Source organism: Carya illinoinensis, chromosome 1, assembly GCF_018687715.1.
Source record: "Carya illinoinensis cultivar Pawnee chromosome 1, C.illinoinensisPawnee_v1, whole genome shotgun sequence".
NCBI lineage: Eukaryota > Viridiplantae > Streptophyta > Magnoliopsida > Fagales > Juglandaceae > Carya > Carya illinoinensis.
The window spans coordinates 34,865,533-34,937,621 of NC_056752.1; the positions used below are offsets into that span (position 1 = coordinate 34,865,533).

General features: G+C 36.9%; 3 protein-coding genes across 4 annotated transcripts in view; 2 read left to right on the forward strand and 1 right to left on the reverse strand.

The window, feature by feature from the left end:
- The first annotated feature begins 6,207 nt into the window (after positions 1-6,207).
- On the forward strand, positions 6,208-11,773 carry LOC122316049 (protein unc-45 homolog A-like). The gene is made up of 3 exons (XM_043132534.1): positions 6,208-6,616; positions 9,551-9,739; positions 10,691-11,773. Exons 1-3 carry the CDS (start codon positions 6,437-6,439, stop codon positions 11,168-11,170), a joined length of 849 nt encoding a protein of 282 aa, XP_042988468.1. The 5' UTR covers positions 6,208-6,436; the 3' UTR covers positions 11,171-11,773.
- A 3,551-nt stretch (positions 11,774-15,324) lies between these two features.
- LOC122316055 (GRB10-interacting GYF protein 2) lies at positions 15,325-24,542 on the reverse strand. The gene is made up of 12 exons (XM_043132546.1): positions 24,235-24,542; positions 23,517-23,661; positions 22,605-22,700; positions 21,407-21,483; positions 21,158-21,237; positions 20,146-20,206; positions 19,181-19,248; positions 18,991-19,072; positions 17,533-17,613; positions 17,354-17,431; positions 16,090-16,209; positions 15,325-15,631 (listed from the first exon to the last, which is right to left on the reverse strand). The coding sequence occupies exons 1-12, from the start codon at positions 24,400-24,402 to the stop codon at positions 15,455-15,457; spliced, it is 1,233 nt and encodes a 410-aa protein (XP_042988480.1). The 5' UTR covers positions 24,403-24,542; the 3' UTR covers positions 15,325-15,454.
- A 21,955-nt stretch (positions 24,543-46,497) lies between these two features.
- Positions 46,498-72,089, forward strand: part of LOC122316063 (UV radiation resistance-associated protein) — a 27,069-nt gene continuing 1,477 nt past the window's right edge. The window contains exons 1-5 of one of the 2 annotated variants that reach the window (XM_043132559.1): positions 46,498-46,909; positions 59,629-59,835; positions 60,802-60,982; positions 69,670-69,818; positions 70,100-70,327. In XM_043132559.1, coding sequence (XP_042988493.1) covers positions 46,730-46,909; positions 59,629-59,835; positions 60,802-60,982; positions 69,670-69,818; positions 70,100-70,327 — 945 coding nt within the window. In that variant the 5' untranslated portion in view covers positions 46,498-46,729. Of the gene's footprint in view, positions 46,910-59,606; positions 59,836-60,801; positions 60,983-69,669; positions 69,819-70,099; positions 70,328-72,089 lie in introns of both variants that reach the window. The other variant, XM_043132570.1, reaches the window with a different exon arrangement.

Below are 72,089 nucleotides of genomic sequence, written 5' to 3' on the forward strand. Positions count from 1 at the left end.
CGTATCTTGTTGGTTTTTGGGTTCGTAAAATTTTCTTTTTGTTTTTTACAAACTTTAACAAATCTAGATGTTTTAGTCTAGATTCGAAAAGTTTTATTCTAACTCTGTCGATCCGATTTGACTGTGATTACTTCATTTGGTCTTTTTTATTTTGAAACTTGTTAGTTTGTTTTTTGTAGGGCTAGGGTTTCTCATCCAAAAAATGAAAAATTTCGAAATCAGTCATAGATATGTATCGAAGGGTCGAAAAACACAAGCTCGAGTCTCAAATTTGTTTTGCTTCTTCTTATTATTGTTTGGTTCTTGGAATTATATAAATATTTATTTAATTTCTAGAGTTGTGGGTTTATGGGTGACTCCTCCTATAAATTGATCATGTTGTGTGATTTGGTTTGATTGTGATTACTTCATCTGATTTTGACTGTGATTAGCTCATCTGGTTTGACTGTGATTAGTTCATGTGGTTGAAAATATATTATGATCTTCTTTATGTTTCCAGTATATCGAAATCATAATGGTACAAAATTATCAATGAAAGATGTTCTGCACCTATAGGGAAATTTTCTTATAAAGCATAGTTCTTAAGAGTAGACAAAGATATTCGGTATTGTCATTTGCATTCCATTTGTTTCATTTTAGCATATACATGCTACTCACTCCATCTCAAATTTAACTGTTGTTATATAACAATTCAGTTAATGATTGCCTGAAAATAAGCATGGCATGATAGTTTTTTTATATATTTTGATAAGTTTTTTTTTTCAAATTTAATTGTTGCTCCATTGTTTTCTAGTTTTTTTTTTTTTAATTTCCACGACATTTTTTCATTTTCACATTAGAATAGATTTTTTCTACTCTTTATGTATAGCATTTCTCTTAATTATAAATAGGAAAATTATAATAGTCATTGATATTTGATAATGTAAATTTCCTTATTTATAAGAGTATAAGAGTAATGAGAAATACAATTCATATATATTATTCTCACTATAGGATGTACTTCTAATTCTCTTTTTGCTCGTAGACTTAGATATATCACTGACACAACATCACACTACTTTTCTTTGTGAGATCTGGTTTAACTGTGATTAGTTCATATGGTTTGATTGTGATTAGTTTATGTCGTTGAAAATATATTATGGTATTCTTTATGTTTTCAATGTATCGAAACCATGAAGGTATAAAATTATCAATGAAAGATGTTTTGCACCTATAGAAAAACTTTCTTATAAAGCATAGTTCTTAAAAGTAGACAGAGAAATATTCGGTATGGTCATTTGCATTCCATTTGTATCATTTAAGTAGACACGTGTTACTCTCTCCATCTCAAATTTAACTGCTGTTATATAACAACATAGTTAATGATTGCCTAAAAATAAGCTTGGCAGAATAGTTTTTATGTTTTCTGATAAGTTTTTTTCAAATTTAATTGTTGTTCCAATTTTTTTGTAGTTTTTTTATAAGTTTTTTAATTTTCACATGACATTTTTTCATTTTCACATTAGAATAGATGTTTTCTACTCTTTATGTATAGGGTTTCTCTTAATCATAAATAGGAAAATTATAATAGTCATTAATATTTGATAATGTAAACTTCCTTATTTATAAGAGTATTAAACAAGAGTATAAAAGTAATGAGAAATACAGTTCATATATATTATTCTTATCCTAAAATATACTTTTAATTCTCTTTTTGCTTGTAGCATTAGATATATCAACACAACACTACACTACTTTTCATTTCTTTTAAGAAAAGAAGTAGCAACTCACCTATTCACTGTCAAAATAACTGACAAATAATAATAATAATAATAATAATACATGATTATTGGAACACATTTTTATTTTTAAATCTTTGAATATACAATGTACATTCTTATATTGCATACTCTGTTTGAACACAATAGTATCATTAAATATAACATCAACCAAGCCAAAAAACAGTATAAACTCACTTATTCATTATCAAGATAGCTAACAAAAAAAGAATACATTATTATTGAAACAAATTTTTATTTTTAGATCTTTGAATATATAATGTACATTCTTATATTGTATAGTTTGTTTGAACATAGTAGTATCCTTAAATACAACACCATCCAAGCCAGAAAACAGTATAAATCTGAACAACAGCAAATGAAAGGAATCGAAAAGAGGAAGATAACAAAATAAATTACACCAAAAAAATGGAAAGAATTAAGAAAACAAATACAACACAAAAAATTATCTTTTTAAGTCTTTCCATATTTTGCACATTCTTATATACAACATGAACCAAACCAGAAAATAACATAAATTTGAACAACAGCAAATGAAAGATAACAAAATAAACCACAAAATACACTTACAAAGATAAAAACAAAAAATGTAGAACTCTGAAAGTCTCCAACTAAGAAGAGCTAAAAAGAAATCACCAATAAAAATCAACAGAAAACAATAAGCACTGTAGTAAACAATGAAAAAAAAAATAAAGAAAAGCTAGTATGGTAAGAAAAATAATTCAATAAAGAAATGTGCAACTCTAAAATAAATCACCAAACAAAAGAAACAGGTAAATAAAAATAACTTTCAAAGACCCTTTTAAGGTGCAATGTCCTCCTGAACTATCCTCCCAAGGTATCCTATCACCCATCAAACCACTGCAAAACCAATCAAACTAGATATGGGAAAATAAAAGACTTCCAAACCAGATATGGAAACAAATTGGTGAAATCATACATGGATATTTATGTATTTTGTTCATTAATGAGTACGATTTTTTATTAACATGTATGATTTCCTTTATTTCCTTTTCATTTTTAAATTTTTTTCTGTAGTAATGAGTATAGTTTTTTTTACCCACTGACATGTATTATTCTTAAAAACTTTCTAACGTGTATTTTATTTTACTTTATACGAAATTGTAATTTGGATTATCAAATAATTAAAGTGCTGGCAGATTGATATACTGACACAATAACAGGACCATGAATGGGTAGAATGAGGGATTTTTTATTTGTTTTTAAGATTTTGATTATTTTTTTGTTCACTGATTAAGAATATTTTTTTAATGATTTTTGTGATTATTTATTTACTTTTTAGATTTTGATTTTTAAATCTTTATGATTTTTCAAATGACATGCTTTTTTCCTTCTTCTCCTGTAGTGAGCATAGTTTTTTTCACCCTAATTAAGGATAATTTTTTAATATTTTTTATTTCTTTTTATAGTTCTTTATTAAATATTTAAAAATGTTAAAGATGTAAACTGCCACAATCACCTATATGCATGTCTGATGAACTGGCATTATCTATACGCATGCACTGACCTTGAACAACTGACAGAGGGACACAACAGCCAGACTTTTGTACTGATATAATCGGTGGAAATCACAAAAAATAAACCACTGACACAACCCACCACTCACATAGAATCGGAAAATACAAATAAAATATTGACTTCTGCACTGTCACAACCCACCACTCAGAATCAAAAAACACAAATAAAATCTAAAAAATAAACTGACACAACCCACCACTCTCAAAAACACAAATAAAATCTAAAAAATAAACACATGGACAAAGAAGTACAATAAATTTACTATTCATGACTGTCGCAACTGGATAACTGCTTATTATTGTAGAAGAGGTGCGCGTGTGTGTGGTTTTAAAATTTTGCAACACGATCAACACCAAACAGGACAAAAGTTAAAAATTTAATGGTTTATAGAAATTCTAGATGCAAGTCAACTCAGTGAGTTTACTATGATTTTAAAAATAAAATAAATATATCAATAAATATGTGTTTTACATATATGTGTATTTTTAAGATTTGTATTAAAAAATATTATTAAGTTTCTTAATATGTATATTTTTAATATTTGTATTGATCTTATTTTAAAATATAATTTCTATATATATAATTTATTCATTTAATCTCTATTTCGAAAAGGTACATCGAAATATATCGGTATCAAAATATTCTATTCTAGTATCTCAACTGGAATGGTGAATGGAACAAATTTTAAAACTTTGGCATAAATTGTTCAAAGTAATGTATTTTCTTGACTCAAGTTTCTATGATGCAAAGCTAGGTGCAACACTATCTTATATATGGAGAGACATATGGAAGGCAAAGAAGGGTATGTTAAAAAGATGCAGATGGAGGGTAGGGCATGAGAAGACTATAAATATCTAGGTAAATTACTAAATACCATAAAACAAAACTATTTTAACACACATCAATGAGATCAGCAGCCAGTTAAAGGAGGAGAAAGTAGAATGTTTAATTGATCGAAAATACAAAATGGTGGAATGTAGAGAAAGTTAGAAGCCAGTTAAAATTACTTTGATATAAGTCAATCTACTTTATAATAAAAAGTGTTTTCTAACTCCTTGGCTTTAACTTAGTGCATGTTTGGGATTACGGTGAGAAATATAATTTATAACTTTAGGATTTATAGTTTATAACTTAAGTAATAAGTTAATAAAGTTATACTACTAAAAAGTTACTTACTGTTAAGTAACCATATGTTTAAAATATTTTGAAACATGTTACGTTTGTTTTTAAACAAATTAAAAAAATGTTTTTTGAGATAGAAATGAAAGTTATTTGAATTTTTAAAAATTATGATAATATTTTTGAAAGTTTGAAAATTATAATTATCTTAAAATTGTATGAGTATTTTCATTCATTGACAATATTTTTAAAATTCGAATTATGTTATGTATTATCCAAAAAAACACGTTTGAGAAAAGTATCAAAATCATGTTTTTTCTCAAATGTACTTTTTAACTTATTTGAAATTAAAAGTATTTTCATATGTAACACTCAAATGATCTAATTTTTTTTATTAAAGAGCTTTTAAAGTTATTTAAATACTTTTAAAATTCCTATTATAACCCCAAACAGGCTCTCACTAAGAGCATTCACATTGGTTTAGACATATGCATATGCAAAATCACATCTTTTAGAGATCCAATTTGTCATACAAGCAAAATTTTCACATTGGCTTATGCAAATTTGAGACAAAATAATAATAAAATATTATCATTTTATTTTATTTTTTTGCTTTTTTTTTAATAGGGTTTGATATTCAAATATGTAAAATATTTAAGTAAAATATTTTTTGGGGAGTGAATGAGTAAAATATGTAGTAAAATATTTAAAGGTAAAATATGTAGAAAGAGAGTGAGAGGAGAGAAAAAAGAATGAATAAAATATGTTTTGGAGAGTGAATAGTAGATCTTTAAACATGTAAAGGTACTGTTTATAGCTATGTAAATATTTGAAGATGCATAATCCAATATAGATGAATTTAGGCTCATATTATGCAAATATGACTTTGCATATACATATGCATAGACCAATGTAAATGCTCTTAAAGCTATCTTATAGCATGCTCCTTCTAGGTTTAAATTTGAAGTCTTCTTGAGTTCAAATAATTATCCGAGCCCATCGAATTATAGTACTCGGACAATTGATCTCATTAATTAGTTTCACTTAAGACAAAATTGATTGAAAACTGAAAATTACAAAAATGTACTATATATTTTAGAGTATTTGCAAAATCAGTACAGTTTTCATTTTTTTTTTAATAATTTGAGGCATAAATTTTTTATTTTTACAAAATTAATTTTTTAAATTTGAAAAACTCATAATTTAAGACTTTAGTTAACTTTATCGTTAAAAAATTAAAATACACCGGGCAGTCTTTAGTATATTTGTTAGAGTTTTTCTATTTTAACACTCGAGCTTTAAGTCTGATTATTATTAAATACCAATTATTTCATCTTATATAATTATTATAATTTTTTTAAATTTTTATATAAAATATAATAAATAATTTAATAATTCAAATTTTTTAAATTTAAAAAAATTAAATAATAACAATATTTTATTTAACTTTCAACAAAACATCTTATTTCATCTCATTTAAATTGTATAATCAAATGAGATCTTATTTGATTACACAAATTATATTTTATCATCCAATCTCATTTAATCATTATAATTATTTTAAACTTTTACAAAAAAATATAATAAATAATTTAAAATTTTAAAATTAAAAAAATAATATTTTATTTAATTTCTTTTTTCTTTTTTTTTTTCATTTCAACTTAACAATCAATTTATAACGCCGACGTAATAAATATTGCGGGAAATTTAATTAGGGAGAAAAGCGTGCAGAAGTTAGGATGCCGTACACTTATTGTAATTTCAAGTTAGTTGGCGGGCTCAAACCACACGTTGCCACCTCTGCGCCACCTACTGCCTCCTCGATACTTGTCTTCTTCTTCTTCTTCTTCTGCCCTCCCCTTTGCCTAGTCTCTACGTTTCATTCTGTTAACACAGGCAGAAGCTCAGATTCCAGAAGCTCTAAAAAATGGAATTATTGACGGATCCCTTATTTTAATATATTGACATCGGTTCTCGTGCGTCTATCGGATCGGTTTGTCATGGCATCGGCAGCGGTGAACAAGATCGAGCGGGCACACCAGATGTACCGGGAGGGACGGTACTCGGAGGCGTTAGGTTTTTACACCGAGGCCCTGGCCCTGGCCAAAACCAAGCCCCAAATGATCGCTCTTCATAGCAACCGGGCCGCTTGTTTTCTCAAACTCCACGATTTCAACAAGGTTCTTCTTTCTTTTTTCCATTCGTTTTATTGGATATGAAGTTTCTTTATTCCGAGGTTTTTTCCTGGAATGAATCGCGTGATTGTACCAAAGATTTTGAATCTTGTATGCACGTATAGAGTTATTGAAAATATATATGGATTTGCTTCGGATTCAATGAGTTGCGCAGTGAAAAAAAAAAATTGGATGAATTAAGATTTAAGTTCGAATCACCTAGGCTTTTGACTGAAAAAAAGGGGCCGTTTGTCTGTAGTTGAAGTTTAAATTGCTTCAGTAGGCAAAAGTATGTATATCTACGAAGGAATTCAAAAAAGTTGCGATTAAAAAAATTGAATTGCAACAAAGGATCCTATGCCAATCTGTCGTGGAGGGAATACCTGTCTTTGAAATTGGCTCTACTGGAGACGATTAAATTTGTTGCCTAAAGTCTTCATAAAATGTCAAACCTTTTTTTTTCTAAGTAATAAGGAAGTTTTATTGAAACAAGTAAATAGGCATAGTCCTACACAGGAAGTATACAAGAGAATACACATAAATACAAGCTAGAAAGCATACCATTCAAAATTTTAATTGGCAACTTTACTTATAAAAAAAATAATAATAATTGTCAACCAAACAAGCGTAAGAATATTTTATAACTTGAATGCTTGTATTTTTCTGTGGGTATCCTACAATCCCAAGCTGTCACCACCCCTGCCTGCATGCTTTCTATTTGCCATTTATTTCCGTCGGTATCATGAACCACATATAGGTGAAATCACACAATTAAATCGATAAAGGAATAAGATTTTGCATTTTAATTTTCCACGTATGTCATTTGTTTTTTGGCCTACCAATTTGACTGTGCATGTGGTCCTCTTAAATAGGTGTTTCCTCTTGTATACTTCCTGTTATTTGGACTATGTCTATTTCAATGAATAAAATCTTTTACTTATATATAGACATTAAAAAAAAAAAAAAAAGATTATGCATGTGGGATATCCATGACTAGGAAGCACACAAAGATTTCTTAGATAAACAATGGTGCATGTTATTTTTTGCATCTACTATTAATTAATAAAGATATTCCGTGAGATTGCAAAAGGGCTAACTGTATATGGTAAAAGTTACAAACTTTGGAAACAAATGCATGAAGGTTATGTGCATGCATGAAAATGGAGAAAATATTTACATGAAGAGCAAAACTTCCAAAAAGGGTAGTCTTTTAGATAGTTTGTTCACGAACTCAGATATAACTACTACAAACAATGTTCTACATCACTAAGTCTAGACTGCCAGGGATGGATGACAGAATAAGATGGCTAGACTATACATTGTTGATGGTGATGGCCTGATGGGTAGAATATGAACACATTGACCAGGTGAAGACATTACTGTAATTTGGGTGGAAGGTCCAAACTAGCTTCCTCAATTAAGGCAGTCTTTACAAATGGTTGAAACAGATCTTGGCTAATTAGCAATATAGCGAAACTGTTATACTGGTTTGGTTCAGGACATACTCCTTTTGAACGAGGCAAACTGGTTTTGTCATTGACAGCCCTCGCAAACCCCTTTCACCACTAACATAAATAATTTTGTTTCTTATCTCCTCAAAATGAGTCATGAGAGGGAAACTGCAGGGATGGATGACAGAATAAGATGGCTAGACTAGACATTGTTGATGGTGATGGCCTGATGGGTAGAATATGAACACATTGACCAGGTGAAGACATTACTGTAATTTGGGTGGAAGGTCCAAACTAGCTTCCTCAATTAAGGCAGTCTTTACAAATGGTTGAAACAGATCTTGGCTAATTAGCAATATAGCGAAACTGTTATACTGGATTGGTTCAGGACATGCTCCTTTTGAACGAGGCAAACTGGTTTTGTCATTGACAGCCCTCGCAAACCCCTTTCACCACTAAAATAAATAATTTTGCTTTTTATCTCATCAAAATGAGTCATGAGAGGAAAACAATTTCACTCAATAGCAAATTCTCCAGGGGAAGCTAAGCTGAATGCACAGCACTAACATCTGATTTCTTTGAACTTTCCAGCCGTGCCTTTTTATTCTTTGACAAAATGAGCCGAAGACTTGATAACTTTCTAGCCTTGCCCGACATCATTTCCCTTACCCATTCTGTTTTCCTAAGAACTTTATAAGCAAATAGAGGTGCATAGAGAGGCATCCTACTATGCACTCATGACTTCTTTTTTAAAATTTTGGACAATATTTTCATGGGTCTTCTTATTCGTGGGAAGCTGCACGAGTCTCTCTTTTGCAGCCACAATGATTTCATTTGACAAGGTCTTTCTCGATTTACACTTCCAAATAGTCATCTTTTGTTGTTTATATATTATTTATTTTATAAGTTACATGTTTTAAGAGGCATCTGTGAGTGACAAAAAGGAAAGCATGGTTCAATTTCATTCATCTTCTCTGTGAAAAGCACACTTTTAATTGAAAGGAGTCTTACACGTATCGCTAAATAAGGCATATGTCCGTTTTCCCATTAGAAGACTCCCTATATTTCACACTTACCAGAGAAGGAATGTGTCTCACATAGTGTTGCTTTTTATGATCTTTTAATAGTGCCGTTGTTCTGTATGGATAGTTGTAAAGTAGCTATGACCAAGCACAAGAAGTCAAACTTCCTCCTTATAATCGCTTAACAAATTGTAAGAGGAAGAAAAGCCATCTTTGCTTCAGATTCCAGGATTTTCCATAGATAAGCTAGTCCTTTGTCTGCTGACATGGATCTTATATTTAGTTCTGAATGGGTGATCAATGAAAACCCTGTTAACAATGCAGGCTAGTGCTTGAGCTTGATGATAAATGGGGTTAGATTTCTCCTTCTGTTATTATGTCTTCAAAACTCTCTGTTAATAGTCATGTAACACAAATCATATAGCAAACTGTTTTTGGTGGTTTTTAATTGTTGTTATACCATCTAGGCTGCAGAAGAATGCACCTCAGTTCTTGAACTTGATCACAATCACAGTGGAGCACTAATGCTGCGGGCCCAAACACTTGTCACCCTTAAGGAGTATCACTCGGCACTCTTTGATGTCAACAGACTCTTGGATTTGAATCCATCATCAGAAGTTTATCAAAACCTTCAAGCTCGTTTGAGGGGACAATTGGTAGACTTTCATCTTTTATTTTAATTAAGATTTCCATCAGTTTTGTATGATTCGTTGTTTGTTAAAGGGGCAATTATGATTTAATCATGAAAGAAAGGATTAAAATTAGGCCCATGCACGACCTACTAGTTTGGTGGATTTTTATCAAGATTTCATCATTTACTGTTCTTGTATTAGGATGATACTCATTTTCTTTTCTGTTATTTTGTTTAATTGCACATGGTTACTTGACTTTTGCCCATATAAATTTGATCACCTTTCACCTGCTGTTCTTATGCTAAGATGCTTCCATTATTGTACTGGTAAAAATTTAAATGTATGTTGTTATATTTCTATTCATCTCTTTTGATCTAGGATGCTTATCTCCTTGGGTCAACATGTCAAATGGTTGTCTACTTTGCTGCACAATGGCAGCTACATAAGACTGCTATCACTTATGCCGCATCTTTTTTAAACTAAGGGCCTGTAAATGATTTTTAACATTAGTTTAGTGGCCAACCCGTGTTGTGATAGATATTAACTCATCAGATGAAAAAACGTTATTTTGGAAGTAAAATATAAACTCAGCTCAACAATTTATCCTAATTGAATTGGGGTTGGCTTTATGGATCCTTGTCAACTTCTCAGGCTCAACCACAAGTATTCTTCTGTTATTCTATTTTATGATTTATGATCACATTATATGTTGCCTCCCTAATCAGCATATCCTTTTTAACTACAACTGATCATGTTGTATAATAATGCAAAATATGACAAGTTCAATATAGACTTGTTTTTCCTAATTCCTGCCTTCTAGGTTTCTATAAGTTTTCTTCTGGTCATTTGTAACAGTGTAGCCTGCTTAACTAGTGTGGTTATTATTGATCTGCAGTCTAGATTGTAATGGGAAGTTTCTTACCTCTCAGCTATTAGTAAGAATTTTTTTATTTTTATTTTACCGCTCAAGGAAAGTCACTTGCTCCAATAGCTGAATCTGAAGCAGAGCTAGAAGATGAGGAAGAGTATAAAGATGAATCAGAACCAAGTGGAAATGCAGAAAGCGAACAATACAAGGAAGAAGAAAATGCGGTAGTTACAGCAGGAATAGATCAGAAAGAGTTTGATGGGACTCTTATAAATGCCGACGTTAATGTGCCAGAGATGCAGAGGCCCAAGGAATCATATGAACAGGAAAGAGAGAAATCCAAGCCTGCAAAGAACTCTTTTACTGCTGTAGAGATTGCCCCTAAAGTGCAGAGCAACGAGGAATTGTTTGAACAAGATTCTAAAGGATGGCAAACAATTCCAAAACCAAAGGGACACTCAACTCTAGACTATGCAAGGTGGGACAGAGTTGAAGACAATTCTAGCGAAGAAGATGATGATGAAGAAGAGTCTTGCCCGCAGTATAAGTTTCGTGTGAAAACCATTGGTATGCGACCGGTAAAGTGAGAGAACCAATATTTTTGTACTGTACATGTAGATGCCCGTTCTGATCCCCAACATCAGCACGGGAAAAAAGTTAATCCCCAGAGAGAGAGAGAGAGAGAGAGAATTATTTGGGAACCTCCCATTTGGGGCTATCATGTCCAAACTTAAGCCAGGAACGACCAACTTTGACTGGTAAGTGAGCTTGGCAATAGAACAGATGGATGCATGTGCAATGTGTACGAGAGGATTTTCATGCCAACCTCCGGCTCGAGAAAATCAACCATTTCAGTCTGGTTTCTCCTATTGTGCAGCAATTCAAATGCTTTATTCTATCTAACAGTGTTGCGTGGAGGGACGGTGCCAACCATTCTACTGACAACTACCAGAAGCACAGGTTTATATGAATTCTAGATCCGCAATAACGTGCCTATGTATATAATTTATATGGGACATTCATATGTATGTTTTATAATTGAGAATGCTTAGGAAAGGAAATGCTTTGTGATGGTTTGTGTCAGCATCTACTCTGTAGGGTTCAATAGATATCATTTAATTTCCTGCAACTTGTTCAAAACTGAGTTTATGATTTTACTTGGTTGAAATAAAGCATGAATTATAATCCAATTACAAGTGCCAGGAACTATTTTTCTTTATTTTTTCTTTTTTAACCCCTAGGGATTGGCTCAAGTGGTAAAAGTCTTGGGCTTGGGGGTATGCTTCCCGAAGTTTAAGGATCAAATCCCTTTGAGTACAAACAATCTCTAGGGGTTATTAGATTGAGGGATTTTTCCCTTAAATTACTTGAGGTGCATTTGTAAAAAACTCATTGCCGATAGCCTGTACACTCTCGAGATTAGTTGGGACATTATTTCTAGACACCCGGTGCCAATAAAAAAAATAATTTTTTTATAAGTAATAAAAGATTTTATTTCAAAGAAATAGGCATAAGCCCATATGCAAAGGAAATACCTACTACTTTCCAAGAACAAAAGGAAAACTAAAACAAAATCTGGAAAATATCTTTCATTATGAAAACTTTAGCTCACAAATTCAAAGTACTAAAGAAGAAATTCCTAAGTTCTCCCAAAGATCATTCTATCTTCGAAGCATCTCTCGTTCCTTTCAAGCCTTAGACACCACATAAGACACAAATGAATCATCTTCCAAACATGAGTAGCATTCTTACTACCATTCAAACCCTTCCACTTTACCAATAAATTCACCAACCTCATTGCACAAAAACCTGGCCACTTCATAATGAAGAAAGAGGTGATTTACAGACTCTCCATCCTTTTTACACATGACACACCAATCAGCAATGAACATACTTCTCCTAAAATTTTCAGTAGTCAACATTTTGCCAAGGAAACCACCTAACAGAAAAAAGCAACCTTGGAAGGAACTTTCACTTTTCGTATTTTTTTTAGGGAATTCACAACTCTTGTGACAGGTTAATATTCTATAAAAAGAGGAGACTTAGAACTTAGAATTTCCTGCAAGAATCCACAGCATGCTGTCCTCCCTACTAGGCATCAACTTTGAACTTTAAATTCTTTCCAGAAAAGCCTTTACATCATCCACTTTCCAGTCATTAACATTCCTGATAAAGATGACATTTCACTAAATATTATTGTCAATACCACAGAAAGACTTTCCTACATCTGCATTTTGATCCCTAGCAATTTTTAAAAGAGAGGGAAAATCCTGCTTTAGTGAAGAATCCCCACACTACAAGTCATGCCAAAAAAGTGTCATCTTGTCATCTTCCACCTTCAATCTAATATGATTTGAAAAACACCCACCATCCTTTTGTAATGAACTTCCACAAACTCACTTTGTATGCACCACTAGTATCTTTAGAACACCAACCTCCTCACAAACTATCATATTTTACATCAGTAACATTTTTCCAAAAGGCATTACTTTCCAAGTGGTATCTCTAAAGCCAATTCCCAAATAATGCTCTATTAAACAATCTTAAATTTTTAATCCCCAAACCTCCACAATCAATCAGTTGAAAAACTTTCTTCCAACTAACTAAATGGAGTTTTTTTTTTTCATCTCCTATACCACCCCATAAAAAATTCCGAAATACTCTCAATTCTTTTTTCAACCCTTGTCGGTAATGGATAAAAAGATAAGAAATAAGTGGGAAGATTAAACAAAGTACTTTTTATTAGAGTTAATCTTCTCCCTTAGACAAGTTAATCATTTTCCAACCAGATAGCATCCTTTCTATTTTTACAATAACACCATCCCAAATATTAGCAGATTTAAAAGAAGCCTCCAAAGGAAGCCCTAGGTACCTCATAAGGAGTGAAGAAATTCTGCACCCCAAAATATTTGCCGAGTCTGAAATATTCTTAACAGGACCCACAAGAACGATTTTAGATTTCGATAAATTAACTCTTAACCCCAATACAGCTTCAAAACACAGTAGAGGTGCTCTCAAAACACTTATATAGTGTTAGAATTAGGCTCACTAAGGATCAAAGTATCATTAACAAATAATAAATGTGAGACCTTAAAACTACTCCAAACCTGATTACCCCCCACAAAACTCGACTGAAAATCATCATCCACTGCCTTCTCAATCATTCTACTCAAGGCATCTATAATCATAACAAAAAGAAAGGGAGAGATGGGATCACTTTGCCTTAACCACGTGAGCTACCAAAGAAGCCAACCGGTTCTCCATTCACCAAAATAGAAAATTTTGAAGTCAGCACACAATGCTTCATCCACGAACGCCATTTATCGCTAGATCCATATCTCCTCAACAAATAATCAAAGAAATTCCAGCACACATGGTCATAAGCCTTTTCTATGTCCAATTTGATTAAAATGCCAACTTTCTCCATTTTAATATTACTATTCAAGCATTCATTAGCAATTAAAACAAAGTCTAAAATTTGTCTTTCCGTCACAAAAGCGTTTTGTGATTTTAAAATTAACCTCTCTCTACTCAAACGGTTGGTCAGCACCTTATAAATGATTTTACACACTCCATTCACCAAACTAAAAGGCCGAAAATCTCGCATCTCTACAACCCCTACCTTTTTCAAAATAAGTTCAATAAAAGTTGAATTAAAACTCTTCTCAAACCTCATATATGAATGAAACTCAGCAAACACCTTTAGAATATCTTCTCTAACTATATCCTAGCTAGCTTGATAAAACGCCAAAGAGAACCCATTCGGACCTGGAGCCTTATTCCTATCCATACCTTTAACCACATTAACCACTTTACTTTTCCGAGATATGAAGTTGATATTTTGATACATAGCTTTTTTTTCGGAGGACTTGGCCCTTTTGTGTTCTATTAAGAGAAGGTTTGGAGCATGAGATCAAACACAAAATACTTATCTAATCTCATTTTATCTCATCCTATCTTATTTTCAAACATAATTTAAATACAAAATTTTTAAACTAATCATTACAATTTTTTCAAACTTTTAAATAAAAAGTAAAAAATAATCCCAACCCAAATAAAAACAATATTATAAAACTATATCTTACAATATTTTAATTTTATAATATTTTTTTCAAATTTTTCTCACTCCTTTCCTAAAACTCCATAAAAACAACAATCTCACTACTATTTACAAACTATCTTATTACTATTTCACAAAATTTTCATCTCATCTCACTTCTTAAACCTACCAAGTATTGTCATTTGATGATCATGATGGACCTCAGTTATTCCCATTTCTTTGAAGATTGATCGCAACGAGTATGATATCATGCCTTGAGAGATAACGGTACAGATTCCAAACACTTACCCTGTCATAAAAGAAGTTAAACGCCGTGGGTTGGAGTCATACAAACACACTATGCCTTGAATGAGAAGAGAAACATTCAAATTCAAGCCCCAAAGACACTTCGCCTGGGGTTATAAATTATATGCAAAGGTCGTTGATCCAAGATTGCTGTCAGAGTGCTAGAGAGAGAGAGATAGAGCTTTTCCGAATGGATGCACGTTCAGCCTCAATCACCAGTCTAATCTGTGGTATTGATTCGCTCACTTAATCATAAGATGGGAGATTTTTAAAAAATAAAAAGAAGTCGGTCCACTGACTCCTGGTGTTGACCGCAATGCAATAGTTTGATATATGCAAAATTGGAGTGTGTTTTGCATGGCATAATGCATGTATAATCAAGTACAGATGCTCCCAGATTTTAATCATACATGTCAATATTATCTCATAATAAAAAAAAAATCAAGCACTTCAATCTATAATAAGTAGCACAAATATATATTCCATTTGATAACAATTTCACAAATTGACAAACATATATATTAACTCAAAGAACACCGAAAAAGGGGTTTTTAATTGCAGAATCCAGCTCGGCTCCAGCTGAATTTAGCACGGCCATGTCAACCTTGTCCCTGGGTAGAAACAAGAACTCACCACCTTCAATTTTCTCAAACCCGCACAGCTCAAGAAACTCAATGCCCCCACTGAATGCACCGACTCTCTCCTGTTAAATGCAATTATCCATTATGAAACAATAACATGGGGGCAAAAACAGATAACCATATACAAGAGGGAAGGTTTTGTTTTGTCGGGTATGGCATGTAAACCAGTTTAAGGTTCAAAGAACATGTCCATATACCATAGTAAGGTGTAAAACCAGGTGATTGGGGCAGTCCAACCATTCAATGTTTCAAAATGATTTAATGATCAAAGGGAGAGAGCATCACCATTTAGCTTCTGACCATTTCCAGGTTATTTAGGGGAATTTGGGCAGAAAATATATCGATGTCCACTCTGGAGAGTATTGGAACTTTTGCACCTTGAATATTTTGAAATTTCCTACTAACAACCTCAAACGTGCAAACTCAATCATAAATTGGGGTAGACCTGGTCTCAGATTGAACTCCATGTACCCTAAAATAAGAGGCTTTAACACGATCTGTCCCGCGAAGTCTTACTTACCTGAAAAGATTGGTTACTGAGTCTAATTTTTCTGAATTTTTCCTCATCGGGATTCCTGGCAACATTTCCTACAAAAGTTAGGAGAGTCTGGAATGCTCTCTTGACTTTGGCATCATCATCCTACACACATAGAAAGCAAAGAAAAAAAAGGTTAGACCACTGTATAAAATGAAATCTACCTAAAAGGTGTGACAATTATTAAAAAAATTGTGGAGCAGAATAAGTTCGCAAAAATGGAAAAAAGACACCAGTTTCCTTCAGTTAATGGTGAAAAATAATAAGCACACAATTGTTTATATCATCTAAGTACCAACCTCTCACATTATCTTATTACTTCTCAAAATAAGCAACCAAGATACTCATTTTCAACATTACACAGAATGATAGGTTCCTAACCATTAAAAAGGAAGCATCATTATAGAGACACTTGACAATACAATTTTGTTTCAGCACAAAATATTAGAACAAGTGAATTACATGTTACATGGATACTAATAGACAAGTAAATGCCCAGGTAGACCAGGTTGAGTTCAAGATTCTGACACGGCACCTGTGCCATTCTCTAATCATTGAAATTGAAAGTAGACTATCTCTTCTGAAATGCAATATTAATAGAAAGGTATTAATTGATATTGCATGATCAGATATTCTACCAAAGAATATCTCATGAACAGGAATAAAATCTCAAGTTGTCATGTGGAAGTGCATAGGGTCAGTTTGGTAAAGAAGCCACTTGTATAACAGAAAGTTTACAAAACCCATTTATATTTACGCATATTATAAAGCCTCTCACGCCTTTATATTTTTTACTTAGCTTTTAAATCAACCCATGTATATCTCTACCTTCAGGACTCTACTTTCTTAATTATCAGTCCAAGCCTCTGGTTGATTCTGGCCGGTGAGATTGTAGAAGAAGAGATGCAAATAAGGTTATAAACTAATTCTCATGAATAGTTGGGTCTCTTTTATCTTGTTTCTGCCCAAAGATTAAGTTAGCTCATGAAAATTCGTCTCCTTTTCAATGCAATACATGTCCACCTTAAAAAGGAAGATATGAGGAGCAGCAATTATGACACTGGGTTTATTTTCAAAAACTCAAAAATTGAAATTCATACTCGAAGAAACCTTGAATTCCATAACACAACTGAAATAATCCTCACTTCAGGAAAGAACTCAATTTGCTTGTAGTTCACTTGTAGACTAGTACATGGTTCGTAAAATAGAACAAGTGATACTAATGCTATGAAACAACATACGAATTTACCTTGTGGTTTTGCTTAAGAGATCGCAAGCTCTCTCTCATTTGCTCTGCTTTTGTAGCAGGTCTAACTGGCAACGAACTCTGCAAGTTGAATATGACATAATAGATATTAAAAATCCGTACAAGATCTTGAACAAATTCGAATGAGCAAAGGCCAAGTTTCATTCAAAAAATGCTGTTACCTTTTTTTCCTCCACAACAGGTGAAGGTTTTACAGCTGAAGGATCTTCTGGTGGTAATCCAAGCTTCCGCCTTCTTTCTGCCTGCAAACACATAGACAATGGGAATCAGATAACAATCAGTGTGAGCAATTTATTGAAGAGTAAAATTATTCTGGGCTTTTACCAAATGAAATCTCATTAACCTTCTGCCATGGTAAAAGAAAATACATTTTGACGAATGTTGGATTCAAAAATAATAGAAACCCACCTAGTGGGAACCATTGAAATGGTAGATTTCAAAGACAATGAAAATCCATTTAGCGGGCACCCAATTGAACTTCACAGTTCGCACATTCCACAAACTCATTTTAGTCATAAACTGACTGACCGCATTAACCAAAGGGACTTTACTTCTATTTTGATTCAAAACACCATTATCATAGAATATGGATGACCTCTAGTGTCTGAGTTCTATGAAGCCACTGTTTCAACAGCCTGTAATGCTCGAAATCAAATGTTCACAACTACCTACTTGGAGATGCCTGATTCACAGTCAATACTCCCTTCATTTTGCATTCATATGATAAATGACATGGATATCCTCCATCCAACATCATTTATCACTTGAAAAATAGATGACATTAAGGGGATGTTTTGACAAACATGAGAATTCTCAAAACTTCTTATAATTTCATTCCCAAACATTACTCAAACAAAAAACACATTTCAATTTCAAATTTTCAATTTTTTCATTTAATCATTACCGAATCATTATTCAAACACAAAAATCAATGCAACTTTTACAAACTTCAAAATAAAACACAAAAATCAATACAACTTTTACAAACTTCAAAATAAAATTTATATTAAAAAATTATATCCAAACAATTTTTTCACTTTATCTATTCGCTTTCATAAACTCCAATACAATACTTAAAAAAAAAATTTATTCAACTTTTTCTCTCTCCTGTCCCAAACTCAATAAAACATCTTCACTCAAACCATTTCATTACTATTTACAAAACTTTGAGATACTCAAAGTATCCAAACATGCCTTAAATCTCCTCCATTACATTACAACAATCTTACTATCTTTGACTAACTTCAACCATCCTACTAATCCATCCTCAGGGGTGTCATGGAGGTGTATTAATTATGAAATGAAATGGGATGAGATGAGAGGATCTTGTAATCTAAATGGGGTCTTAGGCGTATACATCAGAAAAAGAAAAACTAATACATAAGAATCCCTTGCCAAAACAGTGTAGGAAGTTAATTTTTTATTTTTATTTTATAAGTAAACAAACTTTATTGATGAATGATAAATAGGCCTAGCCCAAGTACACGGGACATATACAAGAGAAAGCACCCAGCTAAGGATTAGAAACAGAAAGAGATACAAGGAAATCATGTAGACATAGCCCAAAGTATGAAGTTAAGAAATTATCTACCCAACAAAGTGACTGGAAATATGAGTACCTTATCTTCTTCCAATTTCTGTCGAATTTTTTCTCTAGCTCTTTTCTCTTCCTCTTTCTCTGCTTTTCGCAAGGCCAATATCCTATAGGACCATAACAGATTTTTTATTCTAGTGGAAAATGAATCCAATGAGGAAGAAGAGCATTTACTGCCATAATATCATAGAAAGATTATACTAGATAAGACAAACCGTTTTCGTTCATTCTCTTCTTCAATTCTCTTTGCTTCCAATAGTTCCTTGCCCACTCGAATTCTCTCCTGAAAAATAATGATGAGCAAGATAAAACTGTTTCCAAAATACTGCAGAGGAATCACCGATGCCACAATTTAAGACTACTACGATGTAGCATTGTCAATCTACAAGGCAGGCTTGTAGACATTATCACAATATAAATAACCCACCAAAAGAGTTTCAACATATAACCATCCAGATTACTGTCATCAAACATTTATCTATTTTCCATGATGTACTCTAATGGCGAAAATACGTACCTCTATGGAGAAAAAATATATAAGCTTAAATCATAAGTTGCAATTTTCTTTCTTGTTTAGAGGTCATATTGCAAGTAGTTTGAGGAAGAGTGGAGTATATTTTCCAATTTAAAATAAAACTTGAACCATCAACATTATGCTTGCAGATACAGTGGCAATTACCTTCAGAGTAAGATCACCAAAATGACACACAGCAGTAGATTCTTTCACATATTTAATTATTAATGTAAATTCACCTTTCCAGTATTGCAGGGAGTATTTTTGGGTATTTTGTCAACATAATCAAAACCTAACCAGACTGAATCATTATGGATATGCATACAAACATGCACACAGGTGAAAGATGTTGACAATTGTAAGTTGTACAAAACAATGCATACTTGACGAAGGAAATGTATAAACTGGCGTATACTAGACAGTGGAAATACTATACACAGCAAACGTCAAGCAGGGTATGGTTGGTAGGCAGAGTCATTATAACGATGCATGCAACCATGCACACACAGGTGAAAGATGATGACAATTGTAACCTGCACAAAACAATGTACACTAGACAGTGGAAATACTATCGGCATGCATAGACACACACAGGTGAAAGTTGCACTTCTAAAGTACAACTAAACATAAGATAAGAGAGAAGTGATAGAGAATATTTCAATATACCTTTTCTTTCTCTTTTTCCACTCTCTTTTCTTCTTCTTCTTTCTTCTTGCGAGCCTTCTCCCTTGAGTTTTATCAAAATAAAAAATAAGAACATGTTTTTCATAAGTAGTTCATTGGAAAAGAAAAAATAGGATGCATGTATGATTAAAGATCATAAGAATAATTACAATGCAGTTTTTTTTTTCAACACAAGATGAGAAAAACTAGAACACTCTTCAAAAAATATCTATCTGCCGTCAAGGGAAACCATTCATCTTCCATTGTTTGATGAAGATCTGAAAAATGTTCTGGAAAATCTTTTCAACATTTGGCCGGTCTGAAAAGCATTTGTACACCATCACCACTAATCTATAAAAAACTTGCCCTCTATGAACACAATATCCCACAACCACTAATTATGTCACATGAAATTAATATCATTTAACACAAAATTGCCATTGATTTAATTTTGTCCTCTCCTGCCCATCATTGTGTTAAGAACCCAATTTATTTCCATCAACTTCTTTCTATATATATATTTTTTATAAGCAGGTGAAGAAAGGAAATCTATGTATAGAATATATATGATTTCTATATATTCTTCCATATTTGACTCTGCATTTATTTAGATTTCCTTCTCATTGTAAGATTTCCATGTTGGGTCTGGAAAATGGCTTATTCCTCTAAAAGCTTCATTTTCCATTGACCATGTGGTCTATTTTCCAGTGATTAGCATTTCCCGCCCATACCAAACACCGGAACATATGCAACCATGTGGTCTATTTTTTCCATCAAAAGAAAAATAGCCTTAGTATTTCTTGATCATGCACATAGCTCCCAGAGAAAAACATGAGCAAAGATGTTATGATAATTAGAAACATGGGAAACAAACGTATGTAAACCTGTTTGCACCAGTTTGGCTTTTAGTTCTTTTTGATAAGTAAGTTTGGCTTTTAGTTCTTCTGACAACATTAAAAGAATATTTGAAACATGGCACGAGATATTATGGAATATAAGATACTCTACCCTTTACCTTAATTCTTGTTGTTTGACTTTTAGTTCTTCTGGCGTAAGAGAAGGTTTTGGAGCCTCAAATTTTGTATTGACAGGTACCTAAACCCATGTAAGCCAGTAAGAGAGTTAAATCATCATGAAGTAATCTTTCTATTTGCCATCAACAGTTTCAGAAATGATTCAGCCTCTAAAAGCAATAGAGGGTGGTGTTCCATAAAGAGGTTATAATTTGACTAAAAAAGAACGAAATAGAAATAAGAAGGCATACCAAGGGCATCTGATCTATGTCTGAATCATCTTCATGTTCTACCACCCAATTTACAGCAGCCTCAATGCCAGCATTACCTTAAGAGAAAACCAAAAGATTCAAACAACCCGAGAAATGCAAATAATTATTATGTAAAAAGAACAAATTCAAAAGCAGATAAACCCAACAACGACCTAAATGCCAGCTAGTGGCATAAGATTAAAAACTGCAGAAGAGAAAACTACCTAGAAAGGAAAAGTACTGTTACATCATGGCTCAGCCGCATGTGTCACATTCACTTAGGCCTCGTATGGGAACACAAACCATCTATCTCAAAATTTCTCATTATTTCCTTCCCAAACATCATTCAAACACAAACAATTTTCTATTTCAAATTTTCAACTTTTTCATATGATCATTATATAATCATTACAACTTTTCCAAAATTCCAAACAAAACACAAAAAACAATTCAACCTTTTCAAATTCCAAAACAAAAATAATATTAAAAAATTATAATCTAACAATATTTTAACTTTCTAATATTTTTATTTAGTTTTTTCTCTCTCCTTTCCCAAAACACAATAAAACATCTTAACTCAAACTATTTCACTACTATTCACATATTTCTCATATCATCTCATTCCCCAAATGAGGCCTTAATATCTTGCCATGGCATCTCCTAGACATTTACAAAGAGCTTATATTTCTAGGATAAGCGAAACAAAATGTCTAAGGTAAGTTAACATCTATAGAATCCAACTGGTATGTAATCAGCAGTCCCAAAGATATTTCCAATCATTTGACATACTCGTGCTGATGGCAAATAACCAAGTAATGATTTGAAGTAAAAACTTACTAGGCTGCTCATGGAACAGATGAAGTGATTCCTAGAAAAATATTCATAAGTCATGAACTATTCTACATTATCAGACTTTATCCTTTTACAGAAAGCTTTCACTTCAAAAGCCCTCCAACAATGTGCAACCTACTAAAACAAACTCAATTCCCACACTTAATTCCCCAAGCGTGAAGAAAATCCAGCTGATCTGATATGATAAATTGTAGAATCCACAATATTTTCAGTCTACACAGACACCCATGACCCCAGTCAATATTGGTGTATGGCAGCCTCAACAGTAATCAACGAAACGCTATTAAAAATATTATTTAAAGGAGATAAATGTGGGTATTTGCAAGGAGTTTTACAAAACACCCACCAGAATAATGAAGTGCACGGGTAGCTCGTGCTGTTGGAAAACCCATTGCTTCAAGTTCCTCGAGTAGCTTTTTGTCAACTTCCGGCACAACCATTTCTAGAAGAATAACATAAAATAAATCAGGTAATCACGAAATCAAAAGCTATTAGTAACCACCAATAATAACTGGCTCGAAGAAGACAACATCAATTTGTAACTTATTATAACCTGCAGATTTCTATAAAAGAAAATAATAGTTACTCAGATTTGACTTGCATAGGAAAAAAAACTAATTGAAAAATATTTATTTTTTTATCTAGAGTCCTGATTGTTCAGTCCAACCCAAACAATGAGAAGCATTAACAGGCTTATCACTAAAAAAATCCGAAATTAAAAAGAAAATGCACTTATAATAGGTTTTAACAGTTGTGCCACTTTTTTACTCGGTTTCAAGCCAAACCCTAAGAAGCACGAATCCTTTAAATTGAGAAGTACATCAACACTTAGAAGCTGCATTGTAAGGCTATGTTTGGTTTCCACTTGTTTTCAAAATCTTTCCAAAGAAAATTGAAACTGCTGATCTTGTTCTCAGTTGCAGACAATGAAACTAAGTCCCAATTAAAATTAGGAAGATGCCGCACACAAAAACAGCATTAAGAATCACAGATCCATCTAAACAATTTATACTCTAGCTGTGGATATTATGATCCCTAATTGTAATACCATTTCAAAAATATCAGAATAGGAAACATACAATCTATCCAGTAATAAGTGCACATGCAAAAAGCCCATCAGGCATTAGTAACTAAGCAATCACTAGGCCTGTAATATGCTTCCTAGTACATTAGAAGTAATGTTTAAAATTAAACTAATCTCCACATTAAAAGTCAGCGTCGTTAACAAAATATTTAATACACTGAACTGAAATAGCACCTTCGGGTTGGCTAGTGCTCGCATTGCCAGCCTGATTGGACTCTGCAGTAGCCTTTGGAACCTCCAAACTTATTGGTTTTGCTGCCTCCGAAGTCTTGTCAACAAAAACAGTGTGCCCAGTTCTTTTCGTATGCAAATCACTCTCCTTCACATAAAGAATAAAACATAATATCAAAAAATCACTGATCTGTTTGGTAACGAAGAACTGAGGAAAATTAGTTCACACCAACTTTAAATCTTACTTTCAAAATGAACTTTGGAATGCTGAGATAAGAATTTATCAGCAACCAAACGGCAACTTAAGCCAAAACTTTCCAAATTTAAACGTTTTCCCACTCCAGCAAAACTAGCCACAAACTCAACCTCAGAAGATTAAAAAAATATCCAAATTTTCGAGCAGAATCGCCGATATCCCAGTTTGATTGCAAGCGAATCGGGCAAGTGACACTTCACCCACTCTTTAAATTCCAAATTCAGAAGAATTTACTATCACAACAATTAGATTGCGTTCGTTTGCCCCCCGTCTTTGCCGAGCAACTAAACAGAGCCTTAGAAGATCGTGTTAGGTTTAACCGGGAATCGAACTTAAGTTTTAATCCCAATGAATGCCCACGAAGTTCAGACTGCATTGCAAATCCATAGCCCCCAAAAGAAGAAAAATCCAGAAAATAGAAATCCAATTCAGCTTTAGACGCAAAGGAAAAACGCTGAAAAATACCGTTTTGGATCGGCAGGGTTTGCCACAAGTAGTGCAGACGAGGTTGAGGATCGCCTCGGTGGACTCGGCGAAGTTCGAGTGGGAGGTCAGCTCAGCGTGCTCCTGGGCTTCCTCTACGGACCTCAGGAGGGCCCCACAGTCCCCGCACTTGAGTGATACGCCCGCCATGGATCGCGTTCCCTCTCTCTCTCTCTATACCTTGTGCAAATGGCAGAGGCTGGGGATCGTTTTATAGCAAAACCTTAACCTCGTGCCTCTCTCTCTCTCTCTGGCGTACGGTTTGCCCCGGGTTGCTTGTTGGGCAGGGTAGCTAACTTAAACTTGTTTTCTCCATAGATTTTGTCATTTCATGGGGGTGGCGTATTTTAAATAGTTATTATTTAAATAATAAATATGTAAACATATTTAAAATATTTCATATCAATATATATATATATTTGAAATGAAAAAATATGATTAATTAATTTGAAATATGGATTTATGATAATGATTCAAAATATTTTAAACATCCTTGCCTAATTAATATTGATTATTAAGGCCCTGTTTAGATGTCGAGATAAAATAAAATAGTAAACACTACTTAAATACAAATATTTTTTAATTTTAAATTTTTAAATTTTTAAATTTTTTATCTAATTATTACAACTTTTTTAAATTTACAAATAAAATAAAGAAATAATTTAACTTTTTCAAATGTCAAAAAAAATTATATTCTAACAATATTTTAATTTTATAATTTTTTTATTTAATTTTGTTATCTCTTTTCTAAAATCTCATAAAATATCTTAACTCAAACCATCTTTACTGATATTCACAAATTCATCATATCTTTTTAACATCCAAACAATACCTAAGCAATGAACATTAGTATTATTGATACTATTTTTAGATTTTAATATACCTTTAAATCTTGCTTTATACTTTTAATCCATTAATTTTTTTAAAGGATTATACCATACAAAGTTGACTTTTGCCTAATAACTATAAGTTAAGGCATAAACAATTATAATCTTCAGATTTCACCCTCGGTTTATTGGTATTCAATGACTCAAATTTTTACCTATAAAAAAAATAGCTCAAAATTTTCTAACTTATTTTCCAACTCAGACAGTGGAATTATACAATTTGAATTGTATCCCATTAACTCTAACTTCCATTTCATAGGAAACTTCAGTGGCTTCTCCATTTTATTATGTATGTAAAGGGCTGCAAATTAACAGAGCAGTTTGCGAATAATTCTAGTCCAACTCATATATACTCGATTCATTTAATAAAAGAGATACTCTTAAACATTAATATAAATTCGAATATTAAATAAGCAAAACTCATATAAACTTGGCTTGATTTGGTTTAAGCTCATGAACAAGACTCATACAAGTTCGGTTTGAGTTGTTAAGTTCATTTTGAAACTCATGATATATATTATATATGTATGTACTACCTACAACTATAACTTTCGATTTATTATATCATATATATTAAATAGTTAATTACATTTATCTTATGCATTATTTATTTTTAATTATAACTATAATTTAATTTATTATATAAAAATTTATACCATACAAATTTTTTAATCAAAATATTTGGTTGAATAGTTAAATGGTTAGAGTTTTTTTTTTTTAATTTTAATTTTGCAATTAATCAAAATATAAGATTTAGAATTTTTAAAAAAATATTCGAATTAGAGTAACTTGAACTCAAGTCATTTGCTTATTTTTAATAGAACTTAAGTCAAATTCAAACAACATTAATGACTAACGAATCGAGTTCGAATAAGCATATTCAAGTTTAGTTGAATTCGAATAAGTAAACATGCTAATTGAATTTGAGTACCCTTATTCAAATTCCATTCGACTCAATTCGTTTGTAATCCTATTAAATATATAATTAGAACAAGTATGCACACAATGTGTCCTAACACGTATATTCGAAGTAGTAAAAGGAAATGCCATCAAAATTTATTGAAAAAATTTGGTTGTAAGCAATTTTACATACCAATACATATACACATCCAACGAAATTGATCAGAGAGTCAGATTTTAATGAAAATAGTACCAATTAAAATTTTGAATATGAAGGCAGCAATATTGTTACGTAGATCGGTACGTAAATTTACTTGTACATAGCAAAACTCAAATTAATGAGCGACAGTGTGTGCATAAATTAGAATTGTAAGACTATCAGTCTAGATTAAAAAAAATCGACCAAACCGAATCGGACCAATAGTCTTATTAGTTGGTCTCAGGGTATAGTTTTTTTTGAAATCGACCATCAAGATACAGCACGTAGGATAAGGTTCAGCACGTATATCGAAACTCGACATGTAAGACGAGGCTTAACACGTAGAACAAGGCTCAACACGTAGATCGAGGCTCATACTTAAAGAAGAAGAAAGGAGCAGATATGCAGATATCACACCAGTAGCCCCTCCTATCGGGCCCTAAGGCCTCCTGCACGGGCCGTTAGCCTAAGGCCCAGCCCAAGGCCTTCTACACGGGCAATAAGCCCAAGGCCCACTTCATTCAGACCCTCGGTTCGACAAGCCTCAAATAGGCCTTCAATTACGGGAAGCCTTCATCGCCGGTGGTTACTCCAGCGACTTCTGGGCAGGCACAGAACGTGTCGATGGCCACAGACGAACTTTCTGATATGGGTGGGGAGCACCGAAGGCTACTGTTATGCTCTACACAAGTTGCGTTTGCTCCTGACTTCAAGGTGGTGGGTGACGCAGGCAGCTTGCCGGTGGCCCCTCTGGTCTCGACATCACAGAACCAACCGAGGGTAACTTTGGGTTACTCGGATTCAAGTGGGGCCCTCTCAAACATTCCCGCTGAAGCCGCAAGGGATGTACCCATTACCTAGGTCACTAATAGTTCACCGGTTGCAACTAATAGTTCATCGCTGCCAGAGATTGGGTCGCCGGCCTCCTTGCCTACTACGGTTGGCTTCTCTTCCTCAGGCCCAGCCACGAGGGAACACCCTGATGCTCCTCAACTTCTGTTAGGCCTCTCTGAGACCCTCTCTACGGTACTGTGCACTGATTTGGAAAAAGTGGACGACTCGTCCCTGGAAGTGGGGTCGTCAAATGACAGGGCACATTACGAGGAAGAACTACAGTTAGTTTGCAAGGAGTTGGATGCGGGTGATGTGCCTAGCCCTCTTTTCTCCTTGTAACCAGCAGCTTCTTGGGCTGACCTGCAACCAGATTGGGTCATTCAAAATGTCAACGATATGAGTCATTATTTGGGAATGTCCTGTGAAAGCTATGAGGATCAGCTACAAGCTCTACTCATTGCAATACAAACAGGTCATCCTTTACTCGCCAGATCAGCGGTCAAGAAGGATAGGGAGCTTAAGAGACTTGCCTGCTCCATCAATTATGATGCACGGGAAGGAAGTGCGACTACGGGACGACAAAAGGATAGGGTGAATCTTGGTGATTCATGAAGCCCAAGATTCTTTCTTGGAATGTTCATGGTTTGAATGACTCAAACAAGTGCCTCAGAATTAAGAATTTATTACGGGATTGGAAAGCAAATGTCATTTGTTTGCAGGAGATGAAATTAAAGCTTATTGATAGGCACATCATCAGAAGTCTATGGAATTGCTCTTATGCATGATGGACCACCCTAGCTTCAAAGGGTGCTCCAGGGGGTATCCTGGTTATATGGGATAAGAGAGCAATTAACTTTGTAGAGGAATGTGTAGGGCAATTTTCAATCGCTTGTTCTTTCACTAATGTGGATGATGGCTTTGGTTGGGGATTCGCAGGTGTTTACGGACCAAACGATGACAGCCATAGAAATATGCTCTAGGATGAGTTAGCGGGACTATGTAGTTGGTGGGATATCTCGTGGTGTATCGGGGGTGATTTCAACATCACTCGATTCCTGAGCGAGAGGTCGAGGGTTGCTAGCACGTGTACTGCTATGGCTGATTTCTCAGTCCCCTTGTTTGAGCTAGATTTGGTGGATCTTCCTCTAGTAGGAGGAGACTTCACTTGGTATAATGGAAGAGCTTGGTCGAGGTTGGATAGATTCATTGTTTCTCCCTCTTGGGAGACCCATTTCCCCTCTTTATGCCAAAAACGACTACCTCGGCTTTGCTCGGATCATTTTCTCATATTACTAGACAATGGCGACTTTCATAAGGGGAAGAGATGTTTTAAGTTTGAGAACATGTGGCTAAAGGTGGATGGATTCATTGAAAAAGTCAGTGAGTGGTGGGCTTCTTACTAGCTCACAGGCACTCTTAGCTTTGTTTTAGCTGGGAAGTTCAAAGCCTTGAAGAATGATCTAAGAAAATGGAACTTGGAAGTTTTGGGGAACAACGGGATAAACTTTTTTTGGAACTGTGGCAACTTGACGAGCAAGAGGCTGAAGGGGCATTATCAGTTGACGATAGGGATAGAAAAATGTCTGTAGTCACCAAGTTGGAAAAATTACTCTTATGGAGGAAATCTCATGGAAGCAAAAATCACGGGCTCTCTAGTTGAAGGAATGGGATAAGTGCACAAAGTTTTTTCATAGAGTTGCAAACTCTCATCGAAGAAACAACACCATAGAGGTTCTTCATGAGGAGGGCAGGGTACTAATGGATACAGATGCTATTAAGGATCACATTGTTCACTTTTATGATAAGCTTTTGACTAAGCAGTACCTATGGCGACCTAAGGTTGATGGTCTAGTTTTTGACTCCATAGATCACACAAGCGCGGTTTGGTTGGAGAGGCTATTTGAATAAGGCGAGTTGTTTGGCGTGCTAAAAAGTATGAACAAAGATAAAGCCCCCGGATCTGATCGCTTTCTAATGACTTTTTTTCACGGCTATTGAGACATTGTGAAAGAGGATCTTATGAAGGTTTTTGTGACGCCCCCAAATCCCCACGCCCGAACACGGGGAAAAACGAGACGTTCGGATGGTGACAACCCGGGTCACCATCCTATCGACGGGTGCCAAGTGTGTGCAAGGCAACATATGTGTACAAAGAAACACGCAACGGATAACGAAAGTCATAACTAAGTACCAGAATTTTTCTTAACGTAATACAAGCTGTTTAAAACATACATAAATAAAACATTACAAAAACTCAAATACAGTTTTAAAACAAACTATAAAGCATAACTTCGACATCAAAACTCAGCGGAGCCGCATCCTCGGGCTCAACCTCCTCCTCCTCCTCGAATCCTGCACCAAAATTTACGGAACCAAAAATGGTACCGCAGGTAAGCAAAACCCAGACACTACCAGATAAAAACACATAGAACTCAAACAATATGCATGAAACATGCCCAATGCACAAAGCTCATAAAGCATAGTTTTCCACACACGCCAAAAAACCCATTTGGCCCAAAAACACGTCCTTTCCGAAAAACACGCCAAAAGTCACATTTGGCCTTTATCCGACTCAAACCATTATCCATATTAACCGTATGCACCATGACCTCCCCTAGGGGTCATCCGCACACCCTGGCTCCAGTGCCACATCGCAGAGTGCCACACCGCAGAGTACCACCACGCATGTGACACCTAACGAGCGATGCCCAGTTCCGTGCCCCCCACGTTCGTAGCCAAGCATCCTCTAGCCCTCACCAGCGAAGGGTCACGGAGTCGGTGCGTAGAGCGATGCCTGGTTCCGCGCCCGGCGCGTTCGTAGCCAAGCAACCCCTAGCCCCCGCTCCCGTTGTCTAGCGACAACTCAGGGGACATCACTCAGTTTATTCCGCTCCCGAGTGACCAGAGGAGCTCCACCGGGATAATACCTCATCTCGGCTTGGGGTCGTGATACACACGCACCCGTAAGACCACTTACGCCAATACATAGGCTTTTCACACATAAACAAAATCACACGTGCATACACCATGTAATGCCATATCAATGCATAATAAAATAATCCAACACCATAAAACAATAAAACAAGCAACTCTGTCCTCCATCCATCCGACCCCCGAACTCCTCGGACTCAGTCCGGAATCAACCAACCAGCAGAATTAATTAATTGAAAGAGCAATATATATTTAAATCTAAAAATAGGGTTTGAAAAATACTTACAGCGCTATATGGTACTTTTAGAAAGCTTGCGGCGTTGCAAACGGCGGAAGAAAAGTAACGTAACAGTGTAATTTACACTGTTGCCGTGGGTAATAAATTACCCATTTTTGAACGGGGACAAACCAAGGTACGAAATTGATAGGGAATGGTCTTGAGATATTTATGAAGCTAAAGGAAATGAGTTTTGGCCGTGGGTGGTGGTGGAAATGGCGGTCGAAGGCCAAAAAGGGGTTGAACGGAGTTGAGCTCGTGGGAGCTGCTCCGGCAACGGATCGAGGCCGGAAATGAGTGGTTTAGGTCAGCAAGAGGTAGGGGAAGAAGCTATGAAAAGATGGTGGCCGGAGGTGGTGCGACGGCGCCTGAATCGGTGAAAAACCGTATGGCTTGGAGGAGCTCGTGGTGGCTAACGGTGGCTCGGATGGAGGTGAAACTTGGTGGGGATGTTCACCGGTGAGAGGGGAAGAAAACTGGGTGGGTGGTGTAGGCCACGCCGCCGGTGAGCGGCGATTCTGGGCTGCGAAAGCAACCTGCGACAGGGCCAAAAATAGAGCAGGTGCAACGACTTCCGGCGGCTCTCGAAAGCTAACGGCTGGTCCGATGGCTCTGAAAATTGGTAGGGATGATCTCTGATGGAAGGGGAAGAGAATGGTGGTGACGGTGCACCAAACGGTGGCCGGACGGCGGAGAACTGGCTGGTCAAAGTGGCGGCAACGGGAATGAGAAAAAGGGGCAGCTGGGTGTACGTGGGAGAGAAAGGAGAAGAAAGAAGAAGAAAAGAAAGAAAAAGAAAGAAAAAGAAGGAAAAAGAAAAGGAAAAAGGGAAAAAGAAAAAGAGGAAAGAAAAGAAATGAGGTCCAATCCTCACTCCGAAGACCAAAAACCGATCCGCCGAAAACGATATTAAAAACCGTAAAAAGACTAAAATAAAGTAGACACAACATCAAATAAATTAAAAACCAAATTAAAATACCTTAATTTAAAATAAATAAACTAATATATTAATTAAATTAAAAACACACCTTCAGTGAAAATACACGCAAAAGCAGGTCATCACATCCTCCCCCCTTAAAAATAAATTTCGTCCTCGAAATTTGCAAGATCAACCATCAGCGCCAAACGAATACAAGATACAATTCCGAACATATTTGAGAGATACATGTCATCGACAAGTCCCAACAAATCCAATGGTTATTAACTTCACACCATAAATTGCTAATATCGACGACGCCTTTACTTTACCTTCCGAATTTTCATCCTATTCCAACCTTGGTAACCTAATAGCCACTTCCCGAAATTAACCATCAATAAATAAAATTTGCACGACCAAAAGATTAATCTCCCATTAAAACTTCGAATCACTACTAATTCTTCAAAATCAACACAAAATTTGAACTCCTAAGAATCTCTAAAAATCATGCTTTCGCGCGCACTCTGATAACTCACCAAAATACATAAAAGCTATATCCTCAAAAATTAATATCATGAAGTATAAGCTCAATCCACACCTAATAACAAGAAAACCTTTACCACTTTTCAATAGAAAATCATATACTTCCAAAAACCACAAATCTCCACTCATTCCTCAGTTGGCCATCGCTGCCCTAAACGAAAACCAACATTCCGCAAAAATACATATATTGATTGATGATAGAAACCAGTACTAATCAACCTTCAGGCCCAATTTGAAAACACATAATATCATCCCAAAATACACCTGTCTCCTCTAAAGATAAGGAACATCTCCAAAAGGCCCAAGTCATTCCCAGCAAACCAACAAGAGCGCCTATAACCTCTATCCGATATCCCACACTTCAAGCTCATTTCCAATATTTTGAATAACATCTAATCTTGCAATAACTAACTCACTATAAACTACCATTGACTTCACCTAGACATAATCAAAACGCTCTTGGTAACTCACCCACCTACTTGTACTCTCAAAAACTATAGTTTTTAGCACAACTAATTCTTTCACTAGCACTTCTCAGATAAATCTCAAGACAGGTCATATTGTTTAAATCTTCAATCCATCAATACTATTAAACAACATTCAATGATCCTACTGCTTTATTACTTCATACATATGATCATGCTACCCACCTTTGATGCATAAGTTTCAACTTCCAAGATTTATTACTTCATACACCACATATGGTGGCCTAACGATCTCTTTCCAAGTTAAATAACCATATCCCCAATTCTCCCAACTGGATACTTGATCTCCAAAGAAAAGTATAGCCTCACCAATTTAAATTCTTATGACTTTAAGTCGCAATTAATTCTTGAAGATAGTCTCAACAATTAATACCAACCATCACTCCAATTGGTAACCCACTTCAATTGTACACTCCGATCAACTCACCAAGAACTCGAAGTTATGATCTATTGAATTTAATACTATAACATCTAATCCACTTCAGTACTCACCAAAGCCACTTCTCTCAACCCAAAAAGAGACTAGGATTTGTACTCTCCGAAATCCATACACTCTCACCACCACTATAAATGGATCTCATGTACCCTTAGCTAAGATCAATAATCATTCTAACGTGTAAGTGATCCATCACTTCCATTTCCAACATCCGTACCTTATCCTCAAAATAAACAAAAAATTCATTTTCCAAAACCTGCATCATCTATTATCCTCAACTCGGTATGAATCAATCCTAAAACCTGTCACTATAACCTCGAGCTATAACAATTATTGCCAACCAACATTCCATTGAGTAGCACGTTTCGACTGAACACTCCAATCGATTCACCACTATCACGTGTCGATCTCATACGTCCTTAGCCGAAACCAATAGTCATTCCAACACACAAATAGTCCATTACTACTATTTCCATCATCTCGACTTATATCCGCAAATCAACATGAATCATTCCTATATTTGCTTAACTTATACCCTTAACATCAGCAAATAGCTATCGCTTAAAGCTTTATACTGAAAATGATCTTAAACCTACTAATAATCCGTTCCTAAAAGTCTCCAGAACATGAGGTCTCAACTTCAGTCGAATTCAATACCAACAATTAAACTATTGTTTCCAAAACCTCGATGGATCTATTTCTTCCGAACTGATAAAAATCATTTCCTAAAATCTATTACTACAACCTCGAGTTAACAATAATCATTTTCTAAACTAGCTCGATATCTTCAATCCTCAAAGAAATACACGAAATAGATCATTATCGCCAATCCTCAAAGAAATCTACTCTAGAAAATTTTCATATCAATAACTCAACTCTAATCAACCCCATTTTAATGGTTACAAACTAATCACTCACTAGAGTAGATCAAGCTACAGCACTAAGTCTGTAAAACTAAGAACTCAACTCTTATAATAAATCAGTCCTTCAACTCTGCAATTCTAAAACCTTAAATCAAATAAGAATCATCTTTCGGAACTTCTAAGATCAAAGAACTTACATCTCTTAATAGAACAATCGACTCTCAAATCTTTCAAATTCTAAAACATTAATAGATAATAAATCATTTTCTGAAATTCTCAATATTGGTGGCTTTAATCCAAAACATTCACCTTAAAAGCTTGTAAAATCTAAAGCCAAAATTGCCACCAAATTATTCATCCGAATCACGAAATCTAAAACTCGAAATTTAATCATCACCCTCCAAAGCTTGTCGAACCTAACACCTTAATTACCATAAACTTATTTTCCTAAAATCTATAAGGCTCCAAACTTTAAAACTTTGCTGAAATTTCATAAAATCTAACATCGAAATTTGTTGAACTTACAACTTACTACATTATAGACTATTTCATAAACTCCACGGAACCAAAGAACTCAATTATTCTACTTCCCTAAAAGATCACCCAGATCATGCCACTCTCTCTAAGCCTCGATAATAAAAACAAACCACACAAGGCGTTCATCACTAAAGATTAGATTAGACCCCTATCTGCGATGACTCCAGCATTTTGAGTCTCCGCAGCCTCGCCTCCCACGGTACCAAGAGTCACTACGTACATTCGAGCCCGAGCTAAATGCCTCTGATTAGTTCTACCACTGCGACGAGCTCTACGGCTTTCTTGAACTCGACTAGGGCACTCACGAGCAAGATGCCCCGTCTAACCGCATTCAAAATATTGGTTACTACCCAGACGACACTCGCCTCCGTGAGCTCTATTACTTCTTCCACAAACTGGCACTCGTCCTCCCATACGCACTCTCGAGGCTGCTTGTGGTCGAGTTCCGGTCCGCTGAACAAACTTTTGAGGCGAACCCGAACTACTTCCTTCACCAGTAAAACTCCACCTCTATTGTCCTGGAGGGGAGCCCATACTCAGATTATTCTCTCGCTCTATAAGGGTGGCCACATCCACTAACTCCTGAAAGGTGGATATCCGGTGGCTGACCACCATTTTGCATATATCTGGTCGCAAACCTTAAATAAAATTCCCTTAAACATATCCTCAAAGTTCGTTGAACCTACACTCTCCTATCCTATAGCCTCACTACATAAATTCTACAAAATCTTGACTTCAATCATCTTAAGCGACTTAAAGCTAATTCCTCTCCTCATTGCTACGTGAGTTCCCACATTACAAAGATTGCCTAAACCATGACATTCCCTTCAGACCTCAACATCATACAAGCAAACCACATCGCTAAAAAAATTTCAAGCCTACTACACTAAATGTTCATGCCTAATAATAGTATCCTCGATTATACCGCCTTCCTGCCACAACACAACCTTTGACCCCCTTTAAGAAAAACAAATAAAACCAACAACATAAAACCAAAAACACAAAACCACATGGCAAGCAACGAAAGAAACCAGCATGCAACAACACAACTAAATAAATAAAAACAAGCAAACAAGCTCAAACAAATAAAACAAATAAAACATGTTAAATAGCAACTTTACTTAAAATAAATTTTAAAACACAACTTTAAAAACATTCTGGTACTACCTACAGAACATGTGGTTTTACCCAGAGCCAAACCGCTCTGATACCACCTGTGACGCCCCCAAATCCCCACGCCCGAACATGGGGAAAAACGAGACGTTCGGATGGTGACAACCCGGGTCACCATCCTATCGACGGGTGCCAAGTGTGTGCAAGGCAACATATGTGTACAAAGAAACACGCAACGGATAACGAAAGTCATAACTAAGTACCAGAATTTTTCTTAACGTAATACAAGCTGTTTAAAACATACATAAATAAAACATTACAAAAACCCAAATACAGTTTTAAAACAAACTATAAAGCATAACTTCGACATCAAAACTCCGGCGGAGCCGCATCCTCGGGCTCAGCCTCCTCCTCCTCCTCGAATCCTGCACCAAAATCTACGGAACCAAAATTGGTACCGCAGGTAAGCAAAACTCAGACACTACCAGATAAAAACACATAGAACTCAAACAATATGCATGAAACATGCCCAATGCACAAAGCCCATAAAGCATAGTTTTCCACACACGCCAAAAAACCCATTTGGCCCAAAAACACGTCCTTTCCGAAAAACACGCCAAAAGTCACATTTGGCCTTTATCCGACTCAAACCATTATCCATATTAACCGTATGCACCATGACCTCCCCTAGGGGTCATCCGCACACCTTGGCTCCAGTGCCACACCGCAGAGTACCACCACGCATGTGACACCTAACGAGCGATGCCCAGTTCCGTGCCCCGCACGTTCGTAGCCAAGCATCCTCTAGCCCTCACCAGCGAAGGGCCACGGAGTCGGTGCGTAGAGCGATGCCCGGTTCCGCGCCCGGCGCGTTCGTAGCCAAGCAACCCCTAGCCCCCGCTCCCGTTGTCTAGCGACAACTCAGGGGACATCACTCAGTTTATTCCGCTCCCGAGTGACCAGAGGAGCTCCACCGGGATAATACCCCATCTCGGCTTGGGGTCGTGATACACACGCACCCGTAAGACCACTTACGCCAATACACAGGCTTTTCACACATAAACAAAATCACACGTGCATGCACCATGTAATGCCATATCAATGCATAATAAAATAATCCAACACCATAAAACAATAAAACAAGCAACTCCGTCCTCCATCCATCCGACCCCCGAACTCCTCGGACTCAGTCCGGAATCAACCAACCAGCAGGATTAATTAATTGAAAGAACAATATATATTTAAATCTAAAAATAGGGTTTGAAAAATACTTACAGCGTTATATGGTACTTTTAGAAAGCTTGCGGCGTTGCAAACGGCGGAAGAAAAGTAACGTAACAGTGTAATTTACACTGTTGCCGTGGGTAATAAATTACCCATTTTTGAACGGAGACAAACCAATGTACGAAATTGATAGGGAATGGTCTTGAGATATTTATGAAGCTAAAGGAAATGAGTTTTGGCCGTGGGTGGTGGTGGAAATGGCGGTCGAAGGCCAAAAAGGGGCTGAACGGAGTTGAGCTCGTGGGAGCTGCTCCGGCAACGGATCGAGGTCGGAAATGAGTGGTTTAGGTCGGCAAGAGGTAGGGGAAGAAGCTGTGAAAAAATGGTGGCCGGAGGTGGTGCGACGACGCCGGAATCGGTGAAAAACCGTATGGCTTGGAGGAGCTCGTGGTGGCTAACGGTGGCTCGGATGGAGGTGAAACTTGGTGGGGATGTTCACCGGTGAAAGGGGAAGAAAACTGGGTGGGTGGTGTAGGCCACGCCGCCGGCAAGCGGCGGTTCTGGGCTGCGAAAGCAACCGGCGACAGGGCCAAAAACAGAGTAGGTGCAGCGACTTCCGGCGGCTCTCGAAAGCTAACGGCTTGTCCGATGGCTCTGAAAATTGGTGGGGATGATCTCTGGTGGAAGGGGAAGAGAATGGTGATGACGGTGCACCAAACGGTGGTCGGACGGCAGAGAACTGGCCGGTCAAAGTGGCAGCAACGGGAATGAGAAAAAGGGGCAGCTGGGTGTACGTGGGAGAGAAAGGAGAAGAAAGAAGAAGAAAAGAAAGAAAAGGAAAGAAAAAGAAGGAAAAAGAAAAGGAAAAAGGGAAAAAGAAAAAGAGGAAAGAAAAGAAATGAGGTCCAATCCTCACTCCGAAGACCAAAAACCGATCCGCCGAAAACGATATTAAAATTCGAGAAGAGCCTTAATGTCTCTTTTATCGCCCTTATCCCCGAGCGGGCGAGGTCAGTGGACGTTAATGACTTCCGCCCCATAAGCTTTGTAAGTGGAACTTACAAAATCATCTCTAAAGTTTTAGCAAAGCAATTGAGTGAGGTCATGGGGAAGATCATCTTGAAGTCTCAAAATGCCTTTGTAAAAAGAAGGCAAATTTTAGACTTGGTCCTCATTGCCAATGAATGCTTGGAGAGCAAAATTAGAGCCGATATTTCAGGTATCTTGTGTAAATTGGACATGGAAACTGCATTTGACCATGTGAATTGGGATTTCCTGTTATATATCCTTGGCAGGTACGCTTTTGGAGAAAGATGGTGTCAATGGATAAAGTATTATATCACAACAGTCAGATTCTCTGTCTTGGTAAACGACACTCTTGAAGGCTTCTTCAACATCTTTCGAGGCTTGCGACAGGGGGATCCACTATCCCCACTCTTATTCATCCTTGTCATGGACGTGCTAAGTAGAATGATGGATAAGGCGGTGGATGAGGGTTTCATCTCAAGGTACTCGATGGGTGTTCCTACCCATGGAAGTTTGATGGTTTCCCAACTTCTCTTTGCCGATAATACGCTGATTTTCTGTGACCCGAATTTGGATCATATTTGCTCCCTTAGAGCACTTCTACTTTGTTTTGAAGCTGCTTCTGGCCTCAAGGTGAATTTGTCTAAGTCGGAAGTAGTTACCGTCGGCTCGGTCAACAACTTAAGGGAGATGGCTGCTATCTTGGAATGCAAGGTCACATCCTTGCCAATGAAGTACCTCGGACTCTTTTTGGGAGCCCCTCATAACTCGAAGGTAATGTGGGAATGGATTGTTGAGAAAATTGAAGGCAAACTGGTGGGATGGAAGTGAATTCACTTGTCTAAGAGCAGGAGAATCACGCTTATTAAGAGTATGTTATCTAATCTCCTAACGTATTTTTTCTCGTTATTTCTAGTGCCTGCAGGGGTGTCAAATAGACTGGAAAAGATCTTCCGTGATTTTTTATAAGGAGAGCTAGAGGATAGAAAGAAATTCTATTTGATCAAATGGGATAAAGTATGCACCTCGTTGTCTTGCGGCGGGTTGGGCCTAAGAAATTTGAGAACTTTCAACAAGGCACTTCTCGGCAAATGGTTATGGAGATATCATCTTGAAGGAGATGCTCTTTGGAAAAATATTTTAGAGGCCAAATATGAGAGTGTCTGGGGAGCTTGGTGCTCTAATGAAGTCAGAGGCACTTATGGCGTGGAAGTATGGAAACTTATCCCGAATGGCTGGGATGACTTTCTCGGCAATGGCAGGTTCAAGGTGGGAAGGGGCACACAGATCAAGTTTTGGAATAATATTTGGCAGGGATGTGGCCTTGAAAAATGTTTTTCCCTCTCTTTATAGGATTGCGTTGGATCAAGGGTCCTCAGTGTCTGATAATATGTGCAATAATACTGATTCCATTACTTGGTCAGTTAGATTCACTAGAGTTGCACATGATTAGGAGATGTGAGGCATCACTGATTTTTTTTCTTGTGTTATATGCGCTGAAGCTAAGGGGAGAAATGGAGGACAGATTACTCTAGATAGGTACAAGGAGCAAGAAATTTTCAGTTTGTTCTTATCACAAAACTTTGTCGACCTACTCCTTCATTGACTTCCCTTGGAAGAGCATTTGGAGGAGCAAGGTTCCCCTCAAAGTTGTTTTCTTTGGCTAGGTGGCCTCTCACGATAAAATCTTAACAATTGACAAGTTAAGAAAGCATTGACTCTATGTAATGGATTGGTGCTATATGTGTAAATGCAACGGCGAATGAGCGGATCACATTCTTCTTCATTGCGAAATAGTTAAGGTACTATGGGATGCAATATTCTTGAGGCTTGGTATTGCATAGGTCATGCCTAAAAGGGTGAGAGATCTTTTGTCTTGTTGGCGAGGGATTCGGGGCAATCGCCAGATCAATACTGTATGAAAGATGGTATCCTTATGTTTAATGTCGTGCACATGGATCGAAAGAAATGGCCGATGTTTTGAGGATAGGGAATGCTTTATGGATAGTTTTAGGGATTTTTCCTTTCATATTTTGTTGCTTGGGCTTCTTTTATTGTATAGAATGGAACGAGTCTTAATGTTTTGTATACTACTATCAGTAGCACGTAGTGTGGTAACTTGGCTCTTCTATGTATACTTCCTGTGTACTCAGATTTTACCTATTTACATGGATCAATAAACTTTTTACTTATAAAAAAAACAAACTATAATTTTTTTTATATCATTGAGAATTTGCAAATGAGAGAGAGAGAGAGAGAGAGAGAGAGAGAGAGAGAGAGAGAGAGAGAGAGAGAGAGAGAGAGAGAGAGAGCTATTGCGTTTGTAAAACAAGGGAGGGAACACAGGGGGAGATGGAAGTTTGCAGGAATTGGGATGACTGAAACATTTCTTAGAATTTGTAGAAATTGGGTTCTTTGTGTGCCCTAAAGAAAATCGCTCTGTCGAATCCCTGTATCCCATCGACATCCCTCAAAATCTGAGAAAAATCTTCCCTCAATACCATCCCTAAAAATCCTGCAGAATCACTCTTTGTGAAGCTTGTATTCTCGTTTACTCTAATTACTTCTCACTTCACGAAGTAGCTCTAATTGTGGACAAACATACAGAGATTGAGACCCAGTGCGACCTTTGCTTTCCTTCATTTATTTTCCATTCTTCGCTTTCAGATCTCAAATAAGGAAATCGAAAAAGAAAAAAGAACCAAATCCAAGAATCCACAACACTTAACCGAAGAAATAGAAAACTAAAGGAAAATACTTAGATTAGATACCCATTTTCGTTTGTGGTTTTGCTTCAGCTTGATAAGTTTCACTTTTTTGGTTGTTAGTTTGAGTCCATTTTTCGAGGACATTGAATGATTGAAAGTTTTGTGTTCACTATAAAGGGTGACTTCTGAATTGGGGTTAGAGGGAGAGAGAGAGAGAGAGAGAGAGAGAGAGAGAGAGAGAGAGAGAGAGAGAGAGAGAGAGAGAGAGAGAGAGAGAGAGAGAGAGAGAGAGAGAGAGAGAGAGAGAGAGAGAGAGAGAGGAAAATTGGTTAGATAAGGACTAATTCAAGATTTAGGAGGTTGGGTAAAAGGCACATTTTGAAAAAATAAAATACGATAAATTCACTTTAGCCTGATGTGTGGTGTTGAAGAAACAAGGACCTACGAGTAGAATTACTCTTTTTTAAATAAGCAAATATATTATTTATATTAGGAGGTTGGGTAAAAGGCACGTTTTGAAAAAATAAAATAAGATAAATCCACTTTAGCCTGACGTGTGGTGTTGAAGAAACAAGGACCTACGAGTAGAATTACTCTTTTTTAAATAAGCAAATATATCATTTATATAAGATGAGATACATAAAAGTAGATGAGATTTTCTAACAAAAATTTTATTAATGTTATAAACTATCTTGAATTGTATGACCACATTTAGCTAGCCGTCAAATGCATAGTGTATAGTGCTAGCATAGTGAGCTAGCCGTCAAATATATAGTGCTAGTCGTCAAAAACATAGTCTCTGTTTTTGACGATATACAATATACAAATCAATAAGAGAATCTCCTCTCTCGTTCTCTCTCAATCTCTTGAAACTCTCTATTTTTCATTGAGTTCATAACACGTTATCAGCATGAATTGCTTTATTTTTTCCTCTACCTCTCTCTTCTCTCTCCTCTGTCTTGCTCTCTCTCAATTCTGTGTGACTTCGCTCTTCGATCACGTTTTGTAGTCTTAGATCTCTCTATCTAGAGAGATCCATGATCTATAGCTTCTAATCTACTCGAGAGCGAGTCTACGAATCAATTGAATCAATTGCTTTGCTCACTTTCCGCAAAGCAGTTTTCCAGGTTTGCATATCCTCTTTGACAATCTTGGAATCTTTTTCAAGCTCAGCAAAAGCTTTTGCAAAACTATCTGTTTGGTCTCGTACATGAGAGGGACTCACATGGTAGAAAATTGGAAAGACAGTCAGCCCCGTCGTTTCCATGCATTCAACAATCTTGGCAAGCTCGGTGACGATGAGTTTGGCCACATGCTTGCCGGGATCCTGGACCAAAACGGGATCTTCGGTGACGGAATTAACTTCCGAGATCGACGTCGGAAAACAAGATCCATGATGAGGATCTAATAAGTTCAAGGTTGAGCTCCTCGAACCGGAGGAGCATGTCGGCGCTGGGATTTGCACAGGAGCACGCCGAAGATCTTGAAGCTCGATGGTGCAATCAAAGCCACCTTCTATTGCGGCATTTGCAGCTGTTGCACGCAGGAGATCTTGACTTTGCAGCCCCACTTTCTTGACTTTGGAGGGAGGTGGCTGTCTTTGTTGAAGATATTGTGCAGCACCTTTGTTTGAATGTAGACAAAGGTGAGGTAGGCAGCCCCACCTTCTAGATGCCACGTTGCAAGCACTTGAGGGCATTGTGGGCAAAGAGAAACTTGTGGTGTCTACCTCAACCTCACTTCTCCACACTGTCGTTGATCTAGTCAATGAGACTAAGCTGGACAAGGACATCAAATCATGACTTGCTTTTACAGCTCAAAAGGTTCTCGAAGTGAATGCATTGGCCATGGGAGATTAGCTAAGATAGAAGGCCTATAACCACTTCCTGACTTGGTCAATGCGGCCAATGACTTGGCTAATATAATAAAAGCTTGAGGATGGGCTTGGCACCATGGGAGACATATTCACGTCATCCTGAAAAAATATATATATATATATTTAGAGTTTTTCAAATCAAAAAGCAAAGTTTTTTTTTTCTTTCTTTTTCATTTTGGACGGATTTACTTTTAGAAACATATGGGACCCTTACTATTTTTGTTTTTTTGTTTTTACTCAAACAACTTGCGAGGAATAGAAAGCAGGTGGGAGGAATAAAGCATTTGGTTACGTTGGAGGATTAAAGTCAACAGCTATCACAGGTATTATTTGATAAATTATTGAATCCGAGATCACAGGTATCACCTCAGCATTTGGTTACAAGTTTGATAAATTCTATGTTTATTTACATAGTTTAGATACAAGTTTTATTTATTCTTTTATACTTGTTATAAATTATTGATGATATGTACTTGTACCAAAAGCTCATTATGATTTATGCACCTGAAGTTGCATAATTGAAATTGTGGAAAGAATATATATTTGAATGAAAGTCTCGAGTATGCTCCTGAAGTAGTAATATGAAATGCAAACGTTTACAATATATTCTAAATTTGTATCAGGTCTTTCAGTGACTGAGCAAAATAATGAGCTTTTGATAAGAATCATTAGTCACGTCTTACTAGTTCTACATCATTCCCTGAAGTGAATGATAATGGATTTATATCATTTTATTCCCTGAAGTGAAAAGAATGATGCGTTTTATTCAAAGAAACTAAGAGATTGGACGTGATAATTAATATCTTTTCGGGCCAAAAGCTCGTATTGGAAAAGCTGTAAGCTTTCTCTTTAAGATGATATTATACAAATTATTGAATCAAATATTATGATAGATTAAAAGGTGATATGATTCAAAATATTTGTACCTTTTCATGGTTATCTTGATCATCCAAAATCAATTACGATAAGTCGAATTATTTTCATATGGACGTCCATAAAAGAACCAGAAGATTCTTTTACTATAAAGTCTTACCACCAGAAGTGGAAAGAAAAATTTGCCAGAAGCAAATAAGATGAAATAATTCGATGTTATCTTGATTATCATATGTGAATCAGAAGTTCAGATGATAATTAAATTTTGGATGCAATAAGATAAAAATGTCTCATATTCTAACTGCTAAAATCTCAGCGATGATTGAAGTCCCTGTAGGACAATTAAGAAATTCAGCAGTCTGAAAGCATGTGAGACCTATTGATACAAAAGGTACTGCATCTCAAAAGAGAAAGGCACAAATAATTTGGTGCTCCTGAAGAGGCCATACCTACAAAACAAGCAATAAAGTCCATCGAAATTCTCTGTATAAAATTCTCCTATATAAACTCTTGAAGAATGCCTCTTGAAGAGATTTTTCATGAAAATGTCTTCCCTTGAAGAGGGACAGGTACCTGAAAATAACGAGATCTCGTTACATTTCATGAATAATGGAGAAATTATGGATAGAAATAAAATCGTTGTCGACAACGTATTTCCATATGAGATGGCAATTGACATTACCAGAAGTAATGATGAAAGTGAATCAAGAATCGTCGAAGAATACAACGTAAAATATTGGCCAAATTTGAAAGAAATAATTTCTGCAGAATTGATTCACTAATAAAATATGATGCATCGGGACTTATAATCTAAACACCTAAAGAGGTGATACTTGTTGAATGTCAGTGGGTATTTATAGAAAGGAAATAAAAATATGATATATAAATCACGAGTCAGTTTCTCAATTCTTGCAGAATTGATATCACTAAGTAAAATGTGATAAATATGGACTTGAAGTCTAAACACCTAAAGAGGTGATTTTTGTTAAATATCAGTGGATATTTATATACATGATATAAAAAGACTGAAACTTTTAATATGAAAATGTGATATAGAAATCACAAGTTAGTTTCTCGAATAAACAATATTGATATGATTTTAAAGTGGTTGAAATCATATTGAAATTTTTATTAGCTTGAAAGTTACTGAGAGTTTGGATATGCATGATTAATTGCATATTTATATGGATCATTGGATCATGATATATATATGAAAATCCCTGAAGGATAGAAAATGTATGAAACTTCTAATATGAATACATCTGGAAATATGTATTCTATCAAATTTCAAAGATCCTTATATGATCTAAAGCAATCCAAATGCAAATGGAAACAAGCTATTATTGCAGTTTATGGATATGATTTAAATATCATTGAGGATCCAGAAGAGCTCATGAAAACTGCACATATTTGAAATATAAATCTGAAACCCTTGCGGCTTCAAGGAGAAGATGGATGATATTATTAGTCATGAAATACCATCTTTTAATACAATTAATATTTCAGATTCATATTATGAGTTTGATATGAAGTGTGCATTATTAAAGAAGAAATAAAAGGGAGCACACAGAACATCTACCAAAAGATAAAAACACAAATATGAATATTTGTGAAATATTATTTTATTATCTTGAAGTAAAAATTACAGAAATTTGAGGCACTTTGCCTCATTCTTCAAATGCTCTTGTTCTTCAAGAATCTGCATGGCATTCCTATCTAAAGGGGTGGGCAATCGAAAAGAAGATTTAAACAAGGATTTTAAATTCCTATTCTCTTGCTTTATTGATTCTATCTTCATGTTAGACTTCAGAAGAAGTCGTTGAAGTATAGCAATATTCTCGTGGAGTTTGTCAACTCTACAAGTTCTGGATTGCAGTTGCTGAGAAAATGCGACAATGGATGATAAGTATCGGGTACCGAGACTCACAAGCTCATAGATAGCTTCATTATCTGACCTATGAGTCAGATCATTATATTGCATGATAGCACCTGTGGTAGAAGCAGGAACAACTGATGAACGAGGTGCAGAGTACCTCATATATTGGCCATGAGAAGATCGATGAGCCATTGTAAGATAAGAATGCAGAAAGAGATTGTAGAGTAAAAATGCAGTATGATTACATAAAAGTGAAGAAGATGAGATGCGAATGAAGATGAACTGAATATTTCTTTTATAGAGAAAATTATGATACAACATCTCTCGTGAAGCAAGAGAAAAGAGACGAAATATAGTTTCATAGTTCTGCGGTGCCTGACAGCACGCTTGACAGCTGTGGCGCCTGACAGCACGCCTGACACCTACAGAGGAGTTGAAAATCTGCGGTGCTTGATGAATTCTCCACTAACTGTGTTATTTACAAGAACTCCAGAAGAGCACAACTCCAGAAGAGTAGTGATGAGCAGAAAGATCCAGTTGTGATTATTTTATCAACATGGATCAAGTCCACAGTTAGTTGGATGTACAGATGCGGATTATCTTTCAGATCCACACAAGAAGATCATTGCAATTCATGAGAAGAAAATTGAAGTTGATATCAAGAAGATACGGTCAAGTAAAAATCTGGCAGATTTATTCACTAAAGCATTACCAACTGCAACATTTAAGAAGATTATGCAGAACATTGGAATGCGGAGGTTTGAAGACCTGTTATCATGCACTTTTCAGGAGAAATAATGTATTGAAGACTTGTGCTGATTGTACTCTTTTTTCTTCGCTAAGGTTTTATCCCACTGGGTTTTCCTTTGCAAGGTTTTAATGAGGCAATCCTAAAGCACTCGGCGATACACATAAATACTGTACTCTTTTTCTTTCGCCATTGGTTTTTTCTCACAGGGTTTTTCTTTGGTAAGGTTTTAACGATGCATATTCTTTAAATATGGTCATCCAAAGGGGAAGTGTCATAAACTATCTTGATTTGTATGACCACATTTAGCTAGCCGTCAAATGCATAGTGCATAGTACTAGCATAGTGAGCTAGCCGTCAAATATATAGTGCTAGTCGTCAAAAGCATAGTCTCTTTTGTAACCCTATATATATGGGTATATTGATGTTATATGATATACAGATCAATAAGAGAATCTCCTCTCATTTTCTCTCAATCTCTTGAAACTCTCTCATTTTTCATTGAGTTCATAACAATTAAACCATTTACAAAAAGAATTTTTTTTTAATACCAAATACTTATCTCCACCCATATCTGCGGGAAGGTGCCGTCTAGGCTTGTCTGGTTAACTAAAATAAAAAATCTTATTTCATCTCATTTCAACTTATTATTACATATTTTTCAAATTTCTATATAAAATATAATAAATAATCTAATTTTTTTAAATTTTAATATAAAATTAATATTTAAAAATTATATTATAATAATATTTTATTTATTATTATTTAAAACATCCCATCTTATTGTTAACTAGACGGAATCTTAAATATTCGTTTTTCAAGAAAAAAGGTTGGTAGTTGGTACTTAGCCCGTTGGTAGGTGTCTGTCTCGTTGATTTATAGTTGGTCATGTGTACTCGATTGCAGAGAACTATTTCCCAGGGATATAATGACATGAATACCCTCTAGAAGAACAACTTCCACTTCATATTTAGCGTTTACCCATCTAAATTTTGTTTCTTTTTCTTTCACTTCCTCTCTTCCTCCAAAACAATTCCCAAACAAAATTTCCCGAGAAAATCCTCAGGAAATTTTTTTTTTGATGAATATAGAAAATCCTCAGGAAATTAAAGCCAAGAAGTTGTTCGATGATTTCTAAACCCTAACCGTCACTTGAGGACGATGAGGTCGACCCTCCCTGACATCTTCTTCAGCTCTAACATCGCGTTTTCTGCTGCAATTTTCGATGGAACGAGACCGTGCTCTCTCTTCCCAGCCAAACAAAAGCGATCCAAAGAATCCGAAGGTGATCGAGTGGGAAGACTTCGAGGACGAGCTTGCGAGGTTGTGGAGTCTTTCTGCTGCGCTGAAAGAAGCTAAGGAAAAGAAACAAAGTATTCAACAAAAGCTCGAGGCACTTATTCAGGTAGGGTTTCGATGGGTGAGAAAAGACTAGTGGTGGTTCTTGATTCATTTCTTGGCTTAATTGAAATAGTATGCCCTGTTTAATTGTTGGGAAAATGTACTGGAATAAAAAGAGAAAGATAAATTATATGATTTTTAATATAGTTAGGGTCTCGGGAACTTTGGGATTTTCCCGTGTAAGTGCAGGAAGAGAAATAAATTATATTTTTTCTTTTTCTATGAACTTCAGGCGCTGAAAATTTCAATTTCACACAAATACATGAACCTTTGTTTGAATAAAACCTTGAATTTGTCATCCAAGTAGGGAATTTTGAATAAAGAAATCAATAAATGGAGTTTAACTTTGCCAAAAAAGAAAAGAAAAGAAAACTTTTTGCCGATAAAGAAATTGATCAGGTTTGGTTTCCAAGAGAATGTAAAGAAATAAAACCCTGGATATTGCATTATATGCAGCTTTACGGGGGCCTATTTATTGGTGTTGTGAAGTTTGAGTGTACATAGTCTCAAACAAGGTGAGAACCTGTCGGTAGGTGTAATGCCCAAATGGAAGGCCCAAACCACATGGCCTATACTCTAAAAGAAGTAGTCAATAATACAATTGGAGTCCCATTAAAATCTTATAAAGAGCAAGAACTTCTCATTCTCAAGCAACATGGGATCCCATACACCACCTATTCTTGTCTTTATCATATGGGGTATCACAATCTACCCCACTTAAATTCCCGATATCCTTGTCGGGCAATCCATCGTAGGTAGCATAGCTCAAGTCCCTCATTTCTGATTGAGATGGGCTTTGATACCATTTGTGACGTCCCAATGAAAGGCACAAACCACTTGACTTATACTCCAAAAGAACTAGTCAATGATACAATTGGAACCCCATTGGAACCTTATAAAGAGCAATAACTTCTCATTCCCAATTAATGTGGGATCCTTTACACCACCTACTCTTATCTTTAGAAAGTGCAGCAGAAGAAGGGAAGATGTAAATGAGGTATATCTAAATTTATAAAATTTAATATTTTTTTTAGAATTAAATAAAATCTTAAATCTAACTTACACTAGGATAAGCGTTATACGAGGGTTGGCTGAGTGGAGATAGATTTTTCTACTTAGTGATACATAATTTTTAAATGAGTTTGAATATTTTCTTAAGTTTTGGCATCTTTCTTGCCCTCCCCGTGTAAGAGGAAGCACCTTTTGTTAGAAAAAACTACTTGTTGAAGTAATACGCAGATTGAACAAGATATTCAAACCAAGTTTGTATGATCTTTCCATAGTTCCATTAAAAGAGAATCTTGGTTGTTTTCCAGGATTGTAATTGTATGCAAGAATGCAAGTATAGTGATGGTTAAATACATTATTTATGGTGTTCTGAAATTTTTTCGTTCAGCGATGTGATACGCACATGCACATACACTTTTTTTTTTTGTGATAAGTTAGCACACATGCACTCACTCTTACGTATGTATGGATATTCATCCACATTTATTACCATGTAAAGAAGAATTTTAAAGACTGTATGCAGTGCCCCACCTAAGATTTTATAGATCTAAAATAGTTACATTTATTCATTCAGTTTTCTGAACTGATGCAGCCTTAATTTGGTCGCTGATTCATAAAAATAAAAAACCAGCATTGTCTAGAGCCCTCCATCTAAACCTTAGGGTAAATTTGGGCGAGAGATGGGCCCAACGTGTGACCATATAATATTCAATGCCACCTGGAAGACCCAACTACTCGAACAGTCGTTGGTCACATGCTACATCTACATAATACCCCTGATTTTGTATATAAAAATGGTGAATGAGATCCCCCATTGTTTGGGAGGGAGAAGTTCAAGTCCTTTATAATGATATCAAGGGGCTCTAATTTTAACATTGACTAGTAATTTTGGAATATTGGCCTAGGTGTAGTTGAGTTGCCTTCTTTGGGTCTTTATAGTCGTTCAAACCAAACCAGAAATATGGGACTTGAGTTGTGTTATCTATGATGGAATGACCCAACAAGGATGTCGAAGATTTAAGGGGGGAGATTACAATACCCGTATTGGATTAGGTGTAGGAAGTTGGTGAATGAGATCTCACATTGATTGGGTCGGAGAAATTTTTGCTAACAATGAGCTTCAAATTGTAACATTGGCCAGTTTTTATTATAAGTAATAAAAAGATTTTATTCCCAAGAAATAGGCATAAGCCCAACTACATAGGACGTATAAAAAGAAAATACCTACTACTTTCCAGAAACAAAAGGAAAACTAAAACAGATTCTGGAAATTATCTTCCATGACAAAAGCTTTAGCCCACAAATTCAAGTACTAAAGAAAAAATCCCGAAGTTCCCCCATTGAACGTTCTTTGTCTTTGAAGCATCTCCCATTCCTTTTAAGCCATAGGCACCACATGAGACAAGAAGGAATCATCTTCCAAACATGAACAACATTCTTGCTACCCTTCAAACCCTTCCACCCTACCAATAAATCCACCACTTCCTTGGGCATTACCCAAAGTAAACCAGTCCAATTCAAAACCTCATTCCACAAGGACCTGGCCACTTCACAATGAAGAAAGAGGTGATTAATAGATTCCCCATCCTTCTTGCACATGACACGCCAATCAGCAATGTATGTACCTCTCCTTCTAAAATTTTCAGTTGTCAACACTTTTCCCAAGGATACCACCCAACTGAAAAAAGCAACATTGGAAGGAACTTTCACTTTCCATATGTTTTTTCAAGGAAATTCACAACTCCCGTGACTAGTTAATATTCTGTAACAAGAGGAGACGGAGCACTTAGAATTTCCTGCAGGAATCCACAACATGCTGTCCTCCCTACCCAGCATCAACTTTGAACTGTAAAGTCATTCTAGAAAAGCCTTAACATCATCCACTTCCCAGTCATTAACATCCCTGATAAAGATATTAACCAGTCATAGGAATTTTTTTGATTGGTATGGCCTATGGTTTAATCTTATATGTATTTTAAAATATCCCAAGTTTTGGGAAGAACCAAAGTGCATAATTCGATATGGGGTGACTTAGTATCTCGTCATTCATTCCCATCCAATCACCAAGAGGCTTTTTCTTTATATTTTCTTTATTATTTATTGAGGACCTCTTCCATTGATCAACAGTATAGCTGGTTCATCATCGGATTAGGTTTGGCAAAAGGTTAATGAGATACAACAGTGTGTGAGGATTACATGCGGAGGATTTGAGGATCAATTCACAAGACTGCTCACTGCAATTGATGCGGGTCACGTACTTGGAACAAAATTAATATCTAAGAAGAGTGGGGAGTTCAAGCGTCTTGCTTGGGCAATCAACCATGATGCTGAGGGAGGTAGTCCAAGTTGAAGGAGGACTAGAGGGAGGGCAGAACTAGTTGTATTATGAAGCCTAGATTTTAACTTGGAATGTCCAGGCAAATGCTTGGCTTGTGGACAGTTGATATTGTGTGTTTATAGGAAATGAAAATGGAATATATTTCTCGTTGGATCGTTTGGAGTTTGTGATTTGCCAATACGTAGGATGGTCCTATTTAGCTTCTAAGGGAGCTTCGGGTGGAGTATTAGTTATGTGGGGTACAAGAGTAGCAGAGAGAGTTAAGGAATGCATTGGGGAATACAAAGTGGCTGTTTTTTTTTTTTTTTTTTAAAGGTGGTAGATGATTTTGTGTGGGCCTTTGCCGGAGTTTATGGGCTGAACCTAGATTGGAGGATTGGGGGAGGCGCGCTTTGCCCCAAGCAAGAGATCGTAGGATTATTCACATGGTCATCCAATCAAGCTTGGTCTAGATTTGGATAGGTTTCTAATTTCTCCCGCTTGGGCTTTGTTTGGGTCATTTCCCTATCATGGGCTTAATGTTCCTGATTTCCTTATATATAAGTATTTCTGTTTCTGAGCTAGGTGCTTTCTCTTGTATGCATCCAGTGTAATTGGCTATGCCTATTGATATTAATAAATTTTTACGTACCAAAAAACATTTCTTGATCCTGATGAATTGTGAGATAAAAAGACCTTCTTTTTTTTAAATCAAGTTTATCAATTATTTGATAATTATTACCACTGATCTTAGTATTTTTATTCCTGTTAGTTATGGTATCAATATTAATGCAAACCTTAATATCAATTTTCTTTTTAAGACAAAAATTGAGAATTTTCCAATAAAAATATTTTCTATACGGAATTTTTTCTATATCTATACTATTATCTTCTACTGTATAACTATTTATAAGGATACCTTCTGTCATATCAGCTAGTTTACTTTTAGGCATATTGTTATTTTAAAGTATAAGAATTTTTTTCCTTATATACTTGTAATGGCAATCCATAAATATTTGAGTTTTTCATCTTCATAATTAATAGATTTATATGATAAAGGATCATATTGATATTATTATTTTTATTTAGTAATGAATCTATTTCAAAATAATTTTGTTTTTCATAATGAATGAATTGGTTTTTTTTTTTTTTTCCCCATAGGAATCACATTTGTTTAAATCTTTATTTTTAGTTGTACTGATTTTGATATTGATCGACTCCATTTCACCGATTTTGTGATGTCAATCTAGACCATTTAATATGAGATAAATCATATTGATAATGACACTATTAGCCAGTTTTTCCATTCACTAATTAAAGAATTTTGAAGATTCTTATGTTGCCTTAATTGGAATGGAAATGCTCTTTTGTTCATTCTTAAGAAAAAAAAGATGTTCTGTAATAGTTAAGGACAGATCTGAACGTATATAAGTTACTGACTAGGATTTGTGATAATTTGTAGAATACATATGCTTGTGACAAGATAAATCCCAAAAAATATGTGAATTTTTGTTAATAATACAAAGTGACGTTTTTATTGTCAAAATAGAGTTAATTATACTTTGATTTGTTTTATCAATTTCTTTCTTGATTTGCTTTTATTGTAAGTGCATTATTTAATAATTTTAATTTTAATTTAAGAAAAGACTGTACCAATGATTCTAGCTATATTAATATTTTGGAATATGGGCCCATTTATGGATTGTGTCTTCCTTTTTTTTTTTGATAGGTAAGAGAAAATATTATTGATATGAATGAAAAAGGCATGAGCCATGTACACCGGAGGTGTACAGAAAACACCTAAATACATTCTAGCTATGCTGAATCAAAGACAAAAAATCATGAGCATTATCCCCATTTAGTACAATAGCCGAAAACCAAGACAGTAGAGTATGCAGAAAAAAATTCTTCAGCTCCACTCTTGTTCGTTCCTTATCCTCAAAACACCGGGCATTCCTCTCTAACCAAAGACACCACATGATACATAACGGAATCATCTTCCACGCCGCAGCCACCTGATGACAACCTTGCAACTTCCTCCAGCAACCCAACAGGTCCACAACCCTCAGGGGCATCACCCAAGGAACATCAATCCTTCGAAAGATCTCATCCCACAACCCCCTAGCTACCTCACAATGCAATAGCAGGTGATCCACAGACTCACCATTCTCTTTGCACATATAGCACCAATCTACCATGACACAACCCCTCTTCTTCAAATTATCCGTAGTCAAGATCTTCCCAAGAGTAGCACTCCATATGAAAAAGGCAACTTTGGAAGGCACCCGGGACCTCCATATATTTTTCCAGGGAAACGGAATATGGTCCTGTGTTGTCAAGATATTGTAATACGCCTTAACCGTGCATTTCTTATTATTAACCCTCCACTTCACTCTGTCCCCCTGTGTCGTTGGCAAACCCTTGGAATATAGCAGGCTGAAAAGATCTGATACATAAGATAGTTCCCAATCATGAAAATTCCTATTAAAAAGAATATTCCATTGATGTGAGCCATGCGAAAAGAAACGCATATCCGCCACTGAAGCCTCCCTATTAGCTGCAAAACTATAAAGAGCCGGAAACGCCCTTTTCAAAGCCTGGTCTCCGCACCATACATCACGCCAAAAACTGATACGGTTGCCCTCACCTGCTACAAAACAAATATTTTGTTCAAAACATGGCCACCCTTTCCTTATATACTTCCATAAACCCACACCATACCCCCCTCTCACTTCATTCGAACACCATCCACCCCAAGCCGCTCTATATTTAACATCGATAATTGTCTTCCACAAAGCTCCCCATTCCGATTGATATCTCCACAACCATTTCCCCAATAAAGCTTTATTAAAAGTTCTCAAGTCACACACTCCCAACCCCCCCTGCTCGACTGGGGCACATACTGTCTTCCATTTAACCAAATGGAATTTCTTCTCCTCCCCTATACCCCCCCAAAGGAACGCCTTAAAAAGTTTCTCGATCCTATTCACCACCCCTACAGGCATAGGAAACAGGGAAAGATAATAAGTGGGCAGATTAGAAAGGGTACTCTTAATGAGAGTGAGACGACCACCTTTCGATAAATACATCCGTTTCCACCCAGCCAACCTTTTCTCGATCTTCTCCACTACCCCATCCCAAATAGCTCTAGCCTTGAAAGTTGCGCCCAATGGAAGGCCCAGATATGTCATCGGCAAAGCAGACACCTTACAATCCAAAAAGCTTGCTAAGCTGGGGGTATTAGAGACCGCACCCACTGGAACCATCTCAGACTTCCCAAGATTCACCTTGAGACCCGATACTGCTTCAAAACAACGTAGCAATGCTTGTATGGTTTGGATCTGATCAATATCCACATCACAGAAAAGAAGAGTATCGTCTGCGAATAAAAGATGTGAAATGACAGTAGAGTCACCTGTGCTATTGCCCACCTGATAACCCGATAAGAGACTACCCTCCACAGCCGCCTTTACCATCTGACTAAGGGCCTCCATGACTATAGCAAACAGCAGCGGAGATAATGGATCTCCTTGTCGCAAACCCCGAGAACTATTGAAGAACCCAACAGTTGATCCATTAACAAGCACTGAGAACCTTGCAGTAGAAATACAATGACTCATCCATGAAATCCACCTCTCACCAAATCCACACCTCCGTAGCAAATATAATAAGAAATCCCAGTTCACATGATCATACGCCTTTTCCATGTCTAATTTACAAAGAATACCTGGAACTCCCTCCCTCAACCTGTGATCTAAGCACTCATTAGCAATGAGCACTGAGTCCAGAATTTGTCTCCCACGAATAAAAGCATTTTGTGGCTTGGAGATGATCTGTTCCATCACAGGACTTAACCTGTTGGCTAGCACTTTCGAAATTATTTTGTATATTCCACTAACCAGACTTATAGGACGAAAATCCTCAATGATCGAAGCCCCTTGCTTCTTGGGAATGAGAGCAATAAAAGTTGCATTAAGAGATCTTTCAAACTTTTGAAAAGAATGAAATTCACTGAAGACCTGCATAACATCACCTTTCATTATGTCCCAGCAAGATTGAAAGAAACCCATAGAGAAGCCATCTGGACTAGGTGCTTTATCCTTCGCCATCCCAGAAATGACCTTGTACACCTCCTCTTCATCAAAAGGTCTCTCCATCACATACACACTCTAGGTGTCAATAGACTCAAAACGCAGTCCATCCAGCTTCGGCCTCCACACAACCGATTCGGTAAGTAGGGACTCATAAAAATGCACAATATGATTCTCTATATCAGTCTTCAAAGATATTACCTCGGTACCTGAATGAAGAACCTCAATGGCATTACTCCGTCGATGAGAGTTTGCCACTTTATGAAAAAATTTCATGCACCTATCCCCTTCTTTCAACCAGAGTGCTCTAGATTTTTGACGCCACGAGGTCTCCTCCGCCAACAAGACTCTCTCCAAATTTGCCATAACCATGCCCTTCCTCATTAACCCCTCCTCTGAGATGTCTCCCTGTAATTCCTGTCCTTCTATTTCCTGCAATTCCTCCATAAGGACTAGTTTCTGATTGTTAGTGTGGCCAAAAACTTCCAAGTTCCACTTTTTCAGATCTATCTTCAAGGCCTTTAATTTACCTGCAAGGATAAAACTTGGCGTGCCAGCGATCTGATACGATGACCACCAAGCCCTCACCAATTCTCCAAAACCGTCCGTCTTAAGCCACATATTTTCAAATTTGAAATGTCGACGACCATTGAGTATGCCCCCACAATCTAAGAGAATAGGGAAATGATCGGAGCTGACTCGAGGAAGCCGTTTCTGACAAACCCCCGGAAAATGAGCCTCCCACTCAGGAGAGACCAGAAATCTGTCCAATCTTGACCACACCCTACCATTTGACCAAGTATACTCACCCCCTACCAATGGAAGATCCATGAGATTCAAGTCAAACATAAACTCTGAAAACTCCTCCATGGCCACATAGTTTCGATGCTGTCCCGATCGCTCACTCTGAAAGCGAGTAATGTTATAATCCCCCCCCATACACCACGGCACTTCCCATAAAGAATAAATACCCGCCAACTCCTCCCATAACCTTCTCCTCTCCCTATCCACATTCGGACCGTATATACCTACAAAGGCCCATTCCCAACCATCCTCCACATTTTTAAACTTAGTTGCTACTGAGAACTCTCCAATACACTCTTCTACCGCCTCCACCACTCTTTTGTCCCACATAAGTAAAACCCCACCTGAGGCTCATTCTGAAGCCAAGTAAGCCCAACCCACATACGAACACCCCCATAAGCTACGTATAATGCTTCTATTAATGCACCACAACTTAGTTTCTTGAAAACACACCACATCACCCTTCCATAATCGCAATAAAGATTTAATACGAAGGCGTTTATTGCAATCATTTAGCCCCCGCACATTCCAGGATATAATCTTAGGCTGCATTAACACCTGGATTGCCCCTCCCTTTCGATCTCTCCCTTCCGCCACTCCCTTCCTTCACATCATAATTAATGGAACAGGTTAACCTTTTAAGTTCCCTATCCCTCTTAACAGCTGACTTTGAGTGGCTTTCCTCCAAAGCTACAAGAAGGGCTTTAAATTGTTCCTCCTTGCCAACACAAGAGATCCCTATAACTGCTTGAATTTCCTTCACTTTTTTAAAAACCCACGATGAGGAATAATTCCTCTCTTCAACTCTGGGCGGAAGTGTGCACAAGGGAGTGAGGAAAGACCCCTCATCACCGGCACAATCTTCCCCAACCCCAGCCAATTGCAAAACAACCTCACCTCTAGCTGCCACTACCTCATCAGAGCTCCCCACCAACACCGGAACACCACACGAAGACCCTGCTATAACAGAAGAAGAGGAAGCTTCCTTAATACCAAAAATCGCCTCACCCACCTCAGCTTCCACTGCCTCGCTATTACCCTTACCACCAGCATACAAACCCTACTCCACCCCTTCAACCTCCTCGGAAAACACAGCAGAAGAATCTACTAACACGTGCGCACAGTTCTGTGCAACTTCCAGCAAGGGTAAACCACCATCAACACCTCTCAGAGAGTGTATCGGAAGACCCGCTACAGCCAGGCCCTGTTCCGACGTTGCAACCGGCATAGGAAAAGCCTCGTTAACCCTCTCACACCCAGACGGCACTTTCTGTGCATACTCTATCACCGGCACATCATTCTCGGCACTATTCAACGCTAACTCATTCTCGGCACTGGTTTCCGGCAACACAGAAAACTCCGGCGAAACCATCACCCTCATACATGCCGGCGAGGTCTGACCCTTCGTCGTCGAAGGTGGCTGAGGCCCACCCATCACTGGCACGTCCTTCTCAACTCGATTCAAAACTGCCGCTAGATCCAAACTAATACCCTGGCCTTCGGAACCGTTTTCCGGCAACCCAGAGAACTCCGGCGAGACCCCCACCCCCTTATACGTCGGCACCGTCTGACCCTTCGCCGTCGAAGGTGGCTGAGGCCCTCCTAGCGACGACGGGCCATCAGCACACGCTGACCCGTTACCTTCAGGGACTTCGCCAGGCTTAACGGGTTGGGCCTCTGGGCCTTGGCCTATCTTCACGGCCTGGGCCCCTGGGCCTGTCTTCAATACCTGGCTGGACTCCTGAAACACCTGACCCAAAAACAGCCCAAACCCCACCAGCCCCTTACCCTTATCCAAACCACCTAAAGCCCGGCCATCAACAACCTGGCCCACACCTGTATCACACTTCAGCCCCTCCAGAACGCACCGTTTCAAGAAAACCATCTTACTCTTTAAACTGTCAACTTGATTTTCCATATCTACCAACGCCTGCAGCACGTCAACCATATTTGACCCCGACACTCCTCTACCAACTCCATTGCAGGTCTGCACCATCCCCAAAGGAGGTAGTGCTTCTGTCCTCTCAAGGATTTGTGGCTCTCGAGACATAGCCTCTCTGTATGACACAGTAGGTAAAGCCTTCTGAGACTGAGGAAGGCAACAATGGCCGGCCCCTGTTTTTCCCCATCCTCTGAGCTCCAGCAACATCTCTCGAAGAAACCTCCACCCTTCACCCTTTCTCCCCTCCGGGACCAACAGCATCCCACGCCGTTTCACTGGTCCATATTCCGAAAGAGCAAAGAAACTCCCTAAGGAATTGCGCTGCCTCTGCACCATAAGAACTTGGGACCTGCTGTGTTTCGATCTCACAAACTCCATCTGCCCCCCGTGAGCTATTCCTTCACCTTTTCAGCCAACCATCCCAGAGCTTCCTGATCGAAGGAAATAAATCTCACTGCTCGAAAACTAATCTCAGTGAACCTCCAACGTCTTTCATTAATTTTCTTGAGTTCAAAACACTTCTTTTCAATTATGAAATTTCTACACAGCTCCATTGAAAAAACCTTAATACATAAACCAAGTGAAGATACTAATCTAAAACACCTCTGGAAAGAACACACTTCAACGAGAAAACATAATTTCTCCTTGATAGTACGGAGAGAGAAAAAAACTTATGGATTGTGTCTTCCTTGGGTTGTTACTAATAGTATCAAAGCAAAACTCAGTCAAAACTTTTTTTTTGATAGTTAATAAGAAAGTTTTATTACCATGAATAGGCAAAGCCCAAGTACACATGACGTATACCGACATCACACTAGAAACAAATAGTGCCTAAAACAAATCCTTAAAATTAACATCATTCAATACAAGAGCCTTGGCCCATGAAGCTAGAGTACAAAAGAAAAAATCCCAAAGGTGTCTCAAACAACATTCTTTGTCTTCAAAACATCTTCCATTCCTTTCAAACCAAAGAAACCGCATCAAGCACAAAGGAATCATCTTCCATAAGGCAACCACACGAATGCTCCCCTCGAAACCATTCCAACGTGCAAGAAGATCAACCACTTCTTTTGGCATCACCCAAACAATACCTGTCCTACCAAAAATTTCATTCCACAAAGACTGCCATCTCACAACGAATAAAGAGATGATTTATGGGACTTTAGTCGTACTATCTATATGATGGAATGGCCTGACAAGAATGTTTGGGGATTTAAGGGGGGAGATTGTAATATCTCGGATTCTGTATAAGAAGGTGGTGAATGTGATCTCACATTGCTTGGGAATAAAAGGCTCGATCAAGCTCTTATGATGATTTCAAGGGGCTCCAATTGTAACAGGGATTAGTCCCGTTGGAGTATGGTCTCATATGTGGCTTGAGCTTTTCTTGAGTTGTTACAATATCTCTCTCTTAAAAAATCATTGTGGAGTTCAAACAAAAAACTCTTAAAGGATCTCGATTTAAAAAAAAAAAAAAAATCAGCTTAATTTTCTGTTATTTTGTATTTTGCCAAAAAAAGAGGGTAAACTCTTTTCAACCAAGCCATAGGGGTGTTCACTTGGTCAGCCTCAATAGGAAAGGTTATCACCATGGATAATCTAAGGAAAAAGAGACATTGTTATTATTGATTGGGGTTGCATGTTTAAGGGAAGTAGGGAGTTTGTGGATGACCTTTTACTCCATTGCAAAATGACTATTGCTTTGTGGTGTGTTTTCTTCACTCGGATTGGATTAACTTGAGTCATACCTAGAAGGGTAGGGGACCTTTTTAACTTTTCAAGAGGGTTAGGTGGTTGCACATGAACTGAAGCCGTGTGGAAAATTGTGCCTACTTGCCTCATGAGGGAAAAAAGATAGAAATTTGGAGGACTGAGGAGACAGATGATGGAGGAGCTAAAGTCCTTTTTTTTTTTTTGTACTTACTACTCTCTTCCTTTGGAGAGCTTATATAGAATTTAATAGGCTTAATCTCTGTAGTTTTCTAGTATTTTTTTCTAAAAATAGATAATCGGCTATCTTGTACATATCTTGTGTGGGTGGGCTGCACCTTTAGTACTTTTTGTAAGAAATTTATATTGCTTATAAAAAATTAGTTGAATGAGATTCATGCATATCAAAGAGTTTGCTTGCTTTCCTTTTTTCTATTATAATACATACCGGATTTAGAATTTTAATTTGTTTTCCCTTTTCTTTTCATTTTCCTCATTTCTTGGCAGTTGAACAAAGCATTAAGGCTTGTGGCATGTTCTATTTGACTCTTCCATCTGTTAGTTTGACCAACTAACCTTTGTCAGAAATTCAGAATTGCTTGCTTTTGCCTCAAGTTTGTTTGTTTCCATTGTTTACCTTTTGAAAATGGGAAAAATGAATTAATTAAGTTATTCACATGATTGAGTTATCAATATTTTCTTTTTTGACATCTCATGTGAACTAAGTCTTTGTAGCCTCAAAGATTTTTGGGGCACGACATTGGAGAAAGATCTAAAGCTGTGAACGTTTTTATTTTCTTGAGCCTTAATGAATTTACCCGCGGATTAGCGGGCCACAACGTTGTGGGCAGGTTGATGCTGAGTCATTGAGTCGATTGAATGTGCTTGATGAGATGCGTGAGAAACTGGCAGCTAAAAAACAGGTGATGGAAAGCATGACAATGAGTTCTAAGCTTGCAAAGGAGGATGCTAAAAAGCAAGAGGAAAAACTTAGTGTTGAAGTTAGATCTTTATTGGTTGCTGGGACAGCTCTTTCTGTAGCAAGGAAGCGATTGCAGGTAATTTTAATTCGTACCCGTTAAGATTCCAAGTAATGTTTGGATTTTGATTCATCTTGGAAAATTTAGTAATTTTTATTCTAATATCCACTATGTACATGGGACATATACAAGAGCAACACCTAGGCATGATTAACAACTGTTTTTTATTTTTTTTATTTTTTAAATAAGTATTTTATTGATAATAGGCGAAGCCAAGTACACGGGACATATACAAGAGCCACACCTAGGCATGATTAACAACTGTTACAAGGAAGTCATGGATATTCAAACCATTAAAGTGTATTACAATTGCCCAATGGAATAAAGTGTTAATAAAGAAACTTTTGAGCTCATCCATTGACCGTTTACAATCTTCAACGCTTCTTGCATGTGAGACTGAAGCTTTATGGGTTGTAGTATTGGAGACTTTCTTTGTTACAAGTGTGTGTGGATTAATACTGTTTTGGGTCTTATTAATATTGATAACTTGAAGCCTGAAGCTGTATGGATTGCAGTATGAGAGACTTTCTTTGTTACAAATACATGTGGATTATGCCATAGATACCTCTTGTTCCTCATTGCCAAAGTTTCTATATGTTTGTGCTCCATTTATCTAGATTGGATCTCTTTTGGGTTGCACTAAGTGAGCATTACACATTTGCATCTTCTATTAGTTTGTTTATTATTTTTGTTTTCATGAAGTTGATCAACTTCTTTGATTTTATTCAGTATAGGACTCCATTGGTCATAGGAAAAGGGCACCAATGGTCTTAGATTAATTTTCTTTTTTGTTGTATATTTTGTTCATTTATGTTTATAATTATTGAATGCTTTTATCTAGTACTAAAATCACAATTATCGCAGATAATTTTTTTTTTAATGATATCAGTTTCTTATTTCTTATCCTGGGTGAATGGCTGATGTTATCTTATATCTTATATTTGTATTGGTGTGATAGAAAAGCTGATCATTTTCTATTTACAGGAATCAAATAGGTTATTTTCTGGAGAAAAAGGTTATGGTAGTCTTCGGAATTTGCAGAAGAGGCTAAGAACAAGGCAACAATATATGATCTCTCAAGTTTCATTGCTCTATCCTGTAAAGATTTCGGTTGGACCTGAACAGGAGCAGGAACTTGAGTTGTTTCCCAGCAGTAGTCAATCAGGTATATGCCAGTGAGTTTCTTTTCATTTTTTCGGTTTTTGGAGCAGGTATATTCTATTACTGGTCCAGTCAAATAATAATAGTTAAAACTAATATTTTATATATTTTCCAAAAAAATTATAAAGAAATTGCCGAAAAGCATGATATGCACTTTCATAAAGCACTTTTCTTTTGGTAAATGAAGTGTTTTGCCCTTGGCACTTTGCTCTCTGTGTTTAAGCGTGTTTTTACCAACATTATTTTGGAGTTCCCCAACAGGGTTTAAACTAGTAAAGTAGACAATCTCTCGCTTCAAGATAAGCTAGCTTCCCTTCATTTCAAATTCAATTTATATTGGTCTTATTGTAACAATATATGGAAGGCCCAAGCTACATCTGAGCTATACTCCAAAAGGACTAGTCAATGATACGATTGGGCTGTATAGCCCATGGGAATTTTTATAAAAAGCAAGAACTTCTCCCTCACAAGCAAAATGGGATCCCATTCACCACCTGTACCCCCCAATAGGGGTATCACAATCTCTCTAAATTCCCTATGTTCTCCTCATCAGGCCATTCCATCATAGATGGCACATCTAATGTCTCACATTTTTTGTTAGGATTTGTTTTAATGTCATTCGTAACGACACAAGGAATGCTCGTCACATTTGAGTCATACTCTAAAAGGACTAGGCAATAGTACAATTAAAGCCCATTGAAATTATTATAAAAAGCAAGAACTTCTCCCTCATAAGCAATGTAGGACCCCATTCACCATATATACTCCTCAATATGGGGTATCACATTTACTTTTGGAAATAGTTTGGATTGCCTGCAACTTTTCATAATGTTTTGTTGTCTCTCTTGGCAAGGTTTTGTACCATGTTGTAGTTTCGTCATTAATTTATCTTTGTTGGAGTTCATCTCCCTTAGCATTATACGGAGTTTGTGGAATTGTTGTCTAGGTGGTTGTATTTGCCTTCTAAAGGGGCATTTGGAGGTATCTTGGCAATGTGAGATAAAAGGGTCGTGGACAAAATGGATTATTATGTGGAGGTTTTTACGGTGGCCATATCTTTCAAGAATGTAGAAGATAGTTAATAATGGGCCTTTGCCGGTGTCTATGGCCCTAATTCAAATATTGCGAGAAGAGTCTTGTGGGATGAATTGGCTGGTCTTTGTAGCCTATGGAACCTGCCTCGGTGCATTGGGATTGATTTTAATGTCACCCGCTTCCCAAGCGAACGATCAAGAGGTCCTAGCTCTAGTTTTGCAATGCGGATTTTTCTCACTTTCTTTATGAGCAGGTCTAAGGTTTGAATCTTCTTGGGTGCAAACAATTTCTATATTGAAAGAACTTCCCCTTAAATTACCCAAGGTGCACTTGCGGAAAACTTTTAGTTGAGGGCTTGAGCACCCCCGAGATTAGTTGGGACTTTGTTCTCAGACACCTGTGCACAACAAAACAAAAAAAAAAAAAAAAAAAGATCTTTGACATCCCTCTAGTTGGTGGCACCTTCACATGGTCTAGTATTAAAGTGCACCCATCTTGGTGAAGAATTGATAAATTCCTCATCTTGCTTGATTGGGAAGCACATTTTCCAGATCTAATCAAAAACCACTTCCAAGGTTATGCTCGGACCACTTCCCTATTATCATTGATTGTGGAGGTATCCATGGTGGTAAAAGATACTTCAAGTTTGAGAACATGCGCAGCTGAAATAGAAAGGCTTCATTGAAAAAGTTAGACAATGGTGGTCATCCTATCTCCTTCAAGGCAATTCTAGTTACGTGCTGGCTTGTAAGGTAAAGGCTTTAAAGGAGGATCTGAAGAAATGGAATGAACAGTTATTTGGAAATGTGGAACACCAAAAATGGTCCCTCTTCGACAAATTAATGGGTTTGTTGGGGGTGGAGGAGGAGAGGGGTCTTTTAGAAGAAGAAAAGGCTTACAAGAAGCTTGTGACCTAGGATATTGAAAGGACGACTTTAATGAAAAAGATTTCCTGAAGAGAAAAACCAAGGACTTTATGGGTGAAAAAAGGGGACAAATGCACCAAGTTCTTCCATTGTTTGGCTAATTTGCATAGGAGACACAATGTAATTGAGTTATCGTTAGTAGATGGAAGGATCACATTGAACCCTTTTGAGATCACGGATCACATCACCAACTATTACGAACAACTACTCTCAGAATAATTTTCTTGGAGATGGAGACTGGATGGTCTTGTTTTTTAGCTGCTCGACCATCAAGAAGCAAGCTGGCTAGAGAGGCCATTCGAGGAGATGGAAATTTGCAAGGTGGTGAAAAGTATGGTAGGTAACAAAGCTCCCAGTCTAGATGGGTTCACGATGGCTTTCTTTCAGGAATGTTGGGAAGTAGTTAAAGATGACGTCATGAGCTTCTTCCTGTCAAGATATGTCAAGATAAGTCAGAAGTGTTGTATGAATGGCCAAATCGTTGGCCTTGTGATTTCCCTCTATTATATAAAATGTACAAAGGAATTTTATACATGGAAAGAACTATGTATATGCAAATGTTATCGCTATACAATCTGTCAAATATTAAGCTAATTATACGGAAGAGCAAATCAAGGGAATAAATATGAAAACAATTATGGAAACAAATATGGACAACAACGCTGTCGATAGACAGCTCCCTCAAATTGATGCGAGTTAATCAACAAGCATCAATTTGCTACTTTGGAAGCAATGTCGATGACAAGTGAGAGCCTTGGTGAAGATATTAGCAATTTGTAGTTCAGTGGAAATGTGTGGAAGAGTGATAACACGAGCGTCAAAGGCTTCACGGATAGAGTGATAGTCGACTTCAATATGCTTGGTACGCTCATGATAGACAAGATTGGCCGTGATCTGAATAACACTTGTATTATTAGCATGTGAAAGTGTAGGATCGGTCTTAGAGAAGTCTAGCTCAGCAAGCAAACCTCGAAGCCAAATAATTTCGGAACAAGCAAGAGACATCGCTCGGCACTCAGATTCTGTAGATGACTTAGAAACTCTGTCTTGCTTTTTACTCTTCTAGGAGATCAACGCATCACCTAAGAACATGCACCAACTAGTGATGGAGCGACGTGTATCAGCACAACCAGCCCAATCAACATCTCTATAAGCAACAAGACGGAGAGAATTGCTTGCAGGAAAGAATAAGCCAAGGGCAGAAGTGCCCTGAACATAGTGTATGATCTTACGAATAGCAGCCAAATGAAGATGACGAGAAGTCTGAAGAAACTGGTTGACTTGCTGTACCGCAAAAGAAATATCTGGTCGAGTGATGGTGAGATAGACAAGACTACCCACCAATTTCCGATATAAACTGGGATCAACAAGTAAGTCACCATCCTCTTTGCGAAGGTTGATATTTAATTCCATGGGAGTATTGACAGAGGTAGCTTCTTGTAGTCCAGCTGTAGCCACCAAATCACTAGCATACTTATGTTGATTAAGTGAAATATCAGAGGGACTACGATGCACCTCAAGACCAAGGAAATATGTGAGACCCAAGATCTTTCATATGAAAGGATTCTGAGAGATGGGTCTTAAGCTGGACAAGTAAAGCAGAATCGGAACCAATGATCACAATATTATCAATATAAACCGAAAGAACAACAATACCCGTGTCTGATTTTTGAAGAAATAATGAAGTGTCATACTTGCTCTGCTTGTAGGAAAATTCCAGTAAAGTGGTTCGAAATTTATCAAACCAGGCCTTCGGAGCTTGTTTGAGACCATAAAGAGAGCGACGAAGTTTACACATTAGAGGTAGGAGAGGGAAACAATCCTGGGGGTGGCTTCATATAAATACACTCTTTAAGATCTCCGTGAAGAAAAACATTCTTAACATCCATCTGATGTAGTGGCCAATTATTGGAAGTAGCGAGAGCTAGGATCGTACGAACAGTGGTCATCTTAGCCACAAGAGCAAAGGTTTCCTCATAATTGACACTATATTCCTGATTATTCCCAAGGGCAACAAGTCGAGCTTTATAATGATCCAAACTCCCATCAGAGCGAACCTTGACTGGGTAAACCCATTTACAATCCAGAGAAACTATAGTGGAAGGACAAGGCTCAATGTCCCAGGTGTGATTGGTCTCTAGAGCGACAATTTCTTCTTGCATAGCTTGTCGCTAACAGTCATGCTTGACAGCATGTGAGTAGCATGTGGGAATATCAAAATTGGACAATGCGGCAGTAAGAGCTGAAATAGAATTGCTAGAAGAAAACCCATAGCTATCCGGGGGTACAGACACTCGAGAAGAGCGATGTACCAAAGGTTTTGGAGGTGCGGCAACTGACTGGTTACGGTGCATGTTAGGATCAGGTATCGGGTGAGCCACCAGAAGAGACCGTGGGCGGGAGCGTCTTGTATACACCATACCTAATTTAAAGCGAGAACTGACTAAATAAAGATCTGAGAGCTGTTGCTCAAAAGAGGGGAGGACCATAGTAGAAGAAGAGGGCACAGATGACACATACAAGAAATGTTGATTTTCAAAGAAAATAACATTACTAGAAATGCGTGTATGATGTAAAGTAGGATCATAGAAAACAAATCCCTTGACATATTATATCCCAAGAATGCACACCTAACAGATTGAGCAGATAATTTGTCACTCATGAGGAGGTAAATGAACAAAACATACACAACCAAAGATACGAAGATCATCGTAATTAGGTTGTTTAGCAAACAAGTGGAAATAAGGAGACTCCATGTGTAATACTTGGGAAGGTAAACGATTAATCAAGTGAGTAGCAGTTTTTAGAGCCTCAACCCAGAACATGGATGGAACAGAAGATTCTAACAATAGAGTACGTACCACATCAAGAAGATGACGATTTTTGCGTTTAGCTACTCCATTTTGTGGGGGAGTAGCGTGACATGAACGTTGATGGATAATACCTTTAGAAGCCAAGAATGCTTGAAACTCAATAGACAAATATTCACCGCTAGAATCTATGCGTAATGTCTTAATAGTCGCAGAGAATTGATTGTCAACATACGCTAAAAACTTAGTGAAAGTACGAAAAACCTCAGATTTAGAGCAAAGAAAATAAACCCAAGTAAATCTGCTATAATCATCAATGAAAGTCATATAATATTTAAATTTGTCGTGTGAACTAACCGGGGAAGGTCCCCAGACATCACTATGAATAAGATCAAAGCAATGAGAAGCTCTACTAGCATGCAAAGGAAATTGAAGAGTTTTGCTTTTACCAAGTTTACAATAATCACACTGAAGAGATAAAGTAGAACGCTCTTTATTACCAAGAAAGCCAGAGTGCAATACATGAGATAGGATCTGAGTATTGGAATGGCCTAAACGACGATGCCACACCATACTCAGATCAGGAACATTATTACAAGCAAAAGCCTTGATAGAAGAAATTGAAGAAACTGCTGGAATAGGTAAAAATAGTGGAAACAAGCGCCCCACTTTAGGTCCCTTCGCGATCGGCTCCCTCGTTACCTGGTCCTGCACAACACAACCATCACCAGAAAAATTAACAGCACAATTGTTATCAACTAATTGACCAACAGAAATAAGATTCGTGGAAAGCTGAGAAGCAAGAAACACATTAGTAAATGGAGACGAGGCATCTCCGACAGCAGCTATTGGCAGAGAACTGTCATTGGCAGAGTGACTAGCATAGGGCTGAACATGACACAGAGTTGTGGGAGTATTCGTCATGTGATTAAAAGCACCCGAATCTACGTACCAAAATGTAGTAGAATTGTTACCTTGAAATCCCATCGTAGATAATACTGAAATGAGCATCTGTTGCACCATTTTAGGGGTGCAGTAAGTTGCGGCAGGAGATGCAAGATCAAAGGAAGCACCTAAGGAAGAGTCATGTGCTACAGAAGTCGCTGCAGGAGGAACAGTAACAGAAGTCTAAAATGCTTGGGCCTGACGATTCTGGGGGCGGATACGACATTCTTTGATAATATGACCCTTTTTCTTGCAATAAGAACAACAATACTTTTTAGGACAATTGGCAGCAATATGCCCATATTCCTTGCAACAGAAAAATATTGTAGATTTTTAGAAGTCATGGGTGATCCTTGTCCTTGGACAGTATAAGCCATAGTTGCTGTCCCGGAACTGCCATGAGATTGCTCTAGAATAGCTTGAGTACTAAGACGTTCTTCGCGAAGTAACTCACCAAAACAAATATCAAGAGAGGGAACAGGAGATCTGTTCAGTAGAGAGGAGTGAACATATTCATATTCTGGGCGTAGTTTCATAAGAAACTGATCACGCCTGCTAGTCTCGTGAAGCTTTTGAATAGTCGAAAGAGCGGCAACAAGAACATCCGCCATAATCAAATCAGTATATTCATGCCAAAGAGTCAAAAATGCCGAGTAGTAGTCTTGTATGGAAAGACTACCATGTTGAAACATGGCAATCGCATGTTCCAACTGAAAGTGACGAGCAGTATTATCTTGATAATAAACCTTCTTCAAGTAATTCCACATGGATTGAGCGGAGCGATGAGCCTGCAAATTGGTGACAATATGTGGTTCCATCAAACCAAGAAGCCAAGACATGATCCAAGCATCAAGCACAGCCCAAGAAGGAGAAGACACGACATCCTTGGACTTGTCAGTGTTGGACGTTTGTGCAACATGTGTGCCATCAATATGGCCCCAAAGGTCTTTTCCCTTGAGGAAAAGTTCAAACTGAAAAGCCCAGGTAGAGTAATTTTTTCCTGTAAACTTGACACACATAGGTGCAGAATCGCCGACAAATGAGATAAGCCAAAAAAAATGCCCAGACCAAAATAAATATGCCGAAATCACCCACTCCAGGAAAAAGAAAGACTCCCAAAAAAATATTATGAGAACAAAATAAATACCAAAACCTTAAACAGAAGCTGCCGAAAGACACCACTCTAGGAGAGGAATGTGTCGTTAGACTCAAAGGGTGCCGAAAATTGCTCAAACTGAGGCAGAAGCTGCCGACAAAGACTACCCCATAAACAAAATGCCAAAAAACACTAAGCTGTGACGTCAGGTGTGATACACCAGAAACAGAAGGTGCCAAGATGTGCTGCCGAGACTCAGAAGACGCCGACACACGAAACCGAGAAAAAAAACAAAGGAGTCACGCGGGCGACAACGAAACCGAGAGAAGAGAAAAAAATTTTCAACCGGCTCTTGATACCATGTCAAGATAAGTCAAAAGTGCTGTATGAATGGCCAAATCGTTGGCCTTGTGATTTCCCTCTATTATATAAATTGTACAAAGGAATTCTATACATGGAAAGAACTATGTATATGCTAATGTTATCCCTATACAATCTGTGAAATATTAAGCTAATTATACGGAAGAGTAAATCAAGGAAATAAATATGAAAACAATTATGGAAACAAATATGGACGGCAACGCGGTCCATTGACACTTTCATGAAAGATGTAGTTTTGAAAAAAGCCGCCTTAATGCTACTTTCATTACTCTCAAGTTCCATTGGTGAATTGGGCTACGGATTGTACTCCAGCACACGGAGGAGGGTTGGGAATTTGAGACTTCTTGGTTTTCAATAAGGCCTTATTGGGTAAGCGGTTGTGGATATACCAAAAAGAGAGGGAGCTTTGTGGAAGGTCGTAATAAATCTAAAATATGGTGGATATTGAGGAGGACGGAGCTTGAATGAGGTGAGCGGATCACATGGGGTGGGGCTTTGGAAACATATAAGAAAGAGGATAGACAATCTTCTCTCGATACATACGCATTGCAGTTGGGGATGGTTCCAAAATTAAATTCTGGCATGATTTATGGTGTGGTGATCGAACCATAAAGGAAGCTTACCCAGGATTTAAAATATTGCACAGAGACAGCTTCAATTGCAGACCTTTTGGATCTATCTAGTGGTTCCCCTCAATGGAATGTCATCTTCCATAGAGCTGCACAAGATTGGGAAATTGACACATTCACACATTTTTTTCATCTTGTATATACTTGTAGGGTGAACGGGGGAGCTGACCATATCTTTTGGTGTCCATCCAAGAAGAGGAGATTCATTGTTCATTCATTCTACAAGTCCCTTATGACACAAAGTACAAATTCATTCCCATGGAAGAACATATGGAAGACTAAGGCCCCCCAAAAGCTTCTTTCTTTGTATGTACAGCTTCACAAGGGAAGATCCTTACCTTAGATAATCTAAGGGAATGCCAAATCATTGTATTGGATTGGTGTTATACGTGCAAGGAAAGTGGGTAGTCCATGGACCAACTATTATTGCATTGTGATGTAGCCATGAGCTTATGGAATGAGCTTATGGATTGCTGGGTGGGGCTCCATTGGGTGATGCTACGAAGGGTGATTGATTTACTTGCTAGTTGGAGAGGCATCCAAGGTAACTCTCAAATAGCAATTATGTGGAATATGTTCCCGATCAATCTATGGTGGTGCATATGGATCAAGAGGAATGGTCAGAGTTTTGAGGATTGTGAACAGACAATAGACGAGCTTAGAACATTTTTAATCAATACCTTATTCCCTTGGTCAATTGTAATAGATTTTAATGGCATGAATGTTCATGATTTCCTTGTATCTTTAAACACTCATGCATATGTGTTGTTCTTGTATATGTCCCATGTACTTGGCTATGCCTATTTTTTAATAAAGTTCTTACTTGCTGATAAAAAAATAAAAAAAATAATCTCTCTTTGTACTGTCAGGGGGTTCTCCTGGATCAAAACCTGCTCATCAAGGATCCTTGACAATTTTAGGTCTCCACCTGAGTATGCTTCCTTTTAAGAAGATGAGTTTTTTCACGGATAAGAGGGAGGTTCAGAGGTCTGCAACTGCGCTGGGATATGTTGCACATGTGCGTTCTTTCTCTTTGCTTGACTTAAAAATTAGTATTATCAACTATTATGGATCATATACCATCTACTCCTTTTTCTGATGAGTCACTGCATTCATTTGGTTTGGACTTGGTATAATACAGTTCTTTTTCATTAATCCTAAATATTATCAACATTGTTTCATTGTATTATTATTATATGCTGGTGCATTTTAAGTAGCAGGCTTTTTGTCAACTTGTTGAAAGCCTGGTTGCCAAAGCAAGATATTGGATTGTACTTTATCAGCCTGATTTTCTTGCAGGCTGTTTCTCTTATAGCTTCCTACTTAAACGTTCATTTGCGTTACCGTTTGCGCTTGGGTGGTTCTCATTCATATATTATTGACCATGCACCTTCCTTAGAGCCCACTTCTTCAGATTTGTCATCAAATACAGAGCTTTCTACAACTAAGAAGCATGTGGAGTTCCCTCTCTTTTTAGAAGGTCAAGACACTACAAGAGCCGCTTATGCTGTATTTTTGCTGAATAAGGTGTGCTTTATTTCATGTGGCATCTTTGGGCTCTATAATTCTCATGAAACATTAAATAAATTAGATTGTTTGGACTATTAGTATGGCAATGTAAGGAGCTTTCCTAAGTCACTGGTAGTCTTTGAGTTGTTTCAATTATTTAGGCATTGCAATATTGCTTACTTATTCTAGTTGCTTCTCCTCCTGGCCCCGTTAGAGCTAGGTTTTTAAGCTATCCTGCTTTGGCTTTTTTTTTATTTTTTTTTATTTTTTTATTTTTATGAGTAACAATCCAAGGTTTGAGTATAGTTATAATGCATTTTCCCTGATCCTACTATGGTTTTTCCATATCTTTGGCAGAAATTGCATTTTCCAGCCCTAAACTATGAGTATTGTTACAATGTCTTCCCGTTATTAAAATTTCTCAATTGTCCATTTTATTTATTCTTAGTATTATGCATTTATCGCATTGTTACATAATCCTGTAATTTAATTTTATTTTACAGTGATCACGTGATAAGGGGAAATTAAGGTTACAAATGGTGGAATATGGAGAAATTTTAACAATATGGTATATTGCAACTACTGATGTGATTTGGGGCGTTGGTTTATTATATTTATAGTTTAGGAAGAACGTTGTTATGACCCTGTATCTTCTTTTTTATTATTTTATTTTATTTTATTTTGTAAGTCCCTATAGTTTGGGGCTGAAAGTGCAATTTATCCAATTTATGGTGGTCCATGAACTTTTTCCATTTTCCCCGGACCGCTGGCTATCAGTCTGGTCGGTCCAACTTCTTTTTTTTTTTTTTTAAACGATTAATAAAAAAAATTATTTAAAATACTAAACTAAAATTAAGTTACTTATTGAATGAAAATTACATAATAAATTGTACAATTATTAATATATACTAGTACTATATATTATAGTTATACATCAAAAAATATAATAATACATTGATCTAAATATATATAGTTATAGACTTAGTACCAATACTATAACTAATAACTATACTACTAGTATTACTAATATACTATATGTTAGTGATAAATTGGTAATACGATATTAAATAATACTCTATGTAGTTATAGTGATTTAATTGTAACATATTAAGTTAACTATACTAATACTATTATAAATTTATACATATACTATAATTTATACTATAACTCTTATAATATGGTAATATATTAATATATACTAGTCCTATATATTATAGTTATACATTAAAGAATATAATACTTATGTAATATTGTGATATATTAATAATTAATTATATACAATTATTTATATAAATAATAAAAAAATATTTTTTTTTTATTTTCGTTCGGTCCGGTCCGGGGTGAAAAACCCCTGGACGAGAATGAATTCAGTCCTATAGAATTTGGACCGGTCTGGTAAAAAATGGTTGGTCGGGTTGGTTTCTCTTGTCCAGACCGACCAAATTTCACCCCTACCTATACCACCATTTCTTTTGGTGCAATTATTATGAAATGTGATGGTTTGAGGGGAATGAATTGCTTTTTGTAGAGCTACAAGAAAGCATCTACTAAGCAAACCACCTAAATAGGAACCATTTGTAGTAGTCCATGAATTGCTCCATCCACGAGGTCACTGTCACGAGTACGACCGGAGGGCCACCTTACTTACTTAACGGGACCCAGCACACATTTCTTATGGAAAACTTAAAGGGGAACACGTTTAGAGGGGATGTTAAACCCCTCTATTGAGTAACTCGCGCCTTCCCTGTGAGAATTCTGATTCCTGATTGTACTTATCAAA

What these genes read in the sequence shown, in the direction of transcription:
- LOC122316049 (XM_043132534.1), top strand. Translation starts at nt 6,437, where the DNA reads ATGGCATCGGCAGCGGTGAACAAGATCGAGCGGGCACACCAGATGTAC. An exon ending in AACTCCACGATTTCAACAAG is followed by an intron (nt 6,617 to 9,550) that starts GTTCTTCTTTCT and finishes TATACCATCTAG; the next exon opens with GCTGCAGAAGAATGCACCTC. An exon ending in CTCGTTTGAGGGGACAATTG is followed by an intron (nt 9,740 to 10,690) that starts GTAGACTTTCAT and finishes GCTCAAGGAAAG; the next exon opens with TCACTTGCTCCAATAGCTGA.
- LOC122316055 (XM_043132546.1), bottom strand. Translation starts at nt 24,402, where the DNA reads ATGGCGGGCGTATCACTCAAGTGCGGGGACTGTGGGGCCCTCCTGAGG. An exon ending in AACCCTGCCGATCCAAAACG is followed by an intron (nt 23,662 to 24,234) that starts GTATTTTTCAGC and finishes CTTTATGTGAAG; the next exon opens with GAGAGTGATTTGCATACGAA. An exon ending in TCAGTAACCAATCTTTTCAG is followed by an intron (nt 15,632 to 16,089) that starts GTAAGTAAGACT and finishes TGCATTTAACAG; the next exon opens with GAGAGAGTCGGTGCATTCAG.